Source organism: Giraffa tippelskirchi, chromosome 12 (assembly GCF_054371585.1).
Source record: "Giraffa tippelskirchi isolate mGirTip1 chromosome 12, T2T-mGirTip1v1.2.pri, whole genome shotgun sequence".
In the NCBI taxonomy this organism is placed as follows: domain Eukaryota; kingdom Metazoa; phylum Chordata; class Mammalia; order Artiodactyla; family Giraffidae; genus Giraffa; species Giraffa tippelskirchi.
The window spans coordinates 6141851-6213654 of NC_137286.1; the positions used below are offsets into that span (position 1 = coordinate 6141851).

General features: G+C 46.7%; 1 long non-coding RNA gene across 1 annotated transcript; it reads left to right on the forward strand.

Moving 5' to 3' along the window:
• The first annotated feature begins 17497 nt into the window (after nucleotides 1-17497).
• LOC145529129 (uncharacterized) lies at nucleotides 17498-30198 on the forward strand. The gene is made up of 5 exons (XR_014070944.1): nucleotides 17498-17624; nucleotides 21631-24229; nucleotides 28801-28869; nucleotides 29317-29495; nucleotides 29751-30198. It is a non-coding gene; the product is annotated as an uncharacterized LOC145529129 (long non-coding RNA).
• The last annotated feature ends 41606 nt before the right edge of the window (nucleotides 30199-71804 follow it).

Sequence of the window (71804 nt, forward strand, 5' to 3'; positions counted from 1 at the left end):
TGCGTGTGTGTATGCGTGTGCGTGTGTGTGTGACAAGGTGGGAGAGAGGGCAAAGTGGAAACAGAGCCTCACTCAGGATCTATGCTAGGCCGAGGGACCCATATATCTTCCTGTTTTTCTCCATCTTTTTTCTCTGTTTTTCATCTTCTTCTTGCTTCTTCTCAGCTCTCTTTGGGAACGCTGCATTTAAGAGGAAGAGCTGGGCAGTGCGACGGCTTTCATGACTTTCAGCAGTGTATTCTTTTGGAAAAGGTAGTTTATCACGGCACCTGAAATAGACTGAGTGCTTGGGTCCCCTCAGACCCACATCTTGGAGCCCTCACCTCCAACATGGTGGAATTAGGGGTTCTGGGAGGTAGATGGGAATAGTGTCCTTCTAGAAAAAACCCTGGAGCACTCCCCCGTCCTTCTCGTCACTTGAGGACACAGCAGAAGGATGGCCAACAGAGGACCCTCAGCAGACACTGAATCTGCTGACATCTTGACCTTTGATGTCCCAGTCTCCAGAACAGGGGGAAGTAAGTGTGTTTAAGCCCCCGGTCTATGGTGTCTTTGTCACAGCAGCCCAGATGGAGTGAGACAGCACCCTGATATCTAAAACTGGTGAAAGCGCAGCCTCTGGGTAGGGTACCACCTCCTTTCTCTGTGCGGGCTAGTCCCTCGGGAAGCAGACACTGAGCTGGAGATTGATGGGCAGGGCGTTAATTAGGGATGAATACCTGTTGGGAAAAAAAAAGCTTTGACAAACCTAGATAGCATATTAAAAAGCAGAGACTTCATTTTGCCAGCAAAGATCTGTATAGTCAAAGCTATGGTTTTTCCAGTAGTCATTTAGGGATGTGAGAGTTGGACCATAAAGAAGGCTGAACACTGAAGAATTGATGCTTTCGAATTGTGGTGCTGGAGAAGACTCTTGAGAGTCCCTTGGACAGCAAGGCGATTAATCCAGTCACTCCTAAAGGAAATCAACCCTGAATATTCATTGGAAGGATTGATGTTGAAGCTCTAATACTTTGGTCACCTGATGCGAAGAGCTGACTCCTTAGAAAAGACCCTGATGCTGGGAAAGACTGAAGGCAAGAGGAGAGGGGGCAATGGAGGACGAGATGGTTGGATGGCATCACTGACTTAATGGACGTGAGTTTGAGCAAGCTCTGGGAGATGGTGAAGGACAGGAAGCCTGGAGTGCTGCAGTCCATGGGGTCACAAGGAGCTGGACACGACTGGGTGACCGAACAACAGCAACAACCACCTGTGGGAGGGCAGGGGAGGGGGTCCAGCTGGGATGCGGGCTGACAGCACCCTGGCCGCCCCGCCATCTGTATGGCCCTCACCCTCCTCACACCCCTGTTTTCATCAGTGTCTGACTGTGGGCTGCTCTGGGAATGGTGTTTTTTTGGGTGAGGCTGGTCTCAGCATGAGGGTGGGGGCGCCCCTGAAGGGGTGACAGCTGGAGGCCACAAACCCTTTGTTAAGGGGAATCTGGGTGGTGCATCTCCACGTCCAGCCAGGCTCACCCTTGTGGTTCCCTCCTTTCTATTCCCCTGGGGAGCGGCTCCTTCAGGATTCTGGTCACTATCTTCCTGGGAGTTTCAGAAGAGCAAGGTTAGTGGATGAACTGTGGCCAGTCTCCGGGTGTAACTCATGGTGGGGTCCCCCCGCCCCTGACCTCAGAGTGCCCTCCCCTCGGTGAACCTCTGCTGGCGTCAGGGTCCACCTGGTGGCATGAAATGGCCTGGGGCCTTGGTCACCATGAGTCTCCCAGGCTAAGGTTCTGGCAGGGATCTTCATCATTATAATTGAGGAAGAGAGCGTGGCAGGACCCCTGGAAGAGCCCGTGGGAAGCCTCTATCTCTCCCCATGGGGGTACTCCACCCAGAGGTGGCTGATGGCACAAAGACCTTCACACCTGGGACACTCCCACCGGTCCATCTACCTGCCTGCACCCCAAGCCCCTTGTCCCCTGGCTTAAGGTTTTCTTTTTACAATCCCTTGTCCAGCCAGCCGGGCCATTCAACACCGCCCACGAGTCCATGTATATTCTAATCTACACCACTACTCCTTCTGCACAAAGTGGATGGCCAGGTACTCTACTCAAAGCTCCACCCTTTGGGAGGTCTTGGGAGGGTCCTTCCTGCAGCCACAGGTGTTATCTGAAGAAGGGGGAAGGTACAGCCATGCTCCATGAGGGGGAGGGTTGGGCTGCCTGCTCCTGCAGCTTGCTGGCACCCGCTGGTCCTGCTCACACTCCACGCCAGAGGCCCACGCCCTCCTCTTTCAGGATGGACAGCTTCTGGGTGTCCCCAATCTCATGTCTTGGCGGGTTTGACAGACCTAGCTCGTTTTTGGCAGCCCTGGACACCTCGGCATTTCTTAAGCTGTGACTGGGTGTTGCCTCTCTGCCTGGGTCCAGTGGCCTGGAAGGATTTATTTTTCAAAAAGCACCTAGTTTTCTGTTGCAGACGGCGTGGTCTGGCTGCAGACGCCCAGGGGCCTCCTGAACTGTGATTCTCTCGCCTGGGCTCGGCAGAAGCTTCTCAGAGCCTCCCCTCCCACCACCAATACTTCTGATACCCTGAGACCTTCCAGGTCGCGTGGATGGAGTGGCCGTGCGGCTCGCATTCTGCAGTCTGGTCCCCGGTGAAGCTGGTGGCTCTTTTGTTGTCTGATACACAGACCAGAGCCGAATTCCTGGGTGTGGAGCATCCAAGCCTGCCAACAGGTGTGTTTTTCTCTTTGTGGCAGGAGGTGTGTGTGCTCAGTTGCTCAGTCACGTCTGACTCTTTGCAACCCTGTGGACTGTAGCTTGCCAGGCTTCTCTGTCCATGGGATTCTCCAGGCAAGACTAATAGACTGGGTTGCCATTTCCTCCTCCAGGCGATCTTCTTCCTGACCCAGGGATCAAGCGCGCATCTCTTGCATCTCTTGCACTGGCAGGTCAGTTTGTTATCTTGCCACTATGTGGCAAGAGGTAACCCAACACAGTGCTTTTCATTTGTCCTTGGAGAGGACCTCCCATGATGCTGCTGACTGATGGACCTCAGCACTTCCTGCTGATACGGGGTGCACCTGTCTTACCAAGGGCCCCGGTTTGAGAGCCGTTTCTTACCTCATCAGTGCTGTTCTCCGTGGGGAAGCACCCCTGAGTTTGTTCAGGCACCCACACTGGTCAAGGGCCTGCCCTGTGCAAAGTGCTGGCTTAGGTTCTCGGTGTACCATAGTGAAAAAAACAGACAGGGTCCTCGCCCGCTAGGGCTTTCCCTCTAGCGGGGACAGAGGCATGAAACAAGCAAAGGAATAGACAAATAAATACGTGATTATAAACTGTGATAGATGTTCTGGAGGAGCACTCAGAGTAATGGGGTAGAGAATAATGTGTGTGTATTAAGTCACTTCAGTCGTGTCCGGCTCTTTGCAACCCTATGGACTGTAGCCTGCCAGGCTCCTCTGTTGAAGGGATTCTTCAGGCAAGAATATTGGAGTAGGGTTGCCAGGCCCTCCTCCAAAGAGAATAATGGGAAGGCATAATTTTATTTGGAGGACAGGTTGAGAAGGGATGCCGAGGAGGTGACGTTTAGACTGAGGTCCGAGGAAGAGCTAGCGGAGCCTGGAGTCCTGGGGAGTGAGGAGGTGCAGGACAAGGTTCCTGGCAGAAAGAACAGAGTGTGTGAGGTTCTGAGGCAGGAAAGAGACTGGAGTATTCTCGGATCTGAAGGACATCCAGAGTGGGAGAGGGGCGGGGTGGGTTTGAAGGGGGAGGTGAACCCCATCCTGTGATGCCTGGTGAATATTTACAAGAAGCAGAATATTATGGGAAGAGGTGTGGGCGCTGCTGCGGGGTTTAAGTAGGGATGTGACATGACCTGATTTCACTTATAGCTGTGACTCTGGTCACTGGAAGCAGAACGGACGGCAGGAGAGCACGTCAGTGTGGGCTGGTGGTCCAGGTGGGAGACTGTAGAATGGACAAGACTGGAGCGTGGGGAGGGGTGTGTGGTCGAGCGAGAGAGAGGGACCAAGAAAGACTCCTGGTTTCTGCTGCGAGAATCAAGGGTGGAGGGTGGTGCCACTTCCTGGGGCCGGTTTCAAACTGTGATCGGGCTGAAAGATTATGTCCCGGGCTGCAAAGCCTGCGGTCCAGTTGGCTGATTGGTCATCCTTTTCATTGTCCATCAAGTTGTTTGATAGAACTGTGCCAGTGTTTACCACGGTGTGGGGGCACTGATTGGGACTCCAGGTAAAAAATGTGAGTTTCTGGTTTAAGAAGTTGGCACACTGGTGAGAAATGCAAATTCCACGGAGGAGAGTCGACTAGGGGCACAGGGGGCTCTGAAGACCCAAAGATGTGCAGGCAGGGGAGAGGGGTGTGGGAGGAGAGTGTCGGGCAGAGGATGCAGCCTCTGCTGAGCACAGAGCCAGCACCGCCTGGCCTGGGTGGACCAGCTGGGCTTGGAGGGCATCGCAGGTCCATCAGTGGGAAGGAGGGTCCAGAAGAGGCATAAAGTCCAGTGCATGCATACTAAGTCACTTCAGCGGTGTCTAACTCCTCCTAACCCCAAGGACTGTGGCCTGCCACGCTCCTCCATCCATGGGATTCTCCAGGCAAGAACACTGGCGTGGGTTGCCATGCCCTCCTCCAGGGGATCTTCTCAATCCAGTGATCGAAAGCCCGTCTTATACGTCTCCTGTATTGGCAGGTGAGTTCTTTACCACTGAGCTACTAGGGAAGCCCATAAAGTCCAGGCTTGCTGTCTTTTGCTTGTTTTTAAACAGCATCTCAGAGCACAGAGAAAACACGCACATCTCGCCGGAGCTGGTAAATCAGAAAGTGCTTCTGGTATTGTTCAGATGAAGAGGGATGCTCGAGGTTGTGGCAGATGAGCAGGTCAGAGGCACTGCCCTGCCCCACGTGGAACCTTCTTCCACTGAGTCTCCCTCTGCCTCCCAATTGACTCTGTGGGGAGAGGCTGACGTGAATGTGTTAATCCAGCCCCGTCTGGTTCTTTTCCAACCAAAGCTTCAATATGCATCTGATCTCAGGATATTGGATTTTTCTTTGAGGAAAGAAATAAATGACTTATCTGGGGAATAAGCCCAGAGTTCGTTCCATGCATCGCACATGCTCTATATTGGGCTAAAATAAAGTTTGCTGATTCTCATGTAAATCTCTAAAGCCTGGGTGTCATAATATGAGTATTTTATGTGCCAGGTGAGTGGGCTAAATCCCCAGAAAAGAAAGAAAGAAGGCAAGGAAGAGAGATTAGTGATTGTATCCAAGGAGAAAGGGAACCAATTCAAGTACTTTTAGTGCCTATAGCTTCTTGATGCGATGGACGAGGAATCTGATTCCCTCTGAGCAGCAGCCCTTTTGGTTTATATTTGGAATTGATCTTGAAGTCTGGCAGATATGTTCTTTTTGTAGTTGTCGCTGCTGCGTTTCTTTTCCACCTCCCTTAAGCCTGACAAAATGATGCTTCATAAAATCCTAGCGGTTTTTGCTTCTTTCCTGTGTGGCTTGTGTAGCACAGGTCATAGAATAAAGGACCTTGCTGGTTGCAACTCTTCATTGGGTGACTGGGCAAATGGGTCCTTCAGAGAATCTTGCTCATATTGAGATGGGTCTGAGGAGTGAAAAGCAAGGAAGGCCCACCACAATCTTCTCAGTATGATTCTTGGAGGAAAAAGAGGTGTCTTTTCTGATTTTAAAGCCAATGGGAAAATTTCAGGGCTTAGCAAATACAAACCAAAAATCCAGGTGAGTTCCAGGGGGTGATTTTAGCTGACGTCAAATGCATACCTTGTTAGATGGCATGGATGTGTCCCCAACTTTATCCTGAACACAGAAGTCTAGAGTCACAAGGTCTTTTAATACATTTAATCAATTCCCTTGTTCTGCTGATGAGAAAACTGAGAGCCAGGCAAGCAAAGCGATTTACCCACTGTCAGAGTGAGCTGAGAAAAGAGAGGGTTTGAGAAAAGCCTATCACCAATTGTAACAGGTTGTATTTCCAAAGATGGATGCAGTCACGTCTCCCAACCCATAAGCTCTTCTGCAGAGCACGTTTGCTACCCTTCCCAATGTGGGATTGTGTTGGGACTGCTTTGATCAGTAGGCTAAGGTAGAAATGATACCATGTCGCTTCTAAGCATAACCCTTAATGGTCTGCTGCTTTCCTTTCTGGCGTTTGGGGATGTTTACTCTGGGTGTTCTTTCTCTTTGAACCAAGGCACCATAATGTGAGAAGTCCAAGTCACATGGAGGAGCCATGCGTCGGCTTTCCAGCTGACCCCCAGCAGGGGCTTTCAGCCCTCTGGGGGCACCATCTTGGATGTCCAGCACAGCTGAGCTTTCAGATGAGTACTGTTCCAGCTGAACCAAGAGAGAATCACCCAGTTCAACTTAATGAACCATCCCAACTGTGATGGTTAATAACAAAGTATTGATTTAAATGACTAGTTTCCGTCCAGGTTCTTGTTAAGCTGCAGTGGTTAATGGGAGCACTGTTCAAAATGCTGATATGCAAACTCATACTTGAATATCACTCTATGATTTTACCAACTACTCTCTCATTTATTCTAAAATCCAGTGTTTTTCTAGTGGAAAGTCATGACTCATTAGTGGATCATAAGGTCATTCTGGTGGGCTGCAAAAAATTAAATCAAATTGAATAGAATTTATCAGAGCGCATGACACACAGAAGGGTAAGAATTGTGAAATATTTGTTTCAACTCTGTGTGTGTGTTCTAGATTTTGTTGTGTCGGTAGAATATATTTCTTATTGTGGATAGCAGTCCAAAATGTTAGGAAAACATTGTTCTAACTTGAGTCTCGTTATGGCTGTGACAAACAAGCAGCGGAGGTTTCGTGATCTCCTTTTCCTCAATGAGGAAACCAAAATCAGACCTCGCTAATGTGGCAGATCTGGGCTTTTCCTCGTCTGTCACCCAAGTCCAACCTCTCAAGCTGCCTTCTTCCCATTCTTAAAATAGTAAAAACCTTTCAGGTCTTGAGCTGGTCTGTGTGTCCATATATGTGCATGCCCTGTACTTGGCCTTCACTGTGCTGAGGATTACACAACCAACTCATAGAGGTACTCTGTTGGTTTCAATCACGGGGTCATGTCTAGCTCTTGGCGACCCCATGGACTGCAGCACGCCAGGCTTTCCTGTCCTTTGCTCTCTCCTTTAGTTTGCTCAAACTCACGTCCATTGAGTCAGTGATGCTATCTCATCCTCTGCCATCCACTTCTCCTTTTGCCTTCCATCTTTCCTAACATCAGAGTCTTTTCCAATGGGTCGGTGCTTCGCATCAGGTGGCCAAAGTATTGGAGCTTCAGCATCAGTCCTTCCAATGTATAGTCAGAGATGCCCTAATGATGTCCCTTTTACAGGTGAGGAAGTCAAGGTTCAGAGAGGCTGCATAAGGTGGCCAGTGCCATGCTTCCAGTAGGCGACAGAGCCAGAATCCAAATCTATGTAAGCTGGCCCCATGTCTACACTCTCAACCATTAAATTAGGTTCTTCTCTCAGGGAAAAGTTTTGCGTGAAGCGGAAGCTTCAGAGGCTGGAGCGTGGCTGCTCCCATGTCCCATGGGGACACACACATTTAGAGTTGCCACCTGTCCCCAGCCTGGAGAGGGGCCAGGCCTTTCTCAGTGCCTGGGAGGGAGAGCGTTATCTGGCAAACCGCTTTCCTTCTTGTTTACAAGATGAGAATCAACTCCGTGGTTAAATAGTTGATGTTGGCAGAAGACTTCAGATAAGAAAGTCTGTGTGATTTTGGAGGCCCGTTTCCTTTCTCTCTTGCTTTACTTTCACTTCTGACTGTTTGCTTGTCTACTAGAAGTCCTTCAAGGAGAAAAAGGCTGGCCAACGAACAGCCTCTGTTCCTTGGTTTCCCTGCCTGGAAAAAAGTAAGAGCGTGGATTGGCCGAATCCAGTGGTTCTCAGCTGAGAGCAGTCTTTACTCCCAGTGGACATCAAGCAGTGCCTGGGACACTTTGGGTGGTCACGACCTAGAGGGGGATGATATTGACATGTAATAGACAGAAGAATGGCTGGTACTAGATATTCTGCTACATACAGGACATTCCCCACAGCAAAGAAGCATCAGCTTTAACTGTCAATAGCACCAAGGCTGAGAAACCCGGATTAATTTCTTAATGCAAACATCCTGGCTCATTGAGGGCCTGCCACGTGCCAGATGAAAGCAAAACAAAAATATGGTCTCTGGTCTCAAGGATCTTGTAATTTAGTGGGAGCGTCAAAGGCATGAACCCATTCAGAAATGATCACCGCCAGAAGGGAGGTGGAAGGGTTGTGGAGACACATAGCTCTGATGGGCCAAGTGCTTAGTGAGCTATGGAGGACTTCACAGAGGAGGCGCCACTGGGATTGAACCCCAGGGGACCAGGGAAAGGAGGAGCAAGGCAGACGGGAAGGCGGGCAAGCATGGAGGGCACCCAGGGTGATGGAGTGTGGGGTTCCTGGGAGATGAGCGTGCAGAGACGAGAAGAGGCCGGGACTGTCCCTCTTGCCTCGGGGCCTTAGAAACTGCTGTTTTCTGCCTGGAAGGTTTAGCAGTGGTCACCTAGCTTTCTCTTCTCTTTGGTCTCCACCCAAATGTCACTTCTTTGGGAAGCCTGGGCTTCCTAGCATTTATCTCAGCTTGTAATGTAATGTTTATTTTCTGAGGACTTGACTATCATCTGGGCACTTCTGCCCATACCACCCATTCACAGTGGCTTTCCCTCTTTGTGGAAAGAGGCTCTCCAGGTCTCTCTCAGGTCCTTTAAGCTCCTCCCACCTAGAGCAGCCGATCACATGTCCTCACTCATGTATTTGAACTTCAGTGAGCTGCCTGCCAGGTAAAGCTTAACACCCTGCACCCTCCATCCTTTGGGATTTGGCTCCAGCCTCCTGCTCCAGACCATTCCACCTCTAGCTCCTCACTTCTTGGTTTCAGTCGCCCCACCCTTCTCACACAGGCCCAGGGAGGCCGTCTGCTCTCCTACATCTGAGCTTTAGCCTGAAAAGCTCTGCCTGTGCAACCTGCTTCTGGTTAGGTTGGTGGCTTCCTTGTGTCTACCTCGCTGACTCCTCTTCCAGGAAGCCCTCTCTCTTTCCCCCAGGTCTGAGTTAGATGCCCTTCCTCTCTGGGGTCAGAGTTCCTCGGCTTACCGTGGTTTTTGCACATTTGTGGCACTAAAGTCATCTTCAGGAGAGGCTGGGTGGTGTTCAGCACCCAGTACGGAAGCTGGCATGTCCATCTGTGCGTTTAATGGGCAGAGTCACAAATGCCAGTTCCTCCCAGCTAATTCCTGGATCCGGCTGAGAATAGATCTAGGCTCCTTGGAAGCCTCCTTATATCAAGAAAATCCTCCGGGTCCTGCAAACTCATGTTTTTATCTCTTTCCATGCAAATTTATAATGAAACCTATAATTCCCACCTGCCTCTGCCCACAGTGATGCTAGAATTGAGGCCAAGCTCCTGTTTCAGTGATTTAGTGGCACCAAATAGAAGGAACATTAAAAAAAAAAAGAAAAGAAAAAATTATGAAAATGACCAATGCAGTTCTTGAGTGATTCCATTACATGTATGCTTTGACTGGACATTTGGGGTGAAGATGTTGAATTGCTCAAATTTACACTGCTCAGTATTCACAGTAAAATGGTGAGTTTAATGATGGATATTTGCCATAGAAAACTCTTAGCTGAATACATATATGCACCCCAATGTCCATTACAGCACTATTTACAATAGCTAAGACATGGATGCAACCTAAATGTACATTGACAGATGAATGGATAAAGAAGATGCAGTGTGTGTACATATATATATATATATACTCAGCCATAAAAAAGAATGAAATAATGCCATTTGCAGCATCATGGGTGAACCTAGAGATTACAATATTAAGTGAAATAAGTCAGAAAGACAAAGACAAGAATCATATGATATCACTTATATGTGGAATCTAAAAATTGATACAAATGAACCTGTTTACAAAACAGGTTACAAACTTATGGTTTACAAAGGGGGAAGGAGGAGTAAATTAGGAATTTGAGAGTAACATATACACACTACTATGTGTAATATAAAGCAGATAAGCAGCAAGGTCTTACCATATAGCACAGGAAAATATATTTAATATCCTGTAATGGAAAAGAAAAAGAAATGATGAATATTTATAGTGATCATCGAGGCATTGGACAGGCTTGTCTATCAGATGTGTTTCCAGCTCTTAAAATCCCAGCAACAGAATGCACAGGCTGACTTTGCACTGTTAGATCCATCACTTCCAGGGCATATGATAAAGTACTAATAAATGTTAGTGATGGGGTGTCAGGCATCTTGCTAGACACTGGGAGAGTTTAGGATATAAATTATATCTGGTTTCTGCCTTCAAGGAGCTCATTGTCTTACAGGAAATTTAGGATATATATATATTCTAAAATTAACATATGCAATATTTATTTATATATTAATGTTAATATGTATTTCTAGACAGACAGTCAGTGAGAAATGCTGAAAACTAGAGCAAACTGGGAAGTTTCAAAGCAAGATAGATAAATTCTACCTGGAAGAGTTTAGAGAATGTGGAAGAGATCATATTTGATTTGCATCCTTAAAAATTATACGTTTGAAAAAATAGTTACTCCTGTAACATCTTGAGACACAGAGTTGAAGGTAAGGGTACTCCAGGTAGAGAGGATAGCCTGAGAAAATGTCCAGAGGCAAAAAAATAAGGTCATGAAGACATTACTATGTTTTCTTCTAGAATATTTCTAATTTTAGGTTTTATATTTAGGTCGATGATCCATTTTGAGTTAATTTTTGTATATGGTATGAAGTATGGATTGAGGTTACTTTTTGCCTTACAGATTTCATATAGATCCAGTATTTCCAGCATCATTCATTGTATTATGCTCTTTAAAAAGATCATCCAGTTGGTGATGTTTAGACCTTTTAAATATAATTATTGATATAGACTTAAACCTAGCATCTTGCTATTTCATTTTTTTATTGGTCCAGCCTGTTGTTTTTATTTCCCTCTATTCTGCTTTATTTTGGATCAACAGAATATTTTTAGGATTACCTTTTGTCTCCTTTGTTGAATTATTGGCCTTAACGATTTATTTGAAAATTTTATCATAGTCTAATTTGAAGTGATATTTTGTGTCTCTAAGTACACTATAAGAATTCTGTAATAAGATAATTCCATGTCTACCCATCTCACCTTTGTGCTGTTATCCTGTATTTTACTTTTTACTTCTTATAAACTCCACACTGCATTGTTATTATTGTTACTTAAATCATCAATAATTTAAAGAGAATTAAAGCATAAGAAAAACATCTTATATATTTACCTCCATATTTACTATTTCTGGTACTTTTTTTTTTGGATCTGTATTTCCACCTGCTGTATTTTTCCTTTTGTCTGATGTAGATACATTTTTGGCTTTGGCATGTCTTCCAAAGTATTGATTTCCTCTTCATTCTTGGAAGATATTTTTGCTGGTTATAGAACTCTAGGTTGACAATTTGTTTTTCTTTCCTGTGTGTTAAAGATGTGGCTTCCCTGTGTTCTAGTGTGTATCACTTCTGAAAAAAGCATGTTGCTGTTACAACCTTTACTCTTCTATTGTCTTAGCTTTTCTTTTTTCCTCCTATTGTTTTTTCTGGGGCTCTCTAAACTGAAGTATAGTTGATATACAATGTTATATAAATTAAAGGTGTAAATAGAGTGATTCACAATTTTTAAAAGTTATATTTCTCTTACTGCTTTTGAGAGTTTTCTCTTTATTACTGGTTTTGGACAATTTGATATGTTTGGTATAGTTTTATTCATGTTTCTTGTGCTTGACATTCATGGAACAACTTGGGTCTGTAAAATACAGTTTTTATCCAATTCAAGGAACATTTCAGCCATAATTTTTTCAAAAATATTGACCCAACCCTTCCTCATCTTCTGGGAATCCAATTTCAAACACAACTCATTGATGCATCATTAATTATTTTCCTCTATGCTTCATTTTGTATAGTTCCTATTTTGTGTCTTAACTCACTGTTTTGTTCTTCTTTAAGGTCTAATCTGCATATAATGAATATCATGAATTTTCTGTCTCAGGTGTTACAGTGTTAATCACTAGAAATTCTATTTTGTTGTTTTTATTGGTCATACTTTTCTGCTTCTTTGCATGCTTGGTAACTTTTGCTTGGTTGCCAGACATTGCGAATTTGACCTTGTTTGGTGCTAGATATTTTTTTATTTTTATATTTTTGAAATTTGCTATGTGACACCATTAATTTACTTGACAGCATTTTGATCTTTTCAGATTTTTCTTTAAGTTTTGTTAGGCAGGGTCAGACTAGTATTTAATCCATGGCTAATTATTTTCCTCTACAGAACCCAAATCTTCCTGATTGCTCTACCCAATAGTCAGTCCATGAATTATGAGGTTTTCTAGTCTAGTGGGTGGAAATGGGACTACTCCTGGCTCTGTATGATAACCAGCTACCAGTCCCTTTAATCTCATTGGATGATTCACTCCTGGCTCTGGGTGAGCACCAGGCACCAGTCCCTTTAATCCCATTGGATGGTTCCCTCCTCAGCCTTGGGTAGTTTCCTTACATACATGCCTTGGTCCAAATTTAGCTGATGTTCTGGGAACACTCTGCACATCATCTCTGGAGTTCTCTCTCACTGCAGCCGTCTTCTCTTCAGCACTCTGTTCTGCAAACTCTGTCCACTTTATTCTCCTTTGTTCTTAGCTCCATTTCCTCAGCTCTTCCTGTAAACTCTCAAGGCAGTAAACTAGGACCATTGTGGCCTTCAGCTTCCTTTGTTCCTCACCTCACTGAGACCACCGCCCTTTATTTGCTTGATGTCCTTCATGGTCTTGAAAACCCTTGATATATTTGATAAATATATAAATAAATTTTAATTGTCTTTGGCAGCAAAATAGATTGAGTCTCTGCTATTCCATCTTGATTGGAGAAAAAATTCTCCCAGAATTTTTAAAAATATCTCTAATGAAGCTAGTCAGATCTCTCTTAAGTGTGCCTTCCTCCCCACCCTCAGTATCTCCTCCACCATCGTAGTTTGGCCACCTCCATCTTTTGCCTGGACGATGCAATCACTTCCTGTGGGCTTTCCCCATCTCTACCTCAGCCTTTCTCCAGTCCCTTCTTGTGTAGTAATGCATTTGACCTTGCTCAGACTGATGTCTTGCCTTTGCCCTCAGTTCCTCCAGGAAATGTCTAAGCCTTGATGGGAGTGTCCTTGTTTCCCTGGAGGCTAACGTTGGATCACAAGACATCAGCTCAACCTCTGCTGGGGTGGGCAGAATGAGCGAAAGTAAGGAGTGTGAATACCAAGGCTTGGGTGAGCTTCATGGGTTGGTAACATTCCTGTATATTGTCACACACTGATGCTGAAATGGTTTGTTATCTCTGACTCCATGGACAGAGAATAACTGGAATTTCTGTATTTGGAACCTTCTGATGCCAAAATCTAGGCCTCTAGGCACCAGTGCTGAATTAAATCTTGGAGACCGAGTTTTGAGTGAAATAGAAAAGAATAGCTCTATTGCTTTGCCAGGCAAAGGGGGATACAGCAGGCTCATGTCCTCAAAAACTGTGTTCCAACCCAGGGGGGATTTGGTGAGGAGTTTAATTGCAAAGGTTCAAGGTGGAGTTGCTGATAAGGATCAAGGTGTATGCAAAGTCTGCACTCCTTTAATCTGGGTTCAGATGGTCTGCTGATGCGTTTCTGTGGTTCTCAAGGTTATTAAACTTTGACTTTCTCTGGAATGAAGAATGCTTCATCAAGTAGCTAACATCTTCCATTTGGTGTGGGTTTTAGTTCTGTAGAAGAGCTCAAAGATGATGTGAAGTGTATCCCTTAGGGGAGAGCCAGAACCCTGCCCCCAGGTTTCACTGTTGTTTCTTGGCTTCTCTCCATCCCTCCCACCTTGATTCTGCATCCCTTCCCTTCCCTGATCAGCAGTTGTTTAAACTGCCCTTCACAACTCAGGGAAGATCATGGGGCCTGAATGAAGCCTATTTCCTAAACAAGAAAACAGGGGACACAGAAAGGCTTCAGTACCCAGGAGCCCCACAGTGTCCTGTTTGGTTTCACTTCCTGGTCTCAGCCCTACCTGCTTCTTCCTTTGGCTGATTTTAATCTCTGTCCTTTAACTGTAATAAAAAATAACCATGAATTTAATAGCTTTCATTGACTTCTGTCTCTTTAATGTATTATCTGTGAATGGGCTTGGGGATCCCCAAATTTTTAAAGACTGTCAGATATGATGGCAATCCTCTTCCCTCTGAAATTCTTTTTAATGCAATTGCTTTATCATTTAAAAAAGAAAAAAAAGTTGATATGCCCCTCTCTTGTTTAAACCCTTTGGTGATTTACTGATACAGAGTGAAGAGCCAACTCTTCAACATGGCCCTTGCAAGCCTGTGAGCTGCCTCCCTCACCTTGCTCCCTGTTACCCCCTATCCATTGCTGCTTTCTCTTTCTGTTTCTTCATTCTCTTGCTCTACCTTCATTTTCTAGTTAACTGGCTTTTAAACTGTTGTCAAACTCAGGTTCAGCTCCTTGCCACTTGAAAGCCAGACAAGTGTTGGTTGGAGTAGGAAAGTTTGCTTTATTCAGGAATTCAGCAACCTGAGGAGAAGGTGAACTCATGTCCAAGAACCAGCTCTGAAGATTCTAATAATCATGAAAATTTTTAAAGAGAGAAAGGGGAAGTTAATCACTGTTAATCGTTTGGGGAGGGGGTCAGAGTCTTCCTTATCTTTTACTATGTGCAGACTTTCTTCTGATTGATTGGTGGGGAGGTGACAGGGCAGGGCTCCAGGAATCCTGTGCTCAGTCAGCAGTTTCCATCCTCCACTTGGGTGAGGGTCTTAGTTCCTGCAGAAGGACTCAAAGATATTGTTATGTATATCCCTTGAGGACAGAAATGGAATGGATCTAACAGAGGCAGAAGATATTAAGAAGAAGGGGCAAGAATACACAGAAGAACTATACAAAAAAAGGTCTTCATGACCCAGATAACCACAAAGCTGAGATCTTTCACCTAGAGCCAGACATACTGGAGTGTGAAGGCAAGTGGGCCTTATGAAGTATCATTACAAACAAAGCTAGTGGAGGTAATGGAATTTCAGTTGAGCTATTTCAAATCCTAAAAGACGATGCTGTGAAAGTGCTGCACTCAATATGCCAGCAAATTTGGAAAACTCAGCAGTGGCCACAGGACTGGAAATGTGTTTTCATTCCAGTCCCAAAGAAGCTCAATGCCAAAGAATGTTCAAACTACCTCACAATTGCACTTATATCACACACTGGCAAAGTAATGCTCAAAATTCTTCAAGCTAGGCTTCAACAGTATGTGAACCAAGAACTTCCAGCTGTCCAAACTGGACTTAGAAAAGGCAGATGAACCAGACATCAAATTAACAACATCTGGTGGATCATAAAAAAGCAGGAGAATTTCAGAAAAACATTTACTTCTGCTTCAGCGACTATGCCAAAGCCTTTGACTACATGGATCACAACAAACTGTGGAAAATTCTTAAAGAGATGGGAATACCAGACCACCTTACCTGCCTCCTGAGAAATCTGTATGCAGGTCAAGAAGCAACAGTTAGAACTGCACATGGAACAATGGACCGGTTCCAAATTGGAAAAGGAGTACGTCAAGGCTGTATATTGTCACCTTCCTTATTTAACTTCTATGCAGAGTATATCATATGAAATGCCGGGCTGGATGAAGCACAAGCTGGAATCAAGATTGCCAGGAGAAATATTAATCACCTCAGATATGCAGATGACACCACCCTTATGGCAGAAAGAGAAGAGGAACTAAAGAGTCTCTTGATGAAAGTGAAAGAGGAGATTGGAAAAGCTGGCTTAAAACTCAACATTCAAAAAATGAAGATCATGGCCTCCAGTCCCATCACTTCATGGCAAATAGATGGGGAAACAATGGAAACAGTGACCGACTTTATTTTCCTGGGCTCCTAAGTCACTGCAGATGGTGCTTGCAGTCATGAAATTAAAAGATGCTTGCTCCTTGGAAGAAAAGCTATGGCCAAACTAGATAGCATGTTAAAAAGCAGAGACATTAGTTTACCAACAAAGGTCTATATAATCAAAGCTATGGTTTTTCCAGTGGTCATGTGTGGATGTGAGAGTTGTACCATAAAGAAAGCTGAGTGCCAAAGAATTGATGCTTTTGAATTGTGGTGATGGGGAAGACTCTTAAGAGTCCCTTGGACTGCAAGGAGACCCAACCAGTCAATCCTAAAGGAAATCAGTCCTGAATATTCATTAGAAGAATACTGAAGTGGAAGCTCCAATACATTGGCCACCTGATGCGAAGAACTGACTCATTGGAATAGACCCTGATGCTGGGAAGGATCAAAGGCAGGAGGAGAAGGAGATGACAGAGGATAAGATGGTTGGATGGCATCACCGACTCAATGGACATGAGTTTGAGCAAGCTCCGGGAGTTAGTGATGGACAGGGAAGCCTGGTATGCTGCAGTGTATGGGGCTGCAAAGAGTCAGACATGCCTGAGCGACTGAACTGAACTGAACGGAGGAGGAATCAGGACCCTGCTTCATGTTTCTTGATTGCTCCTCCTTTATCTCTGCATTCCGTCACTTCCCTAATTAGAAACTGTTTGTATCTGCCCTTTGGACTCAGGGAAGGTCTGAGAGCCTGAATTTTTTTCCTACAAACAAGAAACAGGGGACACAGAGGGCTTTTGTACCCAGAAGGATCCCACAAGGTCCTGCTCAGCTTCAAAGTTTCAGTCCTCTTGGGCTGGCGAGTACCTCCCTTCCACAGACCATGTACTTCTTCAATGGCTCTTGGGTTCTCCTTATCCCTTAGGAGGTTGCAGCCCACTCTGCTCAAAGCAGTCAGCCTGGTATGTGAAAGATGCTGTTTGTGTCCATGGAGGCCACTCAGTTCTCAGCAGAGGCTGGTCCGGTGAGTGCTGAAAAAGCTCTTTTAATTAACATTGGTTGAAGCTTTAAAGATGGGCTTGAAGCCCAGAAGAATTTTGACCCCAGGGCCCCTCGTTAATTAAAGAAAGCAATGTTCCCAGAAAGAGGCATCTTCTCTTCTTGGTACCCACCCTCCCTCAACTCTCAATGAGGAAGTGGAGTGGGGACTATGAATCATATTTCTGGGTCAGATTTCTTGCTCTGTCACCACCTTCTTTGAAGATTTTGGGCAAGATACTTCCCATAAGGGCCTCTGGTTGCTTCTGTGGAAAAGGAAGAGTTTTAACTAGCTCTGTGGTTCCCACCAATTTGACCACAAATGTCCCCTTTTATTTTTCCTTCCTTTGTGAGCATCAATCATGTTGCAAATGACAAAGAAACTTGGGTCTTGGTTGTTGGTGTGGTCATAATGGGTGTCATGCCCTGGGTCAGATAATAGGGATACAGGGTTGGGTCCATAGCCACAGGGAGCCCACAATGTTCTGGGAAAGACAAGGACACAAATGGAGACACTCAATAGGAGCAATAGGGCTTAGTGGGGCCAGTGGAGGGGAACTTCAAGCTGGCCCTGAAGGAAGCATAGGAGTGTCAGGTGAGCAAGGGCACTCCTAAGCCCCTCTAGGTCTAGGCAAATGGAATGCTGTGGGCAGGGAGAACTTCTGTATTGCTGTCAAGTGTCAAGAAGCTCGTCCTTATAGATCCCAGGTGGCTTGGGAAACAATGAGGCAGATGTTTTCTGAAGCCAGAGCATTAGGAATTGCTGTGACGCTGGGCAAGTCATGTCATCTTGGTTTTCTCCCCAGTTCATAGATTTCTACCGTGTGCTTGAGTTCACAAGTTGCTGTAAGGTTTTGTCTTCCTGCCAGTTAGCAACAGTCAATATAGTCCTTGGAAGATGGGTTTCCACAGCTGCATATAAAATGCCAGGCCCCATAGACCTTGGTCAACTGTGTGGCCCTCTCAAAGACTCATATATCATGCTGATCTTTTGGGTACTTACAAATGTAGGGAGGCAGGAGGGGCATCCACTGTTTGCTGAGCACCCACCAGGTGGCCTTCATTAAATCATATAATTCCCCTAAATGGAGAAGGTGGGGTTTGCTCATTTGAGAGGTGAAGCTAGGAAGGTGTAGTGAGGTCCTCTTATCCTTATCCAACAGAGGGCAGACAGAAGGAAAACCACAATCACAGAAAACTAACCAAAATGATCACATGGATCACAGCCTTGTCTAACTCAATGAAACTATCAGCCAAGCAGAGGAGGGCCATCCAAGACAGACGGGTCATGGTGGAGAGTTATAACAAAATGTGGTCCACTGGAGAAGGGCATGGCAAACCACTTCAGTATTCTTGCCTTGAGAACCCCATGCAAAAGCAAAAAGATATGACACTGAAAAGATGAACTCCCCGGGTTGGTAAGTGCCCAAAATGCTAGTGGAGAATAGGAGAGAAATAGCTGCAGAAGGAATGAAGAGGCTGAGCCAAAAAAAAAACAATGCCCAGTTGTGGATGTGACTGGTGATGGATGTAAAGTTCAATGCTGTAAAGAAACAATATTGCATAGGAACCTGGAATGTTAGGTCCATGAATCCAGGTAAATTGGAAGTGGTCAAACAGGAGATGGCAAGAGTTAACATCAACATTTTAGGAATCAGTGAACTAAAATGGGCCGGAATGGGTGAATTTAATTCAGATGACCATTACATCTACTACTGTAGGCAAGAATCCCTTAGAAGAAATGGCGTAGCCCTCATAGCCAACAAAAGAGCCTGAAGTGCAGTATTTGGGTACAATCTCAGAAATGACAGAATGACCACTGTTCGTTTGCAAGGCAAACCATGAAATATCACAGTCTATGCCCTAACCACTAATGCTGAAGAAGCTGAAGTTGAACGGTTCTATGAAGACCTAGAAGACCTTCTAGAACTAACACCAAAAGAGATGTCCTTTTCATCTTCAGTTCAGTTTGGTTCAGCTGCTCAGTCTTGTCTGACTCTTTGCAAGCCCATGTGCTGCAGCATGCCAGGCTTCCCTGTCCATCACCAACTCCCAGAGCTTGCTCAACCTCATGTCCATCAAGTCATGACATCTCATCCTCTGTCGTCCCCTTCTCCTGCCTTCAATCTTTCCCAGCTTGAGTGTTTTCCAATGAGTCAGTTCTTCACATCAGGTGGCCAAAGTATTGGAGCTTCAGCTTCAGTATTACTATGCTGATATATATCCCTTCCAATGAATATTCAGGACTGATTTCCTTTAGGATTGACTGGTTTGATCTCCTCGCAGTCCAAGGGACTCTCAAGAGTCTTCTCCAACACCACAGTGTTGATTGATTCTTTGGTGCTCAGTTTTCTTTATGGTCCACACATAGATGACTACTTGTAAAATATCCATAGATGACTACTCACAACCATAGATGACTACTTGTAAAACCATAGCTTCGACTAGACAGACCTTTGTTGGCAAAGTAATGTCTCTGGTTTTTAGTACACTGGCTAGGTTTGTCATAGCTTTTCTTCCAAGGAGCAAGCATCTTTTAATTTCATGGCTGCACGCACCATCTGCAGTGATTTTGGAACCCAAGAAAATAAAGTCTGTCACTGTTTCCATTGTTTCCCAATGAAGTGATGCCATGAAGTGATGGGACCGGATGCCATGATCATTGTTTTTTGAATGTTGAGTTTTAAGCCAGCTTTTTCACTCTCCTCTTCAACTTTCATCAAGAAACTCTTTAGTTGCTCTCCTCCTTCTGCCATAAAGGTGGTGTCATCTGCATATCTGAGGTTATTGATATTTCTCCTGGCAATCTTGATTCCAACATGTGCTTCATCCAGCCCGGCATTTCATATGATGTACTCTGCATAGAAGTTCAATAAGCAGGGTGACAATATACAGCCTTGATGTACTCCTTTCCCAGTTTGGAACCAGTCCATTGTTACATGTCCGGTTCTAACTGTTACTTCTTGACCTGCATACAGATTTCTGAGGAGGCAGGTAAGGTGGTCTGGTATTCCCATCTCTTTAAGAATTTTCCAGTTTGTTGTGATCCACACAGTCAAAGGCTTTGGCATAGTCAATAAAGCAGAATTAGATGTTTTTCTGGAACTCGCTTGATTTTTCTATGATCCAATGGATGTTGTCAATTTGATCTCTGGTTCCTCTACCTTTTCTCAGTCCAGCTTGAATATCTGGAAGTTCTCTTTTCATTTACTGTTGAAGCCTAGCTTGGGGAATTTTGAGCATTTGCTAGCATGTGAGATGAGTGCAATTGCGTGGTAATTTGAATATTCTTTAGCATTACCCTTCTTTGGGATTGGAATGAAAGCTGATCTTTTCCAGTCCTGTGGCCGTTGCTGAGTTTTTCAAATTTGCTGGCATATTGAGTGCAGCACTTTCACAGCATCATCTTTTAGGATTTGAAATAGCTCAACTGAAATTCCATCACCTTCACTAGTTTTGTTTGTAGTGATGCTTCCTAAGGCCCACTTGACTTCACATTCCAGGATGTCTGGCTCTAGGTGAGTGATCACAGCATTGTGGTTATCTGGGTCATGAAGGTCTTTTTTGTATAGTTCTTCTGTGTATTCTTGCCACCTCTTCTTAATATCTTCTGCTTCTGTTAGATCCATACCGTTTCTGTCCTTTATTGTGCCCATCTTTGCATGAAATATTCCCTTGGAATCTTTAATTTTCTTGAAGAGATCTCTAGTCTTTCCCATTCTAGTGTTTTCCTCTATTTCTTTGTATTGATCACTGATGAAGGCTTTCTTATCTCTCCTTACTATTCTCTGCATTCAGATGGGCATATCTTTCCTTTTCTTCTTTGCCTTTAGCTTCTCTTCTTCTCTCAGCTATTTGTAAGGCCTCCTCAGACAACCATTTTGTCTTTTTGCGTTTGTTTTTCTTGAGGATGGTCTTGATTGCCGCCTCCTGTATAATGTCACGAACCTCCGTCCATAGTCCTTCAGGCACTCTACGAGATCGAATCCCTTGAATCTATTTGTCACTCCCACTGTAGAGTCGTAAGGGATTTGATATAGGTCATGCCTGAATGGTCTGGTGGTCTCCCTACTTTCTTCAGTTTCAGTCTGACGTTTGCAGTAAGGGTGGGAGGGGAGTAGTAATCCTCGCCGGCAGAGCTGGGGAGAGGAGTAGAGAAGGCATTGTGTGCCTGGTGTGTGTCTCTGCTCCCGTGCCACACAGGAAGCACTTGACACCTGATGACCGAAAACCCACCAGATTCTCTGTCAAAACCTTAGTTTCCTCCTCTGTGAAGTGGGGGTAAATATACATACTGGGGCGGGTAGTCTATCCCTTCTCCAGGGGATCTTCCCAACCCAGAAATCGAACTGGGGTCTCCTGCATTGCAGGCAGATTCTTTACCAGTTGAGTTCTAAGCAGCTTACTGGTCATGCTCTGGGGTAAATGCTGGGGTCTGAGATTTTTATCACCTCCCTCTATACAATCTCCATGGTTCTAATTAGCAAAAATATCCTTATCTGGAGCCTGCAAGATAAACGGCTTCTTTGGGTTTCAAAGCATAAGAAAACTCAATGTTGAAAATCAACTATACTTCAATTAAAAAAATTTTTTTTTTAAAGAAAATAAGAAAAACAGAGTCCTAATTCTCAGAAGATGCTGAAGCCTCACATCCCCAACCCTGCATCACCATGTTTCCCCAGGAATTACGGAAGGTTGGGTCTCTGAAGAGGAGAAAGACTCCTGCCTCCCCTGAGCGCTGAAAGACAACGGCTACAGGTGGGTGAGCTGTCCGGATGAGATCAACAGACAAGGTCAGCATTGGAAGGAACACCGGGACCTGACATTTGTGTAAGGCTTGGCTGTGGAGGAACCGCAGGCCGCCTTGGCCACCACATTGTGGGTCCTGGTGGAAAGGGTGGGCTCCTGATGCCCAGGGGTGTGGGGCATGGGTTAAGGAGGGCTCTGAAGGCTGTGTCCGCCCCCGTGGCATCACAGCACCTGAATGCTGGTGTCTTGTCTCAGGGGAACATCTCTCCTCATCCCCACCCTGGGCTTCTCTGGTGGCTCAGCTGGTAAAGAATCTGCCTGCAATGTGGAAGGTTCGGGTTTGATCCCTGAGTTGGGAAGATCTCCTGGAGAACGGAATGGCTACCCACTTCAGTATTCTTGCCCAGAAAATCCCATGGACAGAGGAACCTGGCGGGTTGCAGTCCATGAGATCATAAAGAGTCAGACATGACTGAATGACTAAGCACAGAGGCATTAAATAGGCTACTCTTGGGAAGGGGACAACCAGCTGCTGGTTGACTCAAACACTGAACACAAAATACCAAGCAATCTGGTGAATCCACTGGCCCTCATGAAGAGCTGAGCTTGTATGTCCCATTTGGGTCTTTCTTCAAGTCACTCCTGCTTTTTGGGGTCTGGAAGTTTTATTATCAAGGTTTCTCTTCTTATGGAAAGACAACATTAAGCCTTTCAAAAAAAAAAAAAAAAGCCACAGTCTATCTTTTGGTCCCTGTGGTTTCCAAGCAAAAACAAGCTAGAGGATTCTTAGGAATTCCCAGGATCCCTAGAATTCCTGGGCTGCTCAAGGGTGAGGTGGACTCTGGATCCTCCATGAAGGAGAGAAGAGAGAAACTGTCCTGTGTCCAAGGATGCATGCCAACTGCAAGGGAGGCTTGGACGAACCTGCGTCCGTGGAGCTGTGTGATATGTAAGAAGCACTGAGGCTGCAGGTCGAAGGCCGAGGGGTTCTTTCTTCTCTTCCTCCCTCCCTCCTCCCCTCCCCTCCCTCTTTCTTCAGCAAATACATATTGAGGGTCTGCTTCCCAAGTCCTGGGCCAGGCTTGGAGGAGACAGAGAGAGAAAGGAGCTGGTTTCTGCTCTCAAGTAACTCACGAGCTGGGTTAGGGGATGGATGAGCCAGCAGACACCACAGGGACAGCCACAGGGCAGCCCGGGAAGGCTTCTTGGAGGAGGGTACCCCCATGGAGAGACTGCTCATGGGTCTTGACGGGAGAAAAAGGGGGCGATTTCTTAAGCAGATGGAGCAACATGTGTGACCACCCCGAGGCGCACTCTATACAGCACCATTCTGTGTTCTGCAAACTGCAGGGAGTCAGAGGCTGGGGGTGAACTGTGCAGATGGGAAGGGGTGGAATTAAACTCAGCCTGATGCAGGAACCCTGCACCGTGTGCCAGGCCCCACTTCAAGGGCTGGACGTCTATTGCTGCTGCTTATCACTGTTTAAGTCCCAGAACAACCCAATGGGGTGAAAACTCCACATTCAGATGAAACGGACACAAAGAGAGATGGGCTGAACTGCCCTGGGTCACACGGTCAGTGTACTAGTCAGGGTTCTCCAGAGAAACAGAGCCAATAGGATGTCTGTCTGTCTGTCTCTCCATATAAGTCTATATATATGGAGATTTATTACAGGAATCGGCTCACTAGCTGTGGATGCTGAGAAGTCCCTTGATCTGCCATCTGCAAGCTGGGGAACCAGGAGAGCAGGGGGTATAACTCAGTTGGAATCCAAAGGCCAGAGAACCAGGACTATGTGTCCGAGGGCAGGAGAAGACGGCAGGAGAAGCTCAGACCCAGAGCAAACCCTCTGTTTCCCCTCCTGTCTGTGTCACTCAGACCCTCAGTGGATCGGGTGAGGCCCACCCATGCTGGCACTGTGGGCGCTGGACCACGAAAAGGCACACGCTCCCATGGCCCCCTCGCCTCCTAGCCCGGAACCTGGCACACAGCTGGTGCTTCATAAACGTGTGTCAGGACAGAATCAGGAAGAAACCTGCTGTCAGACGGAGGCGGGAGTCCGACTGACAGAAACGTCCGCGGCCCAGCCATTCAGTTGTGTTTTCCGGAGGCACTGGTCAGGGCGGAAGGAATGTGAGGACTGCACCCTTCTGGCCGTCTTCTGGACACGTGGAGCACAAAGGGGAAGGCTGGTGTCCATGGTGTGGTGCCCGCCGGCAGCCTGCAGCTGACGGGTGGGCCTGGGGGCCACAGGGGCGTCCCCAGGAGAGAGGGAACCAGAACTGAGGGGACCAAGGCTGTAATCAGGGGGTGCTGCCTTCTCTGAACTTTGACCCACCGGGCCCGTGCCTGACCCTTCATACGTGTCCTGCTGCAAAATCTTCCCCCAATCCCCCCGAGGTGGAGGACTATCTGCCTTATGGATGAGGAAACAGGCTCAGAGAGGCTAGGTGAGTTACCCCAGGTCACACAGCTGGGAGGTGGCAGGGTTGGATGAAACTCTGGGGACCTGGCTCTTTCAAGAGCACCTTGCACTCTCCTGTCAATCTACGAGAAGTTTCCCTGAGGCCCTGATGACGGGTGTTTCCAGCCTCCACACCATGGCTCAAGCTGTCCCGCTCCAGCACCACCCCTCCCCCACCCCCGCCCCTGTCCTGTCTGGGAGACCTGCTGAGGTGCCTCGACCTCCCTGATCGGCATCTTTGCTGGGAGCGCTTCTTGGTCACACATCGTTGTGGGATTGTGGGGTATACTCACAGACTCTCCCTGAGTCTCCACTGAGCACCCTCTGTGGCCAGGCTCTGGGCTGCAAATTGTGATTCCAGCCACTGCTTGCCCTCAAGAGCACTCTCACAGAGAGCGCTGGGATAACCATAACAGTTGTGTGACGTTTGCAACGGGGAGACCTGGGACCCAGAGGAGGGGCCTCATTCACCCTCGGCTGGTGAGGGACTTGAGGGCAGAGGCCAGGAGGGCTTCCTGCAGGAGGTGATAACCGGGCCTGGCCTCGAGGGGCGAGGAGAATGTTGAAATGGGGCTTCTCGACTCTGCTGCGCATGGAATCAACAGGGTACCTGGGCTTGGAGCTCTGAGATTCTGATTCAGTTGGTCTTGGCTGGGACTAAAGCATCAGTATTTTACAAAGCTCACCGAGTGATTCTAGTGGGTTGAGAAGAGAAACACGATCTTAGAGTGAGGAGGGAGGCAGAGGATGGGCGTGCGGAGGACTTTATTTCAAGGCACAGAGCTCTCAAGCAGCACAGGGCCTGGCTGCCCTGCAGGCAGGGAGGGTGGGGCTGGTCGAAGCTGGGGCTGGACAGAGGTGGGGCCAGACTGGCAAGGCTTTGGACAGGGTCCAGGGAGTTCGGACTTTACCCAGAGGTTTTAGGAGAAGGAGGGCGCTGAAGTTCTAGGTGGAGGAGGGCCAGCTGAGCTCTGGGGTTTGGAAGGTCCTCTGGGAGATTCAGGGCGCAGTATGGATGCTGGCTGTCAGGACTTGAGTGAGAAAGTCCCGAAGGTGGGCGGGGCCGAGCAGAGTGGGAGGGGCCAATTGATCCCTCACCTGAGAGATGCTGGACACTGGAGCCTGCGAGCCGGGGAACCAGGAGCAAAGGGAGCCGCTCAGGGTTCAGGCCTGATCACACGGGAGAACCGGCTAGCGTCATCAGGATGCCCTGGGGACAGAATGAACAGGGCCTAGACCCTTTGCTGAAGTCTCCAGCCATCCTGTGCATTTCTGGGCGCACCCTGAGGCCAAGGTTGTGTGGGTGGGATTTAACTCGTGGCTGTTTGTAAAACCAGCATATTTTAATTGCGAGGGATGGGCTCCCTCCCGCCCTCCCGCCCTCCCGCCCTCCCCCTAGAGCTGCACGGTCTCCAGAAGCAGCGGCATCTGAAGCTGTGGCCATTTGATGTATCATTAAATATACCTTCTTACACTTGGCACATAAACCCTGGTAAAGTTTCACCTTTTAACAAAATAAATGACTCAATTAACAAGATGAAAAACAGCAGTGTGGTGGCAGGCCCACTTGGTGGCCGGATTAAAAAAAACCTGGAGAAGAATTATCCCAGCTGGAAGTTAATGTGGGCAGAGGCCCTGCGCTCGGTGGGCAGCCGCTGACTGCCAGCCTGCCAGCCTGGGGTGGATGGGGCCTGCTGGCCGCTGCTGCAGCGGGGGTCATCCAGCTTCTGGGCCAGGGACATGTGGGGCTGTGGGGTCCAGGGGAGCTCCCTGAGCTGAGCCCTGCACCACGGAGTCAGGCAGGACCAGTGAGCGAGGTGAGCCAGTGTGCGGGTACACACATATTGGCATGCGCTGGCTTTGGTGTGCCCCAGCACCAATGAATCAGTCAAACTTTAATGGTGAGACACCCCCAGGCCAAGCTCTGAGTTGAATCTGCATTTTATCTCTAAAGGATGGAGGGTGACTGGAGAGGCAGGGCACTGGGTTCTGGGTTCAGACTTTGTGTAGCTTTCTCTGGTTCTATTTTCTCTGGTGCAGATAGAGGGGGTTGGACCAGGGCAGGCATCTCATTGGGGAAGCAAAGGCCTGTGGACAGGCCTACAGATCTGGATGAGAAAATAAAACAATACATTTATTCTCACTAACGTCTAACTGAGTGGAGTCCCTCGTCTGGATGGGGACGGTGTGATGTCGGTAGAGGGTTTGCAGCGCCTGTGACTTTGTTACCAACAGGAATCCCAGATATTTTCCTTTTCCACTGCTTTTGTTGCAGAAATTTCAAAATGCCGTCAGCACTCCTTCCTACTCTGAAATTACGGTGGTTATTAGACCCTCTGGTCGGGCTTGTTATTTAATGTGTTAATAAGGAAACACATGCACTCCTAGATCACAAATCTGTTTTTAATATTTGATCATTTTTAAAATAATGGGTTTCCTTTGTCATCACCTATTTCATTTTATGCAGGTAGAATGGTATTCTGAGAGAGGGTGCCAGGTGTCAGTAACTTATCAGAAGCGTCCATGGTTAAGGTCACCTGGGGCTGGGGGTTTCCAAGGTTTCCTTACCCCCTGATGTCCTGTTAGTCCATGGAGCTAGAACAGCAATTGCAATGACAAGAATGTGGTTACAGAATGCTGTGCATCAGGGCCACTGTTTGTTTTTTTAATTGAAGTATACTTGATTTACAATATCGCGTTAGTTTCAGGGCTACAGCACAGTGATAACCTACAGGAGTGTGTGTATATGTATACACACATATACATGTATATGTACATATACATATATAGAAAAAGAAGATATTATATATGTACATATATATGATATATAAATCTAGGCACACGAGCTTCAGCAGTTGAGGCTCATCGGCTCGGTAGCTGCAGCTCGAGGGCTCCAGAGCACAGCCTCAGTAGTTGTGGCGTAAGGGCTTATTGCCCCGAGGCGTGTAGGACTGTCCCAGACAAGGGATTGAGCCTGTGTCTCCTGCATTGGGCAGGCTGATTCTTTACTACTGAACCACCAGGGAAGCCCTGGACCCCAACTTTTCAGGTGACACTGTATTTTACCTTTGTTTTTTAAATGGATCCTACTATCACAGCTGTTTATTTTCTCTCCCCTCCAGAGAATATATATCATAAATATATTTCCAAATCCTGAGTCTTCTATATCTTTTTACAAACTATCCTTTTGCATGAATATACTATGTATTATTTATATCTGATTTACAGTTGCTTGACCTTTGGGTGATTTCACTGTTTTGCTGTAATTAATAACACCCCATTAAACACCCTTGTAGATAAATCTTTTCCTATTTTACCAGTTCCTTAGGATACATTTCTTGAGAGGGTAACCTAACTATTCAGCTTGTTGATATGTATTGCTAAATTCACCTCTGGAAGGCGAGGACCAAATTGCACTTTCATTAACAATTTTTCAAGGAATCGATGCTTTTGAATTGTGATGCTGGAGAACACTCTTGAAAGTCCCTTGGACTGCGAGGGGATCAAAGCTGTCAATCCTAAGGAAATTAACCACGAATATTCATTGGAAAAGACCCTGATGCTGGGAAAGATTGAGGGCGGGAGAAGTGGGCAACAGAAGATGAGGTGGTTGGATGGCATCACAGACTCAATGGACATGAGTTTGAGCAAACTCTGGGAGATAGTGGAGGACAGGGAAGCCTGGCGTGCTGCAGTCCATGGGGTTGCAAAGAGTCAGACACGACTGAGAGACTGAACAACAATAAATTTCACTGCTCACTGGCTACTGCTGTAATCATTTTTAAAAAACAACTTTGCTCAGTTGATAAGAAAAAGGAGAACATTGTTGTTTCACTTCTTTTTTTTTTCTTTTTTGGTCGATGAGCAAGCTGTCCGGCTTTCAATAATCTTGCAATTTGAGTATCTTTTCTTTCTGGGGGTTCCTCCCTCACCTCCATGTCCAGTCTGGCTGTGGGAATCCCACCTTGCTCTGTGCCTGTTCTGACAGTCCGGCTCCAGCCCTTTGGTCAGGCTCAAGTTCCTGGACACTGACCCCAAACACACAGGAGGAAAAAGCCATAATACCCTGGTCATCAGGGTATTACAACTCTCGGGTGGGGACTGGCACTTTGACATCCCTTGTTCTAGCTTCTTGACCCATGGCTGGGCTCCTGTCAACAACAGACTATTGATGGGCTCAAAGTTGCATTTATGTCTGTGTTTCTAGCGGCCAAGAGCTCCCTACCTCTCAGGGCCGGCTGTTGCATTTCAGGCCAGTCTATTCACTGGGAGCTTTGAGGCTGTGACATAAAACACACTCCTTAACTGTTTAGGGCTTCCCAGGTGGCTCAGTGATAAAGAATCCGCTTGCCAGTGCAGGAGACATGGGTTTGGTCCTTGGGTTGGAAAGAGCCCCCGGAGTAGGAAATGGCAACCCGCTCCAGTATTTTTGCCTGGAAAATTCCACGGACAGAGAAGCCTGATGGGCTACAGTCTATGGGTCTGAAAAGAGTTGGACACAACTGAACAAATACACACACACACCCCCTACAACTTTTTGTGTTTTGCTAAAAGTAGAAATGGAGCCAAAGAAGTCGGATGCAGAGGGTTCCTTTGGAAGGTGAGCCCAGGAAGCAATGGATTCTGGTGAGTGAGGTGGGGAGAGAGGAAAGGCCCATAAAGGGGCACTACCAAGCTGGTCACCACGTAGGCAGCTGGGTTCCTCCCCCTGGGAGCTCTGTGAGGAGGCAGTGGACCTGCCTTGGAATTATTCCTCAATCTCTGCGAGTTTGGATTCCTGACTCCGGGGGTGGGGTGTCACACCCTGTGCTCTGGGCTCCACCTGCTCCAGGCAAAGCTGTCTTCTGTGGCTCCAGGGCAGGCATTGAAGGAGAGAAGCAAAGACTCTGAGGGATGTACACGTGGTGGGAGGTGGGCGGAGGGCTCCATCAGGGGCTGGGGGTGTGAGTGGGTCAGGGTGTGCTCCGTCTGTGTGGCCACCGCTGGGAGAGAGGGTGTGAGGGTCTGCGAGTGGATGGTGGTACCTGTCCTGGACCCATTTTGGGGTCTCCCATCCCTTCTTTCTCCCACCAGCCATCAAGGTGGGCTCGAGAACCCCAGGGAGGCGATGTCACAGACACATGGCAGCGGCTGCCGCCTTTCTCAAGTGGGACCCCCACACAGGAACCGTGCCATCCCACTGGGCGGTCTCAAGCCACCACCCCCTTCACCCATGACATCACCTGAAGTGGGACAACAGCACCCGGGGAGAGGTAAGCTGGGGAAACCCTGTATGTTCTATGCCCCTACCCCCTGCCTTGGAGAGTCATGATGGACATTCACACAGTAAAGGTCCTGAGAAGTACTGCAGGAGAAAGGCACTGGGCCCAAGAATTGACCTGGTAGCCTCACCAAAGGGAGGCCCCTGGCCTCGTCATGGGGTCTGAGCCCCAGTGATCTGCAGGGGTGCGTCTGGAGGAGCCTGGCTGTGCCTCTCCCTGCTGCCCAGGCTTTCACTCTGCATGTAGGATGATGGGCTGGGAAGGACGGCAAACGTGTCTGAAGGCCTCAGCTGTGCTGATCCCAGAAAAGCAACCCAGGCCATGCTCTCTCTCCACCCCTAATTGGCCTCATGGATGAAGATGGGAAGCCTGCCTGTATCAGATGCTTTGTCTGGAAGCTTCATGAGCTGTCTTCCGGGGTTGGTTCCAACTGTGTTCTCTTCTCTGTGTGTGGCAAATGCATTGTGCTGGGGAGCAACACTCACGGCTGACCCACCACACCCTTCCAGGGTTCCAAGTCATCCATTAGGTCCTCGTGGGACTCTGGCCAGAGGGATTGGTGATTTGCATTTTAGAAGGAACCTCACTTTTTTTTCTCTCCAGATCATTTTCCTCCTTTTTTAAATTCCTCTGGTCCAAATGATTGTTTCATAACCTCAAATGCTTAAGTCATAGAAAATCCTGGCATCAGAAAGTACTGGGTTTGAAGCCTGTTCTGTCTCTTACATGTTGTGATGGGCAAGTCATTTCCTTTCCCAGGTCTGCCGATGCCAAGTGGGGCTAAAATAGCTTCTATTGGAGACTTGTTTGGAACATCAGATGAGACAAGCACATAAAAAGACTTTGTAGATTAAAAAATAAACGTGTGTGTGTGTGTTAGTTGCTCGGTCATGTCCGACTCTTTGCAACCACATGGACTGTAGCCCGCCAGGCTCCTCTGTCCGTTGTATTCTCCAGGCAACAATGCTGGAATGGGTAGCCATTCCCTTCTCCAGAGGATCTTCCTGACCCAGGGTCTCAGCATTGTAGGCCAATTCTTGACCATCTGAGCCACCAGGGAAGCCCCCCAAAATTTTCTCAAGTACCAGTGGGCTGCTTAACTAGCGAGCTCAGTTAATTCGTTCAAAAATGAACTGCCCATTGGAAGGTGTGTAGTTTAGTTTAAAAAAATTGGTGACTCTGCACATTTCATTTAGTCATTCTGCAATTATTAGGCACCGAAGTGTTCAATACAGTGTTATGTATGCTGTTGACATAAAATTGTTGAAGATACCATCTTACTGTCTGGTAGGGGACAGAGATATTGTACTGATATTAATAATAATAAAGTCCTTTTGCCTGAGTGATGTCTTCATTTTTATCTTATTAAATGTATTTTGATGAAATGATTTAGAACACATTTGGAATAAGGCTGAGTATGAAACAGTTTAGCCCTAGTGTTTGAAATGATTAAACATCTGGAAGAAATATGGATTTGAATACTCCAGTTGTTTGGCATGGAGTAAAAGAGTGTCATGATCCATGAAGCTTCCTTGGCAATGGGCAACCGAACGCCTATGGGTGCCCTTGGGGTTCTAGGCCTTAGGTTGGATGGCTGAGTCATTAAACATGGCAGAGACAGCAGTACCCAGCCCAGGGCTGGCTTAATGGGTGGGTTACTTGGGCAGTCACACAGCCCAACACTCAAAAGGGCCTTGGCTTGCTTTAATGCTCTGCTCCAGCTAATTCAAAATAGTTTTTCTTTGAACTTGTGTTCTGCAAGTGACATCCAGTGAGACAATGGAGCTTGTGTGTTGGCAGAGGGAATACCTACCTTATGCCTGTCCATATTCCCTGCTCTTTTCACATAGATCATTCATGATGCCCGGTGAGCACAGAATGTCAGTGGACTCACGAAGCTGTCTAAGCAAGTACAAAGGCGCTCATGGAATGCAAGCTTCTGGCCTCCGTGGCTCTTTGGTAGAATGGGTCCATTAGGAGAAGAGAAATAAAACAATTAGGTTAGTTTCTGCAGTGTTTCCACTGCTCTGTTAGGAATAAATATACATAAATGTACAAGCTGTAATGTACGAATTGTATAATTTTGGTTATTTCACACGTGAATAAAATGGTCTCATATTTGCATTTGAACCTGGAATTGCATAATATAAGATGAATGGCAAAACTAATGCTAATAATATTAATTTTTAATTTATTTTAGCAAGACATGAAATAGTAAACAAAAACACCATGACAAGTAGAGAGAGAAGACTGTCGAAAAAAGAGCTTGTATTTCAGTCCCTCTCAGGGCATGTTTAACCTGCTTTTTAAATAAATGTCTTTGCGTTTACATTTTGCACCAGACCCCACAAATATATTGGGATTGAGACCTAGAGATATTCAATCACATCCTCTTGGGATAAGGACTGCAAATATCAATGAAGTGCAGTCAGGCTGCTCTGAGAGGAAAGAGGACATCTTCTTTGGAAGTTGTCTTTTCTTTTGAGTTATGTATCTCTGGGGTGCTTCTTCTCATACGGGACTAAGGCCTAGAGAAGTGAAGTGATCCGCTCAGGGTCACACAGCTCATCAGTTACAGAGCCCTGCCCTGAACCCAGGGATCACATACTGGCGGCCAGAGTCTTCATCCAATTTTCCCTGCCCCACACTCTAGATGGGCACTACCCACCTTGGTTGTGTAATGGGACATTCATTCAACAAATGTACAGTGAGTTCCTTCTTGTGCTGGGGTGCATGCCTGCTGTTGGGGTGACAGGAGTATTCACAAGTACTGTGGGCCAGTGGTCACGGGCTTGGTCTCTGGAGACAGAATTGGGTCCAACTTCTGCCTCATTAGCCAAGTCATGTTGACTGTGTTCACAGGGCATTTGTAGGACACCTGCCAGGCATGAAGTTGGGTGTGCAATGGTGAACACATTATGTCCTTTTTCCTTTTGGAGTTCAGAGTCCAGGCAAACAGATCTCAACAAAACAATTATAAAACATTTACTGTCTATCTACAGGGTAAATATTATGAAGGAAATGTGAGGGAGCTAGGAGAGACTGTAACAGAGCAAGTACTTCACTTGTTTAAGCCTCAGTTTTCCCATCTGCAAAATGGGGGTAGTAATATCCATTTCAATATGCCAGCAAATTTGAAAAACTCAGCAGTGGCCACAGGACTGGAAAAGGTCAGCTTTCATTCCAATCCCAAAGAAGGGTAATGCCAAAGAATGTTCAAACTACTGCACAATTGCACTCATCTCACATGCTAGTAAAGTAATGCTCAAAATTTCCCAAGCTATGCTTCAACAGTACATGAACAGAGAACTTCCAGATGTTCAAGCTGGATTTAGAAAAGGCAGAGGAACCAGACATCAAACTGACAACATCCATTGGATCATAGAAAAAGCAAGAGAAATCCAGAAAAATATCTACTTCTTCTTCACTGACTATGCCAAAGCTTTTGATTGTGTGGATCACAACAAATTGTGGAAAATTCTGAAAGAGATGAGAATACCAGACCACCTTACCCGCCTCCTGAGAAATCTGTATGCAGGTCAAGAAGCAACAGTTAGAACAGGACATGGAACAATGGGCTGGTTTCAGATTGGGAAAGGAGTACGTCAAGGCTGTATATTGTCACCCTGCTTATTTAATTTATCTGCAGAGTACATCATGTGACATGCCAGGCTGGATGAAGCACAAGCTGGAATCAAGATTGCTGGGAGAAATATCAACAATCTCAGATATGCAGATGACACCACCCTTATGGCAGAAAGAGAAGAGGAACTAAAGAGCCTCTTGATGAGGGTGAAAGAGGAGATTGAAAAAGCTGGCTTAAAATTCAACATTCAAAAAACAAAGATCATGGCATCCAGTCCCATCACTTCAGGGCAAATAGATGGGGAAACAGTGGAAGCAGTGACAGACTTTATTTTCTTGGGCTCCAAAATCATGGCAGATGGTGACTGCAGCCATGAAATTAAAAGACACTTGCTCCTTGGAAGAAAAGCTATGACAATCTAGACAGTATGCTAAAAAGCAGAGACATTACCTTGTCAACAAAGGCCTGTCTAGTCAAAGATATGGTTTTTCCAGTAGTCATGTATGGGTGTGAGAGCTGGACTATAAAGAAAGCTGAGCATTGAAGAATTGATGCAGTTGAACTGTGGTATTGGAGAAGACTCTTGAGAGTCCCTTGGATCGCAAGGAGTTTGAATCAGTCAGTCCTAAAGGAAACCAGTCCATCATAAAGGAAATCAGTCCTGAATATTCATTGGAAGGACTGATGCTGAAGCTGCAATACTTTGAGCACCTGATATAAAGAGCTGACTCATTAGAAAGGATCCTGATGCTGGGAAAGATTGAGGGCAAGAGGAGAAGGCGAGGACAGAGGATGAGATGGTTGGATGTCATCATCAATTCGATGGACATGAGTTTGAGCAAGCTCTGGGAGCTGGTGATGGACAGGGAAGCCTGGTGTACTGCAGTCTATGGGGTCAGAAAGAGTCGGACATGACTGAGCGACTGAACTGAACTGAACTGAATATCCATCTCAGAGATTTATTGTGAAGATTAAAAGAGAGACTCTGTACACTTATCCCTTTCTTTCTAGAGAGTGGTTATTTGGGAAGTATGTTGTTAGGCTGATTAATAAACGCCATTCTCCTTCCCGTTCTGTGGGAAAGAACAGTAGTTGCTAATGACCTTATCCTGTCCTTAGACCTTCTGCTGAATCAGAGACCCTCTTCTCTGAAATGAATCAGCAAAGCAACCAAACAGCAAATTCACCCCCATCTCCCATGGTGGACACCCACAAGGAGGTATAGTGCCATTTCCTTCGGGAAGCTTCCCTGCATCTGACGAGGGGCAGCAAGTTTATCCTCCTCCCTGGAACCCATCCAAGATCAACTGGGTGGTTTTGGCAACATTTCTCAGAAAATTCGGCTCAGATAGGCTTACATGATGGGGTGCTTTGCTGTCATATTTAAGAACAAGGCCAGAGGTGTGTGGCCTTCAGGTACTGAATATCAGGGGGCAGACTCACTCTTTGGGACCTCTGGGTCTTGCTGGATGTGTGGGCGTCACCCTTGGGTAGGTGGCAAATGGAGGCGGCAGCAACCCGTGCCTCTCTGTCAGTTGGGAGACTTTTCCCAGCAGCCCGCTGGGTGGAGGCCTTATGTCACCTCTCTGGCCAGGACTGGGTCACACCCAGGGGAAGTGCCCCTTCGGCTTAGACTAGTCATGAGCAGTAGGGGTCCCCAGTAGGCAGGTGGTCTCCCGAATCAAACCAGGGCTTCTTAAGGAGAGGGACCAGCAGGGCATCGGATGCTGGGACACTGCCTCACCTCTCTCGGAGTCTCACGTTTATTACATGTTTATTACACTTCCTGCCTCCTCCCTGGGTGCCTGCAGGTCAAGGCCATAGTCTGGGGTGTCTTCAACTCTTCCTCACTGCCCAGCTCATCCATTGCAATCCGAGCTGATTAGGCTTCCCTTTCTTTTAAGGAAGTTAAAGCAAACCCCCAAATGCTACCAGCATGTCATGAATATGTAGACACTGCCATCCGCCGTTGTCTTTTTTTGACTTCTTGGTGGTATATTTTCCCCTCTAAACGTTAATGCTGACAGCATGTTAGCAAACCTGCTACATCCACAGTGAGCAAACAATTCTATTTTGCAACAGTAACGGTCAACTCCTGATATTTGTTTATGTGACTGGCTTCTTTTGGGGGGACCTCTGACCTCTATTGGTAAAACTGGCTTTTCCTTATTTCCTGGGATCCTCTTCCAGATTCCATATCCTGGGGGGTTTTGCTCAGGAGCCCAAACCAGGACAAAATCTTTTTAACACACAAAGGCTCAAACAAGCAATTAGCACTTAAACAAAAGCTACCTGCACATAGCTCTCTCTCTCTCTTTTTTAAATCTGTGATGCTTGTTTTCAAATTCCAAAATTTATTTCCAATCTATCCTTGAAACCCAGAGGAACTTTCTCTGGATCGTTAACGACGGAATGTCAACAGAAAGCTAGGCTTGACACCCGGCATAAGAAATGACTCTGGAACCAAAGAGAGGAAAAAACAGGACGAATCAAAGGATTCTTGCTCCCTCCTTTCAAAAAGTCACACTTTACTATTCTTCTCTCATTTTCATCAATCACCAGGGCAATACCCCCTAGATCAATGCATTAACTTGTTTGTTTTTTACAATGAAGGGAGACTTCATAGCCTCATCATTCATTCCAGAGTGTTGGGGAGAAAAACAAAAGCCAGCCACCGAAATTTGCATGGTGCTCAATTATACATTAGTGAATATCACTTGGCAATCTGTTCATATCAATTTAATTGGATTTTAATACTGCCTCTGATCTTGTTTTCTAATTAACAGCAGTGCTTGGAAATAAAGCAGAACCATGCACCCAGCAACACCTTTGATCTCGACCATATGGAGCTCTACCAAGCTCCGGAAAAAAAAAATCTCTCCTGCTTCCACAATCGGCTGAGAAAAGCGGGGGCCCTCAGATGTCCGGATACCATGGACTCCTGTTCCCCATGGATTGTCTCACCCTCTGATTGGTCCCCACGGCAAAAGCAGAAGAGTCACTTCTCGAGATGCAGGCAAATCTGTGTTCCTAGCCTTGGGTGAGGTTGATGATTTTTGCAACTCGGTTTTGGGGACAAATATTGGAATAAACAGACCTGACCTTGTGAGGTTTGCTTTAGAGTAGGGTGTCACCAGCAGGACGGAGGCAGTATGTGAGGGACTGACACAGGGAGGCTAACCTCGCCTTGTTGGGTGAGCCTTCATGCCTGCGTGGGATGCTTGTGGAGTTGGCCTTTCAGCCAACGCTCTGGCTGCAGAGGAGTCTCCTCTTTGCCTCTTCCACTGTCTCTTTTTTTCTCTGTTTCCTAAATTCTTGGGTCTTTAACCTTACTGATTTTCATCCTGTGGGTTGACCATATGGAAAGTCTGATCAGAAACTGAGACAACCTTAAAAAAAAAAAAAAAAAGACCATGGTTAATGAAATCAAGGTGGGGTCCCCAGGGGAGCTGGACAGTGTGTGTGTGGCGGGGGCAGGTGGGGCATGACCAGGCTCAAGACCTGCCTCTGGGTCCTCTGTTCACCAGCCTGGGGACCTGGAAGGTGGAAAAGCAGTGGTGGAGGGTGGATGTGGACTGAGGGTAGAGTACTGGCTCTTGGCCAAGATCCCTGTCCTTAGTCACAGTCACATGACCTCAGGCCTGTCACTTAACCAATCCCAATCCATAGTAATGGTCATGTGACCTTGGGCACGTCACCTAACCTCCCTGTGGTGCCCCTTGCTCATGAACCATTCTCTAATTCTGAAATCCAAAATCTTTCCAAAGTCAATTCTTTCGCAGGTTTATAGCAGCCTCATTTGGCAGCAGAACCTGACCTGAACTGATGTGAGACTTTGTAATCTTTATTCATCCTGTTTAATTCAGATATTCATGCATTTTGCTATAGAAATGGTAATGTTTGGGATGAAGGAGGAAGGCCCAGACTCCACTGGGATATTGTATATTTACCTTTCTAAAACCCAGGGTATTCTGGATTCTAAACCACATCAGGCCCCAGGGGTTTGTGATAAAGGGGCCCGGGCCAGAGCCTTGCCTTGGGGATGTGAGTTAATCCATCTACAGCAGTGATTCTCACTAGGATGGGGGATAACCCTCAGGAGATATTAGCCATGTATAGAGAGATAACTTGTGTGCGGGGGGTTATTATTGGCATCTACTAGGAAGGGCTTCCTTGGTAGCTCATATGGTAAAGAATCTTCCTGCAGTGCAGGAAGCATGGGTTCGATCCCTGGGTTGGGAAGATCCCTTGGAGAAGGAAATGGCAAACCACTCCAGAATTCTCACCTGGAGTAGCCCATGGACAGAGGAGCTTGGCAGGCTATAGTCCATGGGTTTGCAAAGAGTCGGACACGGCTGAGCAGGTAACACTTTCACTTTATTCTTTTTCAGGAAGCCACCAGGGATTATGCTAAATATCTTCAAAGCACAGAACAGCCCTCACGACAGAATCCTGTGGCCCTGAATGTCAGTGGTGCCAACGGTTAGAGCCCTGTCCCGTAGATGCCAGCTTCCTTCTTGTTTCACACTCTGCGTCTCTCTTTCTATATCTACCCACTATAGAGAATGGACATCTGCCTTTAAGGGTTTGGGAAAAATTTTAACAGACAGTACAAATGCATTGTGTAAACTTTACCACTCTCTAGGAACATGAAGGGCCATTTAATTATTCAAAGGATAAAATGTGTTTTCTGTAACCTCTGCCTTTAGTGAACACTTACCCACTTACCTGTCTATACACTTTGGGAACCAAGCATAGTACAGAACAAACACTTGCAGAGAGAGATATAGGTCTCATTTTTATGGCGCTTACAGTCTAGTTCCTATCCTGTTAGAAGTGACCACTGATAGCTTGGTCTGCAATCTAGGTGTTCTTTAAAGCAATACTTCCTTTGGCTTGTTTTAACCTTTAGACTTCCCATTTACCAAAGAACTCCTACCAATGCACACACACCTCGTTACTCATTAGGGAACTTTGATATGCAAGATAAAACTCTTATTTGTTGTTGTTGTTCAGTCACTCAGTCATGTTCGACCCTTTGAGACCTCATGGACTGCAGCACGCCAGGCTTTCCTGTCCTTCACCATCTCCCAGAGTTTGCTTAAGCTCATGTCCAACAAGTCGGTGATGCCATCCAACCACCTCGTGTTCTTATACGGAAATTTAAATCAAGGGTGCGGCCTGGCTTCTGCATCTTCTGAGCATCCCTCCTTAGGACCACTTGACTCCTGCCAGCAGGTGTAACCCCAGTGCTGGCCTCTAGGACCAGAGTCACCTGGCTGGTGGAGCCAAGAGCAAAGGAACTCTTCTCTTAGCTCAGTATCGCCTTTCTGTGGGGTTAACCTCCTCCTGCCCTGGTGGACCTTTTGTAGCCTTTGAGTTTTGGCCTCCTCCCAGGTCCTGGTTTTCTAACTGAGTCCCAATTTGGGGAAACAGTTTTCTCTGTTGGAGCTGATTCTTGGTGACTGAGGTCATTCCAATCCCTTCATGCCTGTGGTGGTAGAAAACTCCCCCAGAAGCCAGATCCTGGTTCTGCTCAATGAATGAACGACAGACTATCCAGACGTCACCTGTCTATCCCTGGAGCTCATCCCTGGGCTGCCACATCCCTGGTCCTCTGCAGTGGCACGGGTCATTCTGGCATCCAGAGGCCAATTCAAACTGTCCTTGCTGGAACAAAGTGGAGTCTGCATGCAGGAGCTCTGTCTGACCACAGTCTTCTCTATACTGTCCCACATTCATGCTAGTGTCCAGCTGTTTCCACCCCACCTGATCTGTTTTGGAATCAAATGCTGCTGCTGCTGCTAAGTCACCTCAGTCGTGTCCGACTCTGTGCGACCCCATAGACGGCAGCCCACCAGGCTCCCCCATCCCTGGGATTCTCCAGGCAAGAACACTGGAGTGGGTTGCCATTTACTTCTCCAACGCATGAAAGTGAAAAGTGAAAGTGAAGTCGCCATTGCCTTCTCCATTGGAATCAAATAGAGTGTAGCTTTTGAGTCAGACTTCTCTCATGGGCTTCCCTGGTAGCTCAGATAGTAAAGAATCTGCCTGCAAAGCAAAAGGTTTGAGCTCTGGGTGGGGAAGATCCCCTGGAGAAGGGAATGGCTACCCCCTCCAGTATTCTTGCCTGGAGAATTCTATGGACAGAAGAGCCTGGCAGGCTGCAGTCCATGGGGTGGCAAAGAATCGGACACGACTGAGTGACTAACACTTTCACACTTTCTGTCTCACTCAGCACAATGCATTTGAGATGCATCCATATTGTTTCTTGTATCAAAAATTCTTTTTTTTTTTTTTTTTGTATTATTGTCAAATAAGTATTCCATTGATTGGATGTCCCACTGAAAGATTTTAGGTCGTTTCTAGTTTGAGGCTGCTGTCAATATTCACATATAGGTTTTTTATGTGAAACTAAGGTTCTGTTGAGTAAATACATCAGGAGGGAATTACTGAGTCATATGGCAACCATACAAGTAATTTTATAAGAAACTACTAAACTGTTTTTCAGGGTGAAGGTGCTATTTTGTATCCCCACCAGCAATGTGAAGTGACACAGCTGCTTTCCTTCCTGTCAACACTTGGTATTTTGTCTTTTACATTTTAGCCATTCCAAGAGGTGTGTGATTTGTATTTACCTAGTAACTTATGATATTGAGCATCTTTTCATGTGTTTATTTGGCATCAGTGTGTCTTCTTTGATGATATTCTTCAGATCTTTTGTCTGTTTTATTATTGAGTTTTTTTCTTATTTTGAGTTGTGAGAGTTATTTATATGTTATGAATACAAGTTCTTTATCAGATATGTGATTTACAAATATTTTTTCCCAGTCCTTGGCTTATCTTTTGAGTTATTAACAGTATCTTTTGAAGAGCATAAATCTTTCTTTTGATTAAGTCTGATTTATCAGATTTTTGTTTTAAGATGGTACTTTCAGTACTGTATCCAAGAAATCTTTACCTAACTTAAGGTCACAGAGATTTTCTCCTGTTTTCTTCTAGAACAAAATGTTTAGTCTTCAATTGTGAAAGGCTTTTCACATTTACTAATACTTTTGATTTCTTTTGCAATGCTCCTGATCAACTTGCTTTGCCCTACTCTCTCTACCAGAAACTGTACCTAAAGTCCCACCTTAGCTTGAACAGAAAGGACACACCCTTAGTCTGATCTTTGCTTTAAGTCACTTTATCCAACTCAGAGGATTTCCTGAGCTTTTGCCCCTCGAACTTTCCATTTCTATTTGAGACTAGAAGCAGTGGCTTTTCCAACCTTGGAAGGCCCCAAATTTCTGGACTTTCTATTCCCTTTCTATTTTGCTCGCCAATTGGTCAATTATTAATATTTTTTGAGGTTATCTTTCTTTACAATATTTTCTCAGAAACTATTGTAAAGCTGTATCTGATATACAACATTTATATTTATACAGCTGTGTCCAGCTGTATCTGATATACACAAATTATAAAGCTGTGGTTTCATTTTTTTTCTCTAGAGCTATAAATTCAAGAGGTACAGGTTCTGCCCTCCAAATTATCATAGGCAACAGTTTTAGAAAGTGCTTACCCCTGCATAACCTAGATGCCTATCTGTCCATTCATTCTAGTATATCTATTTCTTCACTTCCCACATCTTGATTGATAAGCTGACATCATTCACTTTAGATCTTCAATGACCTTCTGTCTCCTGTTTCTGTATCAGTCAGGATAAGTAACATTAGCTGTTATAACCGAAAAGCTGGCACTTCAGTGACTTATCATAATAAAAGTTAATTTTTTATTCACGTTAGCATCCACTGAGGATTAGTAGCTCTCCTTTAAGAGTTGACTCAGGAAGGTGGGTTCCTTCTGTCATGCAGCTTCACTATTTCAGAGACCTTCACCTCCAGCAGAGAGAAAGAGATGAGAGAATGGAGGACCACTTTCCATTTTCTAAAAGTCCCTGTTATGTCAACTCCCATTCCATTGGCCAGAATCTAGTCTTATGATCCTAACATAACTGTAAAGGATGCTGGGAAATGTAGTTTTTCTGTGAATCCAAGAAGAGGAAATGGGTGGTAGGATCTGGCTTCATGGACCCATTTCTTTGGCCAGGAATTGGGAGCCTTTCCTTGAGTCAGATCTCCCCTTGCTCTCCTAATGATCACGTATTGAGTAACATGTCAACATTTCATTTAATTCCACCCATCAGTGATCTCTTTAAACAAACACTGATGAGAATCTCAGGGTGGTAGATATAATGCTGGCATGAGAGGTAGGGGGTAGGAGGGGGTTTCACTAATGTTTTTAGTGGCTACTGTATTTCTAGCACTTGAACTGATTATTCCCCACAGTGAGAGAGAGAACTGTTTTATCTCCTTTTTGCAGATGGGCCAGCTGTTTAGAAAGACCATCCTGCCCAAGGTCACAGAACTAGTAACTGGATCAACTGTGATTAAATCTCATATTCATTTTAAATGGTTTGATCTTATAACCTGTATTAATACACACTAGGTTATAGTCTGGTGGGAAAGATGGACACAAAATCAAATAACTGCAATCCAGGGAGAAAAGTGGACAAGGTGTCAGAGTGCTTACCACTATACCTGGAGGTCAGGGAGGACTTGGGAAGACTTTCAGGGGGAAGGGCATTTGAGCTGGGGTTTCATGGGATAGTCAGGAGCTCACCAGAAGGAGAAAGAGGAAAAGTTTCTTGCTACATATATTTTCTTGTGGCTTTTGCTCTACGCCAGGCCCTACTGGGGAGGACTCCCCTCAAATTTCAGTTTCTAGAGTTTCTTCTTTTAATTTGTGATGCCTGTGGTGGGGGCTTCTGGGGGGAAGACCTAGATGAAATCGCTGTTCTGTTGGCTGGGCTGTGTCCCCAGGAGGTGAAGATGTTCTGATAAGGAGCTGTGATCTTGGCCTTGCAGATTAGCCCTGCTGGAGATAAGGTCAGAGGAGTTGCAGAAGGAGCTTCCTGCTGGGGGCTGACTGGCTGGCAGATCTGTAGCTGTGGGCTGGGCTGGCCCTGCGGAACCTGCTAATTCGGTCACCAAGGTGCTGAGGCTGCGCTTCTGGCTCCCTCCTGCAAGGAGGCTGCATCTCCGGTCACCTGGTCCATGCAGCAACCTTTTGAGATACTCGGGGAGGAAACTGGGTTTCAGCCCCCGGCTCTGTTATTAGTTAGCCCCAGGCTGTGGGAAGGTCGTTCCACCTGTTTGGGCTTCCTTTCCCACAAGTAAAATGGAGTTATCAATTCTTATTCCAAAGCACCCTTGGTAGGAGTCAGCAGTTAATGATCCTGATGTACATACATGGGTACTTGGTATAGAATAGATATTTAATAAAAGGTGGGTTCTCTTTTTTGTTTGTTTAATTTATTTTTAATTGGAGCATAATTGCTTTACAATGTTGTGTTGGTTTCTGCTGTACAACGGGAATCAGCTATGTATGTATACGTATATTCCCTCCCCCTTGAGCTTCCCTCCCCCCTGCCCCCGGCCCCATCCCACCCTTCTAGGTCATCACAGAGCGCAGAGCTGACTTCTCTGGGCTCTACAGCAGGTTCCCGCTAGCTGTCTATTTTACATGTGGCGGTGTATATATGGCAGTGCCACTCTCTCAATTCGTTCCATCCTCTCCTTCCCCCGCTGTGTCTACAAGTCCGGGTGGGTACTCTTTTTATCAACTGTTATCCTAGCCTGATTGCGTCCTCTGGGTGTCCATTCCAGATCTTTCTTAAGCTCCGTCGTGATGCGCCAGGCTCTAGGGATACAGCCATAACCAGTCCTGCCCCCTGGACCCTCTAGGCTTTTTACCGTTCCTCCCTTTCCCCTTCCTTCCTTCTTCCGTCCCTTCCTTCCCTCCTTTTGAAGCTGATTGAAAAGTAACACTTAGGAGGGAGGTTCGGGAGGGGGTGGACATGGGTATACCTATGGCTGATTCTTGTTGATGTTCGACAGAAAACCACAAAATTTTGTAAAGCGGTTATCCTTCAATTAAAAAATAAAGTGGCAAAAAAAAAAAAGTAGCACTTTCTATCCCTGTTAGCAGGTTGTAAGCATTGCTGGGGACCTTACTTGAACTTGGGCTTCCCTGGTGGCTCAGACAGTAAAGAATCCGCCTGAAGTGCAGGAGACCAGGGTTCTGTCCCTGGGTTGGGAAGATCCTCTGGAGAAGGAAATGGCAACTCATTCCAGTATTCTTGCCTGGAGAATTCTATGGACAGAGGAGCCTGGTGGGCTACAGTCCGCGGGGTTTCAAAGAGTTGGATGTGAGCAACACTTTGTTCCTTTCTTATACGAACTCTGATATCCCACCTCCTCCGCGTGCACTATGAAAACAGTTTGCTATCTAGAGGGCTCTGAATGCCTCAAAGGGCAAGGGGCGCTCTCCCCTCTGTTTCTGTTCCTCTGGCTCCGTTTTCATTTCCCTTTGTCTCTTTCTGTGTCTCTCTGTCTCTGTCCCCTCTCTCTCTCTGTTTCCCTCTGTCTCTCTCTACATCCTTTGGGGGAGGACCCAGAGCTTGGGGAATGGGCGTTCTCTAAAGGGGAGAGAGAATGCATTGTATTCCTTTACTATGTAGCAGCTCCAGGCCTAGCCCTAGGCCCCGCTGGAAACAATATTCCAATCTAGGCTAAAAACTTCAGAAATTAACAAGTGATGAAATAGTGCCCGGTTATTCGCATGGATTGAGAGCGATCACACAAACTGCCAGAATATTAATTGGTGTGCCATGTTCATACAAAGAAGGAAGAGAGGATGGGGAGGGAACAGTAACACAGATGATTCCTAACAGGAAACATTAAACATGCAGACAGTGGCAACAAACTGGGTAAGTTCACAGCAGACTTCCTAGTAACATAAATTGGCTGTTGGCCCCTTTAGAGACTGCTGTGTGAAGCTGGCGTCTCGATTTGCAGCAAGTCGAAAATTTTAACCCTGTTAGAGAATGCCAGGGGGGGAGGGGTGCTGCAAACCATCCTCCCTCCCCCACCATTGGAGCCATCGCCTTGTGAAATCCGCAAGGCAGGCGAAGAAGGCTCTGTTAACCTCCTTGGCTTCTCAGTTCAATTGTTCCTCCTATCTTTCCACACACATTACACATAATTCCCTGCCATTGCAAGTACCACACATTATAAGTGCTTGTTTATTTGGAAGTGATGTCTGTTCTCCCAGTTAAGCTGTCGATGCTAATTTTTAAAAAAACCTATTTATTTCTCTTTGCTGCTTTGTGCCGGTTTGCTCTAGTTGTGGTGAGCCGGGGCTACTCTTCATTATTGTGTGCGGGCTGCTCATTGTGGTGGCTTCTCTTGCCGCGGAGCACAGGCTCTGGGCCCACGGGCGTCAGTAGTTGTGGCTGGCAGGCTCTGGAGCATGGGCTTGGAGAAGGAAATGGCAACCCACTCCAGTATTCTTGCCTAGAGAATCCTGTGGGCAGAGGAGCCTGGTGGGCTGCTGTCCATAGGGTCGCACAGAGTCGGACACAACTGAAGCGACTTAGCAGCAGTAGCAGCAGGAAGTATATACTCCAACACTCCTTTTCTGGTGAAGCACTTTGGAAGTGATTTGGAATTGTTGCTCGGCTGACAGGCTTAGCCATTTAGGCACCTTTGATTTTAACCACGTTAAATGGGAAATAATTTCCTCTTGTCATTCAGGCACTGATTGGTATCCAACTCTTTGCAACCCCATGGACTGCAATATGCCAAGCTCCTCTGTCTTCCACTACCTCCCGGAGTTTGCTCAGATTCATGTCCATTGAGTCAGCGATGCTATCTAACCATCTCACCCTTTTGCCTTCAATCTTCCCTGGCATCAGGGTCTTTTCCAATGACCTTTTTCCAGTTTCTTGTTGCTGCTGCTGCTAAGTTGCTTCAGTCGTTTCCGACTCTGTGTGACCCCACAGACGGCAGCCCACCAGGCTCCCCCGTCCCGGGGAATTTCCTGTTAGGCAGAGGCAATGGAATATGGCTTAGCTTTGTCTATGGAATTCCTGGTTCCATTCAGCTGGTATTGCATTGGAACACTCTAGTGCCTTCCATATGGGACTGTTGTTTTTCACTAACACCAAATAGTCCCCGATATCTGTCCTTTTTCAGGTTTTCTGTCTGCTTTTCCTAGTTATTCTTTCTCAAACTGCAGCATAAATGCAAGAGACTAAGAAGAGATTTGAAAGATTTGGTCATTAACTTACCCGGTGACCTTAGCGAAATCCTGTCTCATCCTTGGGTTCTGGGTTCCTCACCTGTGAGTGACTTGGCCCAGATCATCATCTTGAAGTCCCTTCTAGCTCAGTGATGCTGTCATCCTTCTAGTTGGCCAGCATTGTTTTTTTCAGTGTTCCCCTCTCCCCAGCCCCCAAATCTACCATAGGTTGGGAAAAAACCCAAACATACACCAGACATTGCCTTAGGTCTTATGCATGAACAAAAAAAGTAAATAAGCATGATTATTGCAACAGAGGCAATAATAATAATGCAGGAGGAGAATAACAATAAGGCAGAGGAGAAGAGGAAGACAGAGGATGAGATGTTTGAGTGGCATCAGTGACTCGATGGACATGAGTTTGAGCAAGCCCCGGGAGTTTGTGATGGACAGGGAAGCCTGGTGTGCTGCAGTCCATGGGGTCACAAAGAGTCGGACACGACTGAGCAACTGAACTGATTGCAACAGAACCTAAAGAAAATCTTGAAGGGAGAATTGGAGGCCCTCCCCAGTGAGGCTTCCCTGGTGGTTCAGATGGTAAAGAATCTGCCTGTAATGCAGGAGACTTGGGTTTGATTCCTGGGTCGGGAAGATCCCTTGGAGAAGGGAATGGCAACCCCTGCAGAAGACTTTCCTGGAGAATCGCATGGCCAGAGGAGCCTGGTGAGCTACAGTCCATGGGGTTGCAAAGAGTCTGACATGACTGAGCAACTAAACACACAGACACACACTCACTTGGGACAAACATCTGAATATGTATGCCTGTATCTTTGTACCAGCTTTGTACACAGCTGTCTTACCTGTTGACAGGGCTGTAAGTCTGACCCTTACTGGAGGGAGGGGCACTGTTCTTTGTGAGCAGAGGGTGCCACAGTGCAAATGCTGGGTGTGAGCCTGGAGTTACCATTGTGTCTGAGTCCCAGGTTCTGAAGCAACTTCTAGAGCTGTTTGGGAGATGTTTGGAATATAAGTTCAGTTCCTCAAGGTGAAATGTCAGAGCTGACTGCCAGGATGCTTGACTGTGGTAAGGATCTCTTTTCAACTTGTGATGTAGAGTAACTGGCAGAAACACGGAGACATTCATTCATTAGGAATTTCCCACTGGTGTAAGACCCAGGTGAGTAATTCAAGTGAAAGGGCCAGAGTTGCGGGTCCAGAAAGCATAGGTTCCTCATGATTTTTGACAGCTTTATTGAAGTATATAGTTGACAAGTGATAAACCACACAGGTTTAAAAGTGTACAATTTGGTTAGTTTTGACATATGTATATGCCCATGTCACCACAATCTGTGTAGCAAACATCTCCATCACCTCCAAATATTTGTTTGTGCTCCTCTGTGACCCCTCCGTCTTTCCCCTCCCCTCTGCACCTCTCCCTGCCCCCTCCTTGGCAACCACTGGTCTGCTTTCTGTCCCTAGAGATTAGTTTGCATTTTCTAGAGTTTTATTTAAATGGAAGTGTACAATTTGTTTTCTTCCACACCTTGCTTCTTTCACTCAGCATAATTACTTTGAGATTCATCAGTGTGGTGACAAGTGGAAATAGGTTTTCCCCTTTTCATTGCCAAGTAATATTCCTTTGCATGACTGTACCATGATTTGTTTATCCCTTTCTCTGCTGATGGACATTTGGATTGTTTCCAGTTTTGAGTGAGTACAAATAAAGTTGCTGTGAGCAATCATGCCCAAGTCTCTGTACAGATATATATATATATATCTGTATATGTATATATATATATATATAATATATATATATATGTTTTCCTTGGATAAATGCATGGGAGTAGATTGGCTGTATCATATGAAAAGTGTCTATTCAACTTTTTAGAAACTGCCAGACTGTTTTACAAAGTGGGTTTTACCATTTTACATGCCCACCAGCAATGTATGAGGGTTCAAGTTGTTCTACATCCTCACCAACTGTTGGTATGGTCAGTCTTTTTAATTTTAGATATCCTAAGATGTGGATAGCTCATTGTGCTTTTAACTTCCTGAATGTCTAATTATATTGAGCATCTTTTCATATATTTACCTGTGATCCCCCACCCCCTTTCTGGAAAAATATTCAAATCTTTTGTCTATTTTAAAATTAGCTTTTTTATTATTGAGATTTTACAGTTCTTTATATATTCTGGTGATGGTTCTTTATCAGGTTTACCATTTACAGAAATTTTTTCACATTCTGTGTCTTGCCTTTTCAGTTTCTTATCAGTGTCTTTTGAAGAACACATGTTTTTGATTAGGTCAATTACCTTTTCCCCCCCTTAACAATTGTGCTTTTGGTGCTGTATCTAAGAAACCATTGCCTAATTGAAGGTTACAAAGGTTTTATTTTAAGTTTTCTTCTAAATGTTTTATATTTGGGTTTATCATTTGTTTTGAGTTAAATTTAAAATATGGTGAATGGATTGAAGCTCATTTTTTGTTTCATATGATTCTTTCATTATTCTAGCACTTCTTGTTGGAAAGACCAACTTTCCTCCACTGAATTGCCTTTACATCTTTGTTGAAAATCAATTTCAATTATGTGAGCTTATTTCTAGAATCTGACCTGTTTGCCTATTTGATACCAATACCACACTCTCTTTATTATAGTAGCTTCATAAATCTTAAAGTCAGAGAGTGTTAATCTTCCAGTTATAGTCTTCTTTTTAAAAGTTTTTTTTTTTTTTTTCATTCTAGGCCCTTTTCACTTCCAAAAGAACTTTAGAGTGAATTTGTCAATTTCTATAAGAAAGCTTGCTGGGATTTTACTTGAGATTGTGTTGAAGCTATAGATCAATTGGGGAAGAGCTTATAGCTTAACAAGAGTGAGTCTGGTTCATGATTATAATAAAAATCTTCATTCACTTAGATCTTAATTTTTCTCAGTAATATTTTGTAGTTTTCTGTGCTTGAGCCTTATATATCTTTCTATATCTCCTAGTGCTTCTTATTTTTTAATACTATTGCAACTTTTCTTTTTCAATTCAATCTGATTGTTTCTAGTATAGAGAAAGAGAATTGATTCTTTAATATCAGTCTTATGCAAAACAACTGTGTTATACTCACTTATTTGTACTAGTCACTTTTTTGTATATTACATAGAATTTCCTATGTAGACTATCATGCCTGTGAATAAAAAACAATTTTACATTTTTTTTAAAATCTGGATTCCTTTTATTTCTTTTTCTTGTCTTATTGCAATATTTAGAACTTCCAGTATAGTGGTGAATAGAAGTGGTGAGAATGAACTTCTGTGATTTCCTCCTGATCTTAAGGATGAAACAAGTCAGTCTTTCACCATTAAATATGATCCTAGCATATATTTTTGGAAGATTTCTCCTTATTAGATTGAGGCAGTTCCTTTCTAGTCCCAGTTTGCTGAAAACTGGATGCTTAATTTAGCCTATGCTTTTTTATATTCATTAAAATGATCATATGGCTTTTCACTTTTTGGCCTGTTAATATGATGAATTATTAATATATGTTTGATTTTCAAAAATCTCGTATTCCCAAGTTGTGATGTTCTTTTTACATGTGTAAAATTTGTTTTAAAGAATTTTTCATTTATTTTCATGTGGATCACTGCACTATAGTCTTCTTTAATATCTTAATTTTGTTTTTGTATCAGGGTTGTGCTGGCTTTATAGAATGCAGTGAGAAATTTTCCTTCTTTTATTTTCCGGAAGAATCTGATATCATCTCCTGAAATGTTTGAGTAGGATTTACCAAGGAAGCCATCTGGCCTGGTCTTTATTTTTGAGAAAGTTTTTAACTAAAATTTAAATGTCTTTAACAATTAGAGTACTGTTTGGGTTATTTATTTCTTGTTTAAGTGCTGTTGCATGCATGCTCAGCTGTGTCTGACTCTTTATGTGACCCCAAGGACAGCAGCTCACCAGGCTCCCCTGTCTGTGGAATTGTCAAGGCAAGAATAATGCAGTGGGTTGCCCTTTCCTACTCCAGGAGATTTTCCAAGCCCAGGGATCAAGCCTGTGTCTCCTGCTTTGGCAGGTGGGTTCTTTACCATTGAGCCACCTGGGAATGAAAGATTCCTGTAAGTGTTGGTAGTTTGTCCATTTAACATACATTGTCGACTTTTTGTCATAAAATTTTTAATAATGTTCCCTGATTATTCTTTTGATATCTGTAGAATTTTTGGTGATATCAACTGTCTTATTTCTGATGTTGGTAATTTTGTTCTTCTCTCTATTTTCTCTAATTAGTCTAGCTAGACTGTCAACAATTACTGATCTTGCCAAAGAACCAGTTTCTGGTTTAAAAAATTTTTTTTCTATTGATTTTTATTGATTTTCTCTTTCTTTGATTTCTCTTTTAATTATTTTTATTTCCTTTTTGCCTGCTTAATTTTGGGATTATGTGTTTTTAAGGTGCAGAGATCACTGATTTGAGATCTTTATTTCATTTTTTCTAATATAGGCATTTAATGCTATACTTTTTACTGTGATACATTAGTAATAGCCTATAAACTGATTATTTTCATTTTTTTACTACTTTCTAATTTTCTTTTTGATTTCTCCTTTGACTCATGTGTTACTAGAGGTATGCTATTTAGTTCCAAAATTCTTATAGATTCACTAGATATCTTTGTGTTATTTATGTTCAATTTAATTCCGTTGTGGTCAGTGAACATACTTTGTATGACTCAAATTATTGAGACTTGTTTTGTGATCCAGAATATGTTCTATTTTGGGGACTATTTAATAAGCATTTATAAAGAATGTATATTCCACTGTTGTCTGGTGGAGTACTCTCCAAATATCAATTAAGTCAAGTTGATTGATAGTATTTGGATATTATTAGATTTTCTGTTTACTTGTTCTGTCATTTATTGAAAAGGGGATACTGAAATCTCCAGCTAAACTTGTGACTTTGTCTATTTCTCCATCCCGTTCTGCTTTACTTCATGTAATTTCAAGTTTTGCTACTAGGTGTATAAACAATTAAGAGTAGAATGTCTTTTTTATGAATTAAACCCTTTTCATTATGAAATGCCCTGTGTTATCTTTTTGTGATTCTTCGCTCTGAAATCTACTTTGTCTGATATTCATGTAGCCACATCCACTTTCTTTTGTTTGGTGTTAGGCTTTTTATATTTAAAGTGAGTTTTCTTTTTGTGGGCAGCATAGCATTGGGACTTATTTCGTTGTTTTTTATCCAATCTGACGAGCTCTGCCTTTTAACCGTGGTGTTTAGATAGTTGAATTTAATGGCATCGTTGCTGCGATTTAAATCCACCGTCTTGCTCTCGGTTTCCTGTTTGTCTCTTCTGTTCTGTGAACTTCCCGCCCTTTTCTGACTTTCTTTGGATTGAATATTTTTATTATGATTGTATTTTGTCTCCTTGATTGGCTTGTTAGCCTTACTTTTTTGTTGAGCTATTTTAGTGGTGGCTTTAGGGTTTTTATTATGTGTCTTTAATTTAATGTCTAGGATAAGAACATTACAACGTCTGCTTCTGTTTCCTCTCTCTTGACCTCATGCCATTGTCACGCCTTTTTCTTCTTCATATGCCATAAACGCCACAATACATTGTTTTTACTTTTCCTTTAAGTAGTCAATTATCTTTCAGAGAATTTTGAATAATAAGAAGGATGCGTTTATATTTACCCATGGAATTACCATTTCTGTTGTTCTTCATTTCTTCATGTAAATTCAAGTTTTCACTGAATATCATTTTCCTTCTCTGCAAAGAACTTCCAACAGTTTTTCTGCTGCTGCTGCTGCTGCTGCTAAGTCGCTTCAGTTGTGTCCGACTCTGTGCGACCCCATAGACGGTAGCCCACCAGTTCTTCTAGTGCAGGTTTATTGGTGAGGTATTCTTTCTGCTTTTGTGTGTCTGAAAAGACATTACTGTGCCTCCACTCCCTGAAGGACAGTCTCAAAAATCTTCACAAATCTGCCAACAATTTCCTTTCCACTGCTCCCTAAGGCTCAAAGGGGATGTGTGGTGGGGGTGGCAGGATTTAAAATGATTTCTTTTGTGTGGAATATTTCACGAGAACATAGAGAAATCTGTCCTATGCCCAGTCATTCACTGAGGCAGGAGCCAAGGAGCTGATTCTCTATCCCAGAAGCAGGGTTGATGGTGAGGAATCAAAGACAGTATATGAAGGATGGTAATTTATCACTAGCAGGAATCACACGACTGAGGAGGAGAGAATGTGTATCTTTTAACCTGAGAAAACAGCCCTTTGTTGAAACAGTGATGATGAATAAATGTCTTTTGCTACCAAAGTTAATCTCTTAGGCTTCAATGACAAAGTTTTGGGATTCCATGTTGCATTGAAGTCAAGTCTACCTTCCATGTTGTGTAGAAGGAACTGGATTTGCAGAAACCATGTTGGAGATTTCTGTGATGTCCTCTTGGCTGTGGTGCTCATGTCTGCTTCCCTCACAGGTAACCTTGTCCTTGTCCTTCAGGGGAAGATGACAACATCACCTCCTTGGCTCAGTTGAAGTTCCAAAATCTCGGCTTACATATGTAATTTGGGCAGCACAAGGAAACTAGACAAACGACCCTCATGCTTTCTGATCATTTTTTTCTCCTTATGGTGAATCTCTGGTACTCACACTTGAGCCCAACCAATTTCTCGAAGATAGAACTTAGGGGAAGAAGCCACACAAAACACAGCCAGTCAGATATGGGTCATCGGAAGTCTTTAGAGTCAGGCTGCCTCAGAGTCAAAGCCCACCCTCCTCCTCTTTTCTGGGACTCAAGCTCGAGAGGTAAATGGAGCCTCAGGAGTTTCCCTTCTAGCTCTAACATTAATGATAAATCTGCCACCTGGACTCTATTAATTCTCTCCCTTGTATGAGCTCACATTCGATACTTTGTCTGTGTCTAGCATATTGCAAACCTAGTCCTATATTTTCTTAATCAGATCACTTCATTTTTGTAAAAAAAGAAATTTTATTTTTCATAATGATTTTTGTATTATAAAAATTAGCAAGTTAGTTACAGAAAATTTAGAAGATACAGATTTGCAAAAGAAAAAAATATTATCATTAAAAAAAATTGACACTCCCTAGAGATGACCACTATTTTCAGTCTTTGGTTATACATCCTTCCAGTCCTTCTTCTCTGTACTCATGTTCTGCATATACATATATATATATTTTTTTATATATATATAAATATGAATGCGGAGAAGGCAATGGCACCCCACTCCAGTACTCTTGCCTGGAAAATCCCATGGATGGAGGAGCCTGGTAGGCTACAGTCCATGGGGTTGCTAAGAATAGGACACGACTGAGCAACTTCACTTTCACTTTTCCCTTTCATGCACTGGAGAAGGAAATGGCAACCCACTCCAGTATTCTTGCCTGGAGAATCCCAGGGACGGGGGAGCCTGGTGGGCTGCCGTCTATGGGGTCACACAGAGTCGGACACGACTGAAGTGACTTAGCAGCAAATATGAATAAATAAATAAATTATATATATATAAAAATATATATATATATTTTAATAAAAAGGCATTATGAAGAATAAATTGATTTATTTGTAAATTTTCACTTAACATTATTCTGTCATCAGCTTTCTACATAGTTGAATATTCTTGCATTATGTCATTTTTAGCGCCTACCAAGTTTTCCTTTTTAGATGTGCCATGATTTATCTAATCATCTTTGGTTTTTGGACATTTTGAACAATTCTCGGTGAACTTCCTTTTTTAAAAATAATTTTATTCATTCATTTATAGCTGTGCTAGGACTTTGTGGTTGTGAGGGCTTTTTCTCTAGTTGCAGTGAGTGGGGGCTACTCTCGAGTTGCGGTGAGCAGGCTTATCATTGCGGTGGCTTCTCTCGTTGTGGGGCACAGGCTCTAGGGTGCTCGGGCTCAGTAGTTGCGGCTCCCAGGCACTGGAGCACAGACTCAATGGTTGTGGCACATGGGCTTAGTTGCTCCTTGGCGTGTGGGGTCTTCCCAGACCAGGGACTGACCTTGTGTCTCCTGCATTGGCAAGTGGATTCTTTGTCACTGAGCCACCAGGGAAGCCCCTGAACTTCCTAAAGTGGAGACTTTGTGTACATCTCTGATGATTTCCTTAAGGTAAATATCTAGCAGCAGATTTCTAGAGCAGAGGCAATTTACTATTTTTAGGATTTGAAACATTCAAATTAAACTCCAGAAAATGTTCAGCATCCTGCCATGGGATGAGATCGGTGTCTTACAAAGATCTTGGGAGGCAGACGGCTCATGGATCAGCTCAGCTCTGCATCTTTTCATGTGACTGCAGATAAGTTATGAAACCATCAGAGGACTCAGTTTCCTCATCTGTAGAATGTGGATAGTGATTTGGTGGAATAATATCTATTTAAAATAGTCATCTTCCCGTCAATGGAGATGGTGTATTTAAATTAAGAAGCTAGTCTGTATAGTCAAAGCTATGGTTTTTCCAGTAGTCATGTACAGATGTGAGAGTTGGACCATAAAGAAGGCTCAGCACCGCAGAATTGACGCTTTTGAACTGTGGTGCTGGAGAAGACTCTTAAGAGTTCCTTGGACAGCAAGAAGATCAAACCAGTGAATCCTAAAGGAAATCAACACTGAATATTCATTGGAAGGACTGATGCTAAAGCTCCAAGCCTTTGGCCACCTGATGCAAAGAGCCGACTCATTGGGAAAGACCCTGATGCTGGGAAAGATTGAAGGCAGGAGGAGAAAGGGACAACAGAGGATGAGATGGTTGGATGGCATCATTGACTCAATGGGCATGAGTTTGAACAAACTCCGGGAGTTTGTGATGGACAGGGAAGCCTGGCGTGCTGCAGCCCATGGGTTCTCAAAGAGTTGGGCACTTTGTTCAGATTTAGTGACTGAACAACAGCAGCAGTCTCTTACTGCGGGGGTGAGGTGAGGAGAAGTGACTTTCCAAGATTACATGGGGCACCTTTCTTTCTGTGGTAATGAGCTCTCTAATGACAGAAGGACTCAACCTTGGGGACCCCCAGGCGTGGTGCAGAGGACCGTGCCAGGACCGTCAGAAAGCTGACAAGCTGCTGAGCGCAGGGAGGTGTTCTCCCTCGGGGACCACCCAACTGGCTCCCAGTTCTTCCCGTCTCTTCCTGCCTCCTTTGGGCCTGGTCGCCATCTTCGCTCTGAAGTGAGCGTGCTCTATGAGTTCTAACAAGAAATACTATGATCTAACTTCATGTGGCTTCAGGAGATACAAATCTGTGGTAACACTTCAAATTTAGTGTTGTGAATGAGTAATTACTTTCTGAATCTGAGGAGTCCGATTGAACGGGAATCATTATTGTGTGTTAATTAAAATCCTGCTGAGGGTTAAAATTATATTTTGGTGTTTTAATAACTCTGTAAGGGACATGTAGATAAAACTCAGAGATATATTCTGGTGTAGATTCTTGTTAAACACCGATAAATATTGGTATTAATTCAAACATGTGCTTATTGTTTTGTGAACGTTAATGGAATTTATGCCCAAGATGGGTCAGGATGTCACAATAACGTCTGTGTCTCTTTGGAACCTGCATTCAGGAATCTTTTGATCTTTGTGGGATCTGAGTTTAGGGTATGTGTCTTCAGAGTGCATGGTGGCTGGGAAACCAAGGAGGAGGTTTGGGGTGGTTATGACATGCTCTTGTCAAATTCCTTCTGGGTCATTCCAAAGATCAGAGTGAAATCAAACTTGGAATCCTTCTAGAACCTGCTTATTAGACCATAGACCTGTATGCACTGAGTTGGTAGGATTTTCAAGTCATTTATTGACCCACTCTCTTCCTGAGATGCTGAGTGGGTGGATAGGGTTGGCCCAGTGGGGTTTGCCCCAAGGAGTCTGGGGAAATATTAGGGACATTTTATCTCCTCCCTCCACTCTTCCATATACCCAAACTTCCTCCCACTCAGGGGTCTGAATAAGTGTCCCCAAGAAGTGAGCATTAGTTGGGTAACTGACACATTCCTGTCCTCTCTAGGGCATGGGTTCCAATGTCATCAACAGCCCTGGGCCATCCCTTCCCTCCTGTTTCCAGACAATGGGGCTTCGTGCCTCCCCAGAAGCTTAGCTCACCACTGGACATCCTGGGGGTCTAGAAAGTTATTTCTCTAAGGGGACAGAGGTGCCCCTGGGGCTGGATGGAGAAAGGGTGTGATCTGCCCGAGGAAGCAGGTGGTTTGGGAGGGCCTGTTTGATGCAGCCACTTGAGCCTGGCTGTTTTGGTACAGGATGCTTATTGGTAAGGCCCTGGCAGGAAATGGCACCCTCAAACTGTGTCACTTGGGGTGAACGGAATAGACATGCCATCTGCAAAGGGTGAGCAGGGAGCAGGGAGAGTCTAAGAGACACTGCAGTGCCCAGTGCCCTGGGCAGAGGTGGAGAGGGAAGGAGGGAGGCCCTGGGGGCAGCAGCTTGAGGAAAACTGGGGAGCGAGGGCTGTTGATTCTCAGACCAGCATCCTGGACCCAGAGGAGGATGCGGGAGGGTGGAGGGAGAGAGGAGGAGGTGCTCGGGGATGGAGCGTGGCTCTGAGACGAGACCGGGGCAGCTCTGGCGCCCAAGTGCTCCCAAGTGACCCAGGGCCAATCCATAGAGACTGTGACCTTTGAGATGGCCTTGATGCAAGTGAAGAATTGGGACTGGAGGAGCGATGGCAGTGGGTGGAGGCCCAGGAAGAGGAGGGGGGCTGGAGAGGAGAAAGTGTGCAGGTTGGAAGTAGGGGGCAAGGGAAGAGGGGCAGGCACGTGGCATTGATGACAGCCCGGGAGGCATAGGTGAGTTGGAGAGGTCTGGCTCGATGCCTTGTTTGCAAAAGAATCTGATTCTACAGGATGTTAGTGTCTCCTGAAGGGGGTGACGGGAGCAGGACCATGCTTGGGGAGGAGGAATACGGCAGGACAGATGGACGCACTTGGGAGAGGCTGGAGGCTGGGGAGCCTGCAAGGGTTGCAGTGCTGGTCAAGTGAAGAGTGAATGGGGTCTGGGCCCAGTGGCCACTGCGGGGATGGAGGGGAGGGGGACGGAGGGAGGAGGTTCGAGTTTCCTGCCAGAGAGAAAACTGGTGGTATAGTGGGGTATAGTGGAGGGGGGCTGCCCTGGCCCCTGGCCTGGCCACACCATCAGAGACAGGCTGAAGGTTGGCCGGAGGCTGGGGGACTAACGATATTTCCTGGGACTAACAACATTTGCGGTGTTGGGATCTCCTATGCCAGTGATCTCATTGCATCCCCCGCCTGGTTTCCCCACCAGAATCACCTGCAAAATCTGTTGGAAATACAGCTCCCTGGGCCCCAGGCTCAGGTGAGCAGGGTCGGCCAGGGAGTGTGCATTTTAAGGTGCCCCCAGGAGTCTCTAAGATCTTTAGAGAAAGCAAATTATCACTTTGCTGACCAAGGTCTGTATAGTCAAAGCTATAGTTTATCCAGTAGTCATGAACGAATGTAAGGACCATAAAGAAGGTAGAGTGTTGAAGAACTGATGCTTTCGAACCGTGGTGCTGGAGAAGACTCTCAAGAGTCACTTGGACAGCAAGGAGATCAAACCAGTCAATCCTAAAAGAAATTGACCCTGAATATTCATTGGAAGGACTGATGCTGACGCTGAAACTCCAAAACTTTGGCCACCTGATGTTAAGAGCAGACTCCTTGGAAAAGACCCTGATGCTGGGAAAGATTGAAGGCAGGAGGAGAAAGGGGCAGCCGAGGATGAGATGTTAGATAGCATCACTGACTCAATTTGAGCAAACTCCAGGAGGTAGTGGAGGACAGGGAAGCCTGGCGTGCTGCAGTCCTTGGAGTCCCAAAGAGTTGGACATGAGTTAGTGGCTGAACAACAGTAGGAGTCTCTGCTACAGCTGGGCTGGTCCATGCTGCTATCAATTCCCTTCATCCTCTTAATGTCCAGGAAGGTCCGTGTGGTTTCTCCTTTTCCCTAGAGTGGAAACTGAGGCCAGGTGACAGGCCTGTGTCAGGGCCAAGCCTCAGCCCTGAGGCCTCTTAACTCAACGGCAGCGATGGAAGGGTGGGGTGGGGGCCGACTTGGATGCCTTTATTCTCACCTTGTGGGCTTCTGGCAGCTTGGCGGGAGGTCATCTTTCCTGAAGGCAGGGCCACACAGGGGGTGGGCGAGTAGGCACCAGCCCTCCCTGGTGGCCCGGATCTTGGCAGACAGAGGCTGACAGAAGTCGCTCAGCCTCAGCAAGCCCAAGTGGCAGGAGCTGGGCTGGGCCTGTGGGGTTGGAGGAGGAGTTGGTCGGCTACTGGGTCCCTGGAGGATTCAATGTGAAAGGCCCACGAGTGATGAAATGTGTGGGTACCCATCGCTCTTGAGCGGGGAACTCTGCCAAGCCAAAAAAGCCATGCTTCATGTATTTTTTTTTTTTCTTCTGAATTCACTATTCTGTACCAGGGCAAGGGGGGTGAGCTCAGTTTGTGTAACCTGTGAAATGGGAACTGATGTGAAAGTTTGGAATCACACAGTCAGACAAGCCTGCAAGTTGCCCCTGACCCTTAGTTTCTTCACCTGAAAAATAGAGATGGCTTCTTGACCTCATAGTGTTGTTACCAGTGACAAATGACATCAGGTAAATAGCACATGCAAGAGTGCCTAGCACGTCGCCAGACTTGGGGCAGGTAGAAGCTACCCAGGGTCACGGGTACTTAGCCAAGCCCAGTGCATCGTGCAATTGTTGGCTAAAGCAGATGTTATTGTTAGTCTCTAGGTTGTGCCTGACTCTTTTATGACCCCAAGGGCTGTAGCCCGCCAGGCTCCTCTGTCCATGGGATTTCCCAGGCAAGAATACTGGAGTGGGTTGCCACTTCCTTCTCCAGGGGATCTTCCCCACCCAGGGATCGAACCCGTGTCTTGGTCTATTAAGTGTCATGGGTGTGTCCATTGCTGTGGGGACCCACACCAATACACAGCAGTGTCTGAGCCTTGGCAAGCAACCAGAAGCTTCAGATCTCATGGAGGATCAGGGGCAGCAGTGAAAAAATCAACTGAATGGACAACACATGTCCGCTTCCTCAACACCCTCTGCATCTTGCACATCGGCCTGACCTTTCTTTCTCGCCTTGGAAAGGTAAACAAGAAAAAGAAGAAATTTCTCAGCATGCTTTATGGGCCTCCTCACGTGATGGCTGCCCCCCGGCTGCTTGTCGTCAGCCAGACTGCTGGACCCTTGGGCAACTTTTCCTGACCTTGGTCTGCATTTTCCCTCCTTGATGGCTCCACAGACTCCTACACATCCTTGAAAGCCCCTCTCAGATGTTACTTCCTCTAAGAATTCTTTCTCGACTTGCATGTCCTCCTGGGCTGGTCAGTGGTTACTCTGCTGTCACAAGCCGATGCTGTCACCCTTAGCGCTCTGATTATGCTACATGGTGAGGCCTGATTGTCTGACCTCCCACTAGAACTTCAGCCAATGGAGGACACACATTTAACTCAATTCTGCATCCCCAGTGCCAGGACTGGGTGGGGAATAAAGGCCAGGTTGGTTAAGTGAATCAGTTCAGTTCAATCCCTCAGTCGTGTCCGACTCTTTGTGACCCCATGGACTGCAGCATGCCAGGCCTCCCTGTCCATCACCAACTCCCAGAGTTTACCCAAACTCATGCCCATTGAGTCGGTGATGCCATCCAACCATCTCATCCTCTGTCATCCCCTTCTCCTCTCGCCTTCAACCTTTCCCAGCATCAGGGTCTTTTCAAATGAGTCAGTTCTTCGCATCAGGTGGCCAAAGTATTGGTTAAGTGAATAGATGGACATAAAAAGACAGCAATCACAGTCCCGACAGAAGAACAAGCACCGATGCAGGGCTATCAGACTGTAAAAACACAGAGTCACACACGACAGGGGTAGGAGTAAGTGATGAGCTGGGGGGGCCCAGAGGCCTCCCTGGTTTTCCCTAGGGGACCCAGAAGGACCCAGATGGATTCCAGGAGCAGGTGGCCTTGGAGATGGGATTTGAAAGGTGGTATCTCACTCCTAAAGCCATTCTTCTCCATCTTGCAGGATGGAGGCTGAGGCTGGAGGTGCAACCAGAGATGGGATGGAGCAAACAACAGCCAATCAGAATATCCTCTCTGCCAGCAGGCAAACATACCTTTTTCCAAGTAGGAGAGTAGGTCTGTGTTCCTCCACGGCCCAGCTGGCCACAATTCACTTTCGACTCAGTTGAGATTTCAGAAAAGGTGGGACAGGAGGGCTGAGGCAGGGCCAATGGAAAATGAAAAGGGGCAGACTGGGCAGGTCCCCAGGGCTCAGGCTGGCTCCACTGATCAGGGGTTCCAGGCAGCACACAGGAATGGAAAGTCAGGGCTTGTGGGCTCCTCTGACACAGTACCACTGCTCCTTCATTTGTTCAAAAATCAAGCCTCCAATGGGTGGGGCTCCCTGCTCTGGGCTGAGGGTGGGGCAGGTGAGCAAACTGTTCTCTCTGTCCCAGGGGATGGATCAGAGGTGAAGGAAAGCCCCAACAGATGAGGGGCTGATCAAGGGCACTGAAGCCTTGTCAAATCTCCCCGAGTCGACTCTGCAGAGACGATCTACTAGATGGAGTGGCCGTTCACGCACAGGTACTAATTGGACAGGTGTGTGCACCTAGTGTTGTGGACAAGACAAAAGTCCTGGAGCTTACATTCCAGTGAGGGAGCCGGGCATTTATCAGAGCATCAGCAGTAAGAGCTGGGGAAGCTGGTGAAAATGACCTTCTGGCTTTAGCAGAGGCTCAGTGACATCTTGGGGGTCTCTGGGGAAAAGAGAGAAAGAAGAAAATAATAAAAAGGTAGGAAAAGCCGAATACCTCCATGCCCAAAAGGTAAGAGCCTTAAAGCCTGGCTTCAAGGCTTGTGAGCCGAGGTGAAGTTTCTGTCTGTACCTCCAAAGCACTGGTGAGGGCCACAGCGTGTTTTCAGTGGGGATGTGGGATGTGATCCGATTGGCACTTTGGAAAGATGATGTGGTTTTGGTGTGGACTGACTGGAGGCATAGGAGCAGAAGCGGTCCGTGGGCCATGGTCCGAGCGAGAGATGCTGGGATTAAGACAGGGCTGCAACAGGGCTGGTCCACATGGGGCTCAATGGGAAGTATTCCATCTTAGCTCATTTCCAGACCTGTTTCAGAGTAGTGCCCATTCACCCATTCTTTTAAAATTTTTTAAATTTTAAATTAATTCTTTTAAAATTATTTTTAAAAAATTAAAAAAAATTAATTTATTTTAATTGGAGGCTAATTACTTTACAATATTGTGGTAGTTTTTTTGCCATATGTTGACATGAATCAGCCACAGGTGTACATGTGTCCCCCATCCTGAACCCCCTCCCATCTCCCTCCCCATCCCCTCCCTCTGGGTGGTCCCAGTGCACCGGCTTTGACTGCCCTGTTTCATGCACTGAACTTGGACTGGTCATCTGTTTCACATATGGTAATATACATGTTTCAATGCTATTCTCTCAAATCATCCCATCCTCGGCTTCTCCCACAGAGTCCAAAAGTCTCTTCTTTCTATCTGTGTCTCTTTTGCTGCCTCCAGTATAAGGTCATCGTCCCCCTCTTTCTAAATTCCATATGTGTGCATTAACATACTGTATTGGCCATTCATCCGTTCTTCACCCCACTGCCCTGGGCAGCCTGGTGGGGGGCTTTGGCAGTGATAAGGGAGCTCCCTCGCCTTCTGGGAGCCCTGAGCCCCGCGAGGAGCAGGGGAAGGACTTCTGACTGACTTGAGCCCCTCTGGCTGCAGAAAACAGCACGCGGGGAGGCATGGAGCCCTTGGAGGGCCCGGTTTTGGGGGAGGGTGGGGAGATGTCCTTACGAAGGGAACTGTGAGTAGCAGCTGGGGGCGGAGAGCTGCCTGGCCAAGGTGGGCCGTTTGGGGAAAGCTCGTCCTGGGGCAGGACGTGGCCTGGGCCTGTTCCAGGCGGTGGGGCGCTTCCCGCAGGTGGCCCTTTGATCTCACAACAAATGGCCTATTCAGCATCTCCAAGACAGGGCCGGCTCTTGGCAGCCAGGGTGGGAAGGTGGCAAGACACAGGGGATTGTCTGCCTGGTTCCAGGGCGGGGGCTCTGCTCAGCAACTTACTGCCCACGAGGAGAGGAGCCAGGTTCCAGGCGCTGTTGGGATGGCTGCTTGCCAAGGGCGCCCCGACAGGCCCCGGGCCGGCTGTGGGGCTCTGTGGTGCCCAGACTCCCCTGCCTGTCTTTGCAGGTCCTGGGGCAGGAATGAGTGTGGGGTGTGGTAGGGCTCACCTGGATGGGGGGTGCTGGGGGAGGGTCAAGCTTCTGTGCACAGACCCTTCTTCCAGAACTGACTGGTCCCTGCCCCTCCCTCCACTGGAAACATTTCCTGGGTGAAGACTCATTTGCTGGGAGAGACAAGTCTGGATATTGTGGCCCTCAAACTGACAAAGTTGAAGTCTCCTGTCTACCCACCACCTGCCGTTCAAGAGTCAATACTCAAACCACAAAAGACAATCTTTCTTTTTTTGAAAACACTAAACGTTAACGAATGCTGGAAATAAGCAGCTTCTTTTTCAACTTTTGGGTTCTTTTTCTCTTTTAAAGGTTTTTTTTTTTTTCTTTTTTTTCCATGTGGACCATTTTAAAAGTCTTTACTGAATTTGTTACAATATTGCTTTTGTTTCCTGTTTTGAACTTTTGGCCACCAGGCACTTGGCATCTTAGCTCCCTGACCAGGCATTGAACCTGCACCCACTGTTGAAACGCCAAGTCTCAGTCACTGGACTGCTAGGGAAGCGTCTGGGTTCTTTCTCTTTATTTATTTGGTTTGGGTGTCTCTGCTTCTCTGATTCCTGGTGGTGGTGGTTTAGTCGCTAAGTCGTGTCTGACTCTTGCAACCCCATGGACTATAGCCTGCCAGGCTCCTCTGTCCATGGGATTCTCCAGGCAAGAACACTGGGGTGAGTTGCCATTTAAGGAGCACATATTTAGAAAGCCCAGTGGATAAACGATGATTCTGGAAAAAAAGGCCAGCTTGTGGATTGCTATGTGAAGAGAGGAGGGTTGACTGGGGCCAAAAGGTGTTTGGAGGCAGTGTGTGGACTCATACAGTCTTGGCCTTTCACCTTCCTGTCTTCACGCAGCTGTGTGTCCCAAGGAAAGTCACGTGACCACTCTGAACCTCAGTCTCTTCCTCTGGAACCTGGTACTGATGCCTACTTGCAGGGCTGTTGGGAAGGGCGAGTGTGCTGACCATGGAGTGCGCGCCCATAGTTGATGCTTGGTGAAGGTTACTTCCCCATCTCTTAAGAAAGAAAAGTTGGCTTAGGAATAAACTTCAATTAAAATGTTTTTGTTGTGCTAAGAAGAGGCCAAAAGTCACAAAATTATTTAGAGATTGTTTTCACTGAGTTCAAAAATCCAGGAGACTATTTAATCAACAGTCTGTTTTCTTCCTCACAGCCATACTGATGTACTCAGCTTGGGAAATGCACATTAAGTAATTGAAGTTTTCATATTTATTTTGTTTACTCACTCATTCACTTCTTCTGCAAACAAGTGGCCAACACCTACTATGGGTGAGTTTGGTGCTGCTCCCCAGGGACGCTGAAAAGAGCGGGGAGGAGGTGGAACTGTGGGACGGGGCGAACCCGCAATTTACCAACCGTGACTTCAGATGAGACATTTCAACTCTGTAACCCTCGGTGTCCTCATCTGGATAATCAAGGTAATAATGTTTCCCTTGCAGGGTTGTTTGTGAGGATCACGGATAATGCGTGTAAAATACCTGGTGCATGGAACCACTGGCAGACACAACTGAGCGACTTTCATTTAGTACTAAGATGTGGTCCCTGCTCTACAGAGACTGCTGCTCTCTTGTGGGGACAGTGGACTAGAAGATACAGTCCAGAATGATTTATCCTGTGTAAAAATGCATCTCTCTTTCTGCCTCTGGGTGTAATGGGTGAAGTGAAGTGAAATGTAGGTCACTCAGTTGTGTCTGACTCTTTGCCACCCCATGGACTATACAGTCCATGGAATTCTCCAGGCCAGAATACAGGAGTGGGTAGCCTTTCCCTCCTCCAGGGGATCTTCCTAACCCAGGGATTGAACCCAGGTCTCCCGCACTGCAGGCAGATTCTTTACCAGCTGAGCCAAAAGGGATGGGTGGGACAGAGGAAATTGACCCAAGGAAATTTCTTTGGGGGTTGTTGTTGCTCAGTTGCTAAGTCATGTCTGACTCTTTGTGACCCCATGAACTGCAGCATGCCAGACTTCCCTGTCTTTCACTATGTCCCAGAGTTTGCTCAAATTCATGTGCATTGAGTCGGTGATGCTCTCTATCACGATCCTCTGTCGTCCCCTTCTCCTCCTGCCTTCAATCTCTCCCAGCATCAGGATCTTTTCCAGTGAGTCGGCTCTTCACATCAGATAGCCAAAGTATTAAAGCTTCGGCTTCAGCATCAGTCCTTCCAGTGAATATTCAGGGTAGATTTCCTTTAGGATTGACTGGGTTTGATCTCCTTGCAGTCCAAGGGACTCTCAAGAGTTTTCTCTTGCACCACAGTTTGAAAGCATCATTTCTTTGGCGCTCAGCCTTCTTTATGGTCCAACTCTCACATCCGTACATAACTACTGGAAAATCCATAGCTTTGACTATAAGCACCTTTGTTGGCAAAGTAATGTCTCTGCTTTTGAATATGCTGTCTAGGTTTGTCATAACTTTTCTTCCAAGGAGCTAATGTCTTTTAATTTCGTGGCTGTAATTACCGTCTGCAGTGATTTTGGAGCCCAAGAAAATAACACTTTATTTTATTTTCTTTGGAGGGAGTCTTTTCACCTTGCCCACGTGTAAAAGATCTCTGAAAACTAACCGAATCCTTGACATGCTTTTCAAGAAAGCGCCATGGCAGAGCAGGCAGCCACTGGGAGCCCTGCGGCAGGTTCTTGGGGGAGTCTGATTGTCGGGGTGCTGCAGTTGGATGAGTGAGAGAAGCTGCAAGAAAGGGCAGAACCAGTGTGTTTATCCTGCTGATCTGACCTCAGAGCCCTAATGATTTTTAATGAATGTAATGCATTCTCCCATCTTGATGGACCCATTGGCTGGGCTACATGATGGCCTGTTTCCCACGTGCGTTGCCCAGTGGACATAGGTTCGGATGCCAGGTGGGATTACGTGGTTGGGCTCTTAGTTAAAAAGGCTTTTGCCAAGGGCTCCATGCAAGCTCAGGGGAATGGCTCCCAACCAAGCCCCTGGTAAAGTCAACTGGAAGGGTGTGCCGGCTTCTGGAACCAGCTTTGAAGTCAGGAGGAGCTCAGCGCACCCCCTGACTGGCGGCGCTCTCAGGGGACCGACACCGCCTCTCCAGGGTCTGCTTGCTCTTGGTCTCTGTCAGCTGGCAGGACACAAGCTGTCCACGTGGCTCCTGATCTCGGCTGGGCTGGGGCCTGGGCACAGTGGACGGTGATTTCTCAGGCGGCTCCCAGTGTTGTAGTCCTATGACTGGCTGGATCCTTCCTGCCTACACCCACTCCCACCCAGCCGATAAATATCTGCCCGTGGTAGACGAGAGGGACTCGGGCAAGCAGTTTCTCAGGAAGGACTGGAGCGGCCACCCTCCTGAGGTCTCCTGAGCCAGCTGAGCTCCATGCAGTGGCCTGGAAGCTCACTCCATGCTCGCCACTTCTAGACAAGCACAACCAGGAAATACCAAGGGCCCTGAATCCTCTGAAGCCTCCTGATGCAGTCACCGCTGGGAAGGCAGAGATTTCTAGAAAGTGAGAGCTCCGTCAGCCAGGCAGGGCTCAGGGCAGCTCTCAGCATCTTGGGCAGGTCCTAGTTCTCGCTTCACTGGGTCCACCCTCCTTTGTAAGCGGCAACAACCCTGCCAGCTGAATCACAGGGACTCCGGCCAGCAAACGGTAGTGGTGCAGTGGTCCTGACTCACCTGGGGAAGGCCTTGTAGCTTCCTGGCCAGCTGTGCGTGGGAGCCCTGTCTCAGGGGTCTTCTGCTCACTCCCCCTTCCATTCTACAGACACAAACACCCTGAGGCTGGCCACAGCTATAGCCATTTATCTCCGGCCGTGAGGCCGTAGGTAGCCGGACAGCCGGGGATGGGGGGTGGGGGCGGTGCAGCTTTGTCCTGGGGCCTGACTGCAAAGCCCTCCTTGTTGTTACTGTTACTTCTTAAAAATCCTATGAGTATTAGATGAGAAACTTGAGGGCTTGAATTTGAAAGCTTCCCTTTACAGAGGATGCTGGTTTCCAGCTGGGGGTGGTGTTGCCCCTCCCCACCCCCAGGGGACATTTGGCACTGTCTGGAGGCATTTTTGTTGTCACCATTGTGGGGAGTGGGCCTTCCTGGCATTTAGTAGGTAGAGGCAAGGAGGCTGCTTAACATCCTATAAGCATGCTCCCAACCCCCAAGCAAACATCTGGTTCAAACCATCAATACTGCCGAGGTTGAGAAGCTCTGATAGGAGGGAAACCAAAGATTTCCCTCTCTGTTTCTAATCAGACCTCTAGTTGTTCAGTCGCTAAGTTATGTCTCACTCTTTGTGACCCCATGGACTGCAGTATGTCAGGCTTCCCTGTCCTTTACCATCTCCCGGAGTTCACTCAAACTCATGTCCATTGAGTCAGTGATGCCATCCAACCATCTCATCCTCTGTTGTCCCCTTCTCCTCCTGTCTTCAATCTTTCCCTGAATCAGGGTCTTTTCCAATGAGTCAGCTCTTTGCATCAGGTGGCTGAAGTATTGGAGCTATAGTGGGTCTCAGAAATAAAACACCCCCCTGCCCCCGCCACACACACAAGCCATATTTAAGTAAGATGAAGGATGAGATGGTCATGTCCACTGACTCAGTGGACACGAATTTGAGCAAACTCAAGGAGATAGTGGAGGACAGAGAAGCCTGGCGTGCTGTAGTCCACAGAGTTGCAAAGAGTCAGATAGGACTTAGAGACTTAATAGCAACAACAAAGATCTTTTTTTCGGAGGCTGAAGGAACTCGGGATTAAGTGTGGCCTGGCAGCTCCTTGCAGGCTCTCTCTCCGTCCACCGTGGGCTGTCCTGACTCTCCCCCTGGGGGAGCTGATAATGTCACCTCCCCACTCTGGGTCATAGGTAGCACCCTACTACTTCCAGCCCTGAGCTCCATCAGGGACCATTGTCCTGAACTTCCACTGCTGGTGAGAACCCTGCTCTGGGGTGTCCCAGACATGGTTCCCAGTGTCCTGACCTGGGCTCCCCAGCTGGTGACTCCTCTATGGCCCCTGTTGGCTCTTGTGCCCTGGCCTGGCCTCCTTGGTACCTTCCCCATGGCCCCACACTCTGTCCTATTGGGTTCACGTCCACAGTCACTTTTCCATCCATGACTTCTGTGCTGTTTTCATCTCTTACCTGGAATCCCACACTCTCCCCTTCTCGTCTCTCCAGGTCTCTCCTGGGTCAAATCTTTTGCTCAAACCACTGTGAAGTGTATCTTTCTAAAGCTGGTTTTTACTAGTACAGTTTTCTGGCCAAAAATCCTTCATGGCTCCCTTTGCTAACAAGAGAACTTCAATTCCTTATGGTGGGAGTCACGGTTCTCTACGACTGAGCTGTCAACCTCCTTCCCGAAGTGTGAACCTCTTCCCCTTCAACTCGACTTCCCCCTAGCTGCAGACGGTGGCCTGGGCCTTCCACGATCCCGCTGGACCACCACCCCCACGATGGCATGAGTGAGTGACACAGCGCTGCTGTCCTGACCCATGGTTCCTCACTCTGCACCCGCTGCCACCCCCCACCCAGAATACCCGCTCCCGGGCCACACTAAGTCCTTCCGAAGGCAGCTCTGGTCTGTGCCACGTGTCCCTGAAAGAAAGGGGACGTTGATCTCTCTAACAAGTGCTCACTTCCCTGCCTTAAATTCTAGCGATTTACGGTAAAATAAAGAATAAAGGCGGTTGTTACTGCGCGGCAGGTGCAGTCAGGCATCAGGCACTCTTACCAACAACCAAGGCATCTCATTGAATCCATACAGCTACCTGGTTAAAATAGGCACCAACAACTCCAGCTCCATTTGGTAAAGAAGAATATGAAGGTTCATAGCTTTTCCTAGATTTGCTCAAGGGTGATCGAGTTGGGGGTGGTGCCTCCTTAACTGTGGGTCACCACAGAGCATCCATGCAGCTGACTCAGTGCCCGCATCTGTTAGAGAACAAGCTCTGGGCTTAGAAAAGGCATCCATACTCCATCCATCCATCCATCCTCATCCTTTTATCCATCCATTCATCCTTCCATCCATCCTCGTCCTTTTATCCATTCATTCATCCTTTCATCCATCTATCCATCCATCCATCCATCCATTCACTTATTTGTGAGGGAATGCACAAATCAGCTATGTGAATGAATGCATTTACTCACTCAAGAAATATCGAGCATTCTTCAGGGTATCAGAGGTGCTCAGGAAAAGATTTTCTGCTGCCTTCTGTTGAGAGAAAGAAATGAACACAGTTAGATCCCTGGTCAATTGAATCAGGACCTAAGTAAATTGAAAATAACTTCTGAATTCTAGAGCCATCACATGGTAAGGTTGGGAGGGACATGAGGGATTCTTCTGCTTCAGGTTCTTATGTCACAGATCAGAACAGTGGGTCCAGCCCGGGGAAGGGACGTGCTGAGGGCGCCTAGCAGCCAGTGCCCAAACCCGGGCTCGTCCCAGCTGCTTTCAGACCGTACTTTCACAAAATATCTGCTCTTCATGGGGTCTCCAGGACACCCAGGCTGCGAAAGCACATGGGCTTTGGGCAAGATATGGGCTGGGAGGTGGGGATAAAAAGAGAAGAGAACAGAGTGCTTCCTGAGTCCTCTTGTCTCCTTTATAGTGAGGGAGGCATCCTGGTCCCATTTCACAGAAGGAAACTTGAAGCCCAGAGAGGGCAAGTGACCTGCCTACAGGCACACAGGCGAGTGTGCTGGAGACATGGAGACATGGAGAGCCTGGGTGTGACTCCGCCGGGGCCTGTGAGGGTTAAAGGAGTAGCACCCACCAAGGGCTGAGCAGACAGCTCCCGCCGTTAGCTGGTATTATCCTCATGATTGGACAGACCTTTGTTTCCAGACGCGGATCTGCTGGCACTCCTTGGGTGACCTTGGAAATCCCTTACGTCTCTGATCCTGGGAGCCCAAATGTGTCCCGCTCAGCCAGCGTGAACTGCTGTTTTTATTTCTGTCTCTCTGTAGAGGCTGTGAGAGTTAACAGAACAGGAAAGGGGGTTTGGATGCTGAAGACAGTCGGGTGGGGTCCAGGGGAGCTGGAGGTCAGCCCCTAGGGATTCCAGCTTTCGGCATTTTCCCCGGGGCTTTTCTGGAAGTGTTGGCCGACACCAAGACTCCCTGTTGCCTCATCTGGGAGGGTGTGGCGACCTCGGCCCGGAGTGAAGGAGAACGCTGTCCTGGGAGGGCCACCTGAGTCATGGGAACACGGGAAGCTCTCCGGGAGCGTCCTGCAGGCGGGCCAGGCCTGGACGGTGAGATTGGGGCTTAGTCAGAGGCCTGGCGGGAAGGACCTTGCTCTGCAAGTAACCACCTGGCAGGAGTGTTCCTGGCCTACCTGGGGACACACCTGGCAATCTCTGTGTGCCCAGTAGAGGCTGGAGGGGCCGCCCGGGCCTGGCAGGAGTGGGGCAGCCGCAGGTGGGACTCCTGAGGCCTCTGGGCTTGCCAGGAGGTGGACACCCAGCTCCTCCTCCTCTCTGCACCATCCACTTGCTGGATGAACCTGGGCAAGTCTGGACCTCAGGGTTCCTGTCTATAAAGGAGGCAATGCACCTCATCCTCTAATACCCACATCAAGCTTAAATTCCTCTATATTGGGCTCTTTGGAGAAGGAAATGGCAACACTCCAGTATTCTTGCCTGGAGAATTCCATGGACAGAGGAGCCTACCAGGCTCTAGTCCATAGGGTTGCAAGAGTTGGGCATGACTTGATGACTCAACCAGTACCACCACATTGGGCTCTTGATTCCTTATCCAGCCCAGAGAACAGCGCACGGTGGGCCCCAAGTAGCAGTAATATGAGCCAGTGAATGATTAAGGGCCCGTGGATCAAAGCACATCTCCCCCGCTTCTTTCCAGCCCACAGAATGCTTGGCACGGGGGTCAGCTCAGAGGAGGGTCATCTTTAAAGACAGGGTGGCCACCTGGCCCAGGTGCAGAGGCGATCTCTCAGAGGCTCAGGTCGGCGGATTAGAACAAACCCATTAAGGGCCTTTGTGTGTTTAGTGTTTTGCATTCAAAATACTTATGGAGAAAGGGTAATCTTTTGAAATCAGACCCAACTTGTTGGTTAATGTTGGTGTAAGTTATTTTTGGAGGTAGGGCCTGGACAAGGCGGCCAGAACTCATGTGTAAAGGCGAGTTACCGGTACATGAGGTTATGTCTAATTACCTGAAATACCCTCCTCCGTTGAGTGAAAAATGCAGTTTTCATCAGCCCTGCATTAATTACAGCTGCCGAGAGCTGTAATTGGCAAAAGCATGCTTTTAGCTCATGACTCAAGGCTGACTCAACTTTGGGGACCGCGCTTTCCATGGCCCCAAGCTGGGCTCTGTTTTTTCCTGGAAACGCCTAAGTTGTTTGCCAAGCCCTTCGACCAGGCCCGTGGAGCTTCTGGGAGGCTCAGCACCCAGATTTGAGCCCCCGGCTTCCCCACTGGGGGTGGAGGGTGCAGAAGTGACCCTGGCTCTGTGCTCCCACATTGACCACACATCAACCCGAAGACCCCTTTGGAAAGGTGAGTGAAGGACATTCCATTTTAAGCAGTGGGGCTTGGAGCTGAAGCCTGCTCTTTCTGACTTTGAACTTATTCTTCTTTTCTACTGCCCTTTGGGGACCTCACTCACGTCACCTACTGAGCTCGGGGTGGGGGTGGGGGGCTGTCCCAGGAGTGAAATGGTCTCAGGAAGGTGGATCTTATTTCATTTACGCCATGGCCATTCTGCTCAGGACTGAATTTGTTTCTGGTTCCGTCTGAAGGCCTCCAAGGATGTGCCAGGTTATAAAATACGAAGGACTTTCTGGGTGGGGAGAAAGGACTTGGTCATAAACCCTGGCCTTGCTTCTGGATGGACTGACTGACCACGCGCTCCCGTCTGCGAGACAAACCGCTTCCGTTCTCATTTATCTTCTCACCTGTGACTGACTCTGTTCTTGAGTTGCCTCGTGGGCCTGACCTCAGAATGAGCACTCGGAAGGTTTCTGGGTGCCCTGCAGGCGGGTGTGATGTGAGATGATGCCTGGAAATCTCCCCAGACCCCACACCGCACTCCCTCCCCCCCCCCGCCCCGGAAAGCATCCATTTCTCTCCGGGCCACTTGCTTCTCTGAGGGTGACAAACCACATCTCATTCCTCGTCTTTTTTCAGCTCCGACTCTTTGTGACCCCATGGACTGTCACACGCCAGGCTCCTCTGTCCATGCGATTCTCCAGGCAAGAATACTGGAGTGGGTTGCCATTCCCTTCTCCAGGGGATCTTCCCGATCTGGGGATCGAACCCAGGCAACTGAGGGGCTTGGGTTTCTTATTCCATCTTTTCACATCAATAAACTGAGGCACAGAGAGACGTTAGGCATCTCGTTCACAATGATGAAGCCCAGATGTTCAGAACGGTCAGCTCAATGAGATCGAGCTTGACTGCAACCCCTGCAGGAGCAGGTTCCTTGCAGCTTTCCCCCGCCCCGTGGCGTGTCTCACCTACAGTGTGTGTCCCCTGAAGGGCAGCGTGTGGGGGCCAAGGAAGCAGGGGTGAGGCAGATGCCACCTCCTTGGGGATTTACAAGGCACACCAGCACTTGAAGGACCTGGAAAAGATCCTCTGCCGTCCTTTTCGGAGTTAACTTTGCCTCTCCAGTTCCCCAAGTTTCTGACCATGGAAAGTCTTCTCTTGTCTTTTTGCTTTGTTTTCTCTTCTCTTCCCTTTCCCTTCTTGCCTTTTCCTTTTGCTCTCTCCTCTCTCCATCTCCCTCTGGATGTCTGTGTCTGTCTGTCCCGCTCTCTCTTGCAAATCACCAGAGACCATCGACTCTTGCAGAAACAAGGTCTTGCAATGCTGAGAAGGACGCAGCTCAGGTTGCATCTGAAGGGATGCTCGTTCAGGCGCCTGGTGCGGGGAAGCCTCACCATTGCTGGCGACAAGCAGCATGGGGGCTGCCTCGCCATCCTCATCTGCCCCCGGAGCACTCAGGGGCTCCCAAAGCTCCAGGTCGACAGAGGCGCCCGTGCTCCTAAGGCTGGCGGTGTGCGCCTGCGCCTGGGGTTCCGCCCCCTCCCCGCTCCTCCCTCCCATGACCCCGGTCACTTTAGACGCGGCGGGTTGGACACGAGTTTGGCTGGTGGTGCATCTACCGCTTCTGGCTGACCGCTGGCACCTGGCTACCCGTCCCTCAGCGTCAGCTCTTCGGTCTGAGGTTGAGACCCGCCCACCGTGGTTGCATGAGGCGGGAGTGAGAGGAGGAGGCCCAGGGTGACGGTTCCTCTCCATACGAGTGAGCGGAGCCGGCCAGTCCACACTTGCATCCATCCCTACCCTCTGCCGTGGCAACAGGAAAGACGGGATCCTCTGT